At 28.2% G+C, this 65,710-nt stretch overlaps 1 protein-coding gene across 1 annotated transcript; it reads right to left on the bottom strand.

Moving 5' to 3' along the window:
• Positions 1 to 12,788: 12,788 nt before the first annotated feature.
• LOC119683980 (probable serine/threonine-protein kinase DDB_G0282963) lies at positions 12,789 to 54,124 on the bottom strand. The gene is made up of 4 exons (XM_038097892.1): positions 53,987 to 54,124; positions 42,231 to 42,306; positions 15,533 to 16,379; positions 12,789 to 12,987 (listed from the first exon to the last, which is right to left on the bottom strand). Exons 3-4 carry the CDS (start codon positions 16,339 to 16,341, stop codon positions 12,789 to 12,791), a joined length of 1,008 nt encoding a protein of 335 aa, XP_037953820.1. The 5' UTR covers positions 16,342 to 16,379; positions 42,231 to 42,306; positions 53,987 to 54,124.
• Between the last annotated feature and the right edge of the window lie 11,586 nt (positions 54,125 to 65,710).

Raw genomic sequence — 65,710 nt, 5'->3', positions numbered from 1 at the left:
AGAAGACAAACTGTGGGAATACCGTATCAGATGAAATCATTCAAATCAGATGAGATTAAATTATTTAAAACAAAATATTTTATTTTTAAACACTTTTCCAATTTCATTATTGTTTCAAAACTGCATTTAAAGAAATACAGTTTAGTAAATTCTCTTAAATTTTTTTTTAAAAATTACATAAATATTGTGCACTAAATAAGCTCTCTCTCTGAATCGGTGTAATTGTTTATATTGTAATATATATTGTGTAAAGTAAAAATTTTTCCAAAATTGTTTTGTTATCTGTGGTTTCCGTTATTTTCAAATTTTTACTTCTTTAAATATTTCCCAGCATTCCATGTAACATTGTTTCATTAACAACCAAAGTTCATGTACATCCGAGAGCGCCCTTTTTGCTTTGGATTTATCTCCCTTGTATTTGCTCGAAGTGCTGTGTTAATTTCAATTCAGTTTTTCTTTTTCTTTATTAAGATTTCATTCAATTACAGAAATTCGCACGCGTTTAAGTGTTAAAAATTTTCTTATCACGATTAAGATTTTTTGTTCACTTTAAAGTTCAACCTTTTCATTGTTCAGACTAAGTATTGTGCCTTCCGTGCCTAGGTTGCTACAAATAGAGTTTCACTTTTACTTTTATCCAACTTCAGTTAATTAGTAACTAAATTTAAATATAATTAACCACAAACTGAACATTGAGAAGTCTGAGCTATGCTCTACATGGAGGACGTACAAAATTATACACGAAACGAATTCTCACAGCATTTGAATGGATTTAAATTATCTTTGCGGTTGATTTTGGTGACATACTGTGAATATTTTTTTTTATTTTTTAAAAAAATATTTCAAATCTTTCTGAAAAATTTATTTTACATTTTTGTTAAATGCATTTTATAACTTAAAAGAAAATTTATAGAAATTACTCTGTTATAAACTTAGCATATTATTAAGCTAACTTTTCAATGATATTTTGTATTATCTTTACAGTATATTATAGTGTAATTAATATTTTGATGAACTTAAAGTTTATTAATCTTATCAAAGTATTAAATCAGGAATATCGAACATTTTGATATATATACTATATATTATAAAGAGCTTTCTAGAACAGGAGTGAACTAAAACGACAAAAATTCATTTTATATTATTTCAATTAGTTGAATTTTTGGCTGACCATACAGCTGTTTCGAGTATTGCCAAATATCCATCATCAGTGGTTTTGGAAATAATTCTGGTATTTAATTATTCGTAAATAATTTTTTGAGACTGCGAGTACCAGAAATTATATATATTACATATATCATCATCAGCATGACGAAACGAATTGATATGTGATATCCTTTTATTTCTTTGTCCTTTTATATTAAGTTATAGAGCTAATCACTAATATAACTTTATATTTTAAGTGTTTTAATTTAAATTACTGATTTAATGTTTTAGAATTTTAAATGTTCACGCTATTATTTTTTAAGAAATTTTAAACTTAATGAAACTTGTATTCGCCAATTTTTAGATTTCTTCTTTTTTTTTCTATATTTGATTCTGTTTTCTCATTTCTCATAATTTTGAATTGAGAGCTAATTAAAATAAATATACAAGAACATTCTTTCAAGCATATGTAAAAACTATGTACACCATCAACAACAAATTTGCAATAAAACAATGTTATCTTGTGTACTATATAAGTTTGGGCATGCATAATTTATTTATTTCGATGGTGCGAAATAAAATACCAGCTGTTGTAGATAAATTATTTTATACATTAATTGCTTATTTGCGACATAAATATTCTTCTAAACTGGCACATAAACAAGGTAATGAACCCAGTTAGTGATATATACTTTTCAATTTGGATATTCTCTTGTTTTTTTTTGTTTTTAAATATTGGCTACACCCAATATAATTAATTAAAATGTTTGAAACCAGGTATTCATTCATACATTAATTTCAATAACAATGGAGTAAATTTTATGTAATAAAACATCTTGTCGGGAACTAATTATTTGGTTGCTAGCCAGTTAAATGCGTCTGTGTAATCAGGTCTTATGTACAGATTATATAGACTGAGTTTCAAATTTTAAACAAATCCTTTTTTAAGAAACTGAATCCTCAAATCTCATCTAGGCATTATATGCATGATATAATAACGCAAAAACTGAAATATATTATAAAGAGTATTTAAGCTCTAATTAACTGTTTTTTTCATTCTGTGCATAAAAGTTTTTTTGAACGATAAAGAATTGAACTAACATAATTGTTCTAATATTCAAATGATCCACGACTTCATCATTGCGTAATAAATTTGTTACAATATGAAATAGTGTATATTAAAAATACATACAATGTGATGAATTCGTTTTTCTTTTATAACATATAAAAAATAATAATGTTGTAACATAGCACAAAAGAGTTGCATTGCATTATGAAGTAAAGAATGCTCAACGAATGATTAATCTACAGTTCTCACTATAATAACTGCCGATATTAAATGAAGTTCAGTTATATAGAGTATATTAGAAAGTAATTGAACTTCATTTTTAAAATTTCTAGCTACTGTTACCAGAAGGATCTTGCTTTTACATCAATTTTTGGCACATTGTTGATATATTTAGCAACAATGGGTATGACTTGATATATTAATAATTTTGATAACAAATTTAAATAGTCTTATTTTTTTACTAATTTATTATTAATTTGCATGAAAATTATTATTATTTTGCATTTAACAAGTTTTTGAAACTAATGGCTATTAAAATGTAAAATGTTATTTAGTTATATTAACTTTATACATAATATGCAGGAATATAAGAAAAAAAAGTATAGAGAAATTCATGTAAATTTTTTAATATTGATTCTTATGTATTTTTGGAATTTATACTATGTTTAATATAGAAACAGGTTTGCATGATCTAAATGTTTTGTTATGGCCGGACTAAGTAGATATTCCACAAGAAGAAAATCGCATTCTGCTCATGAGTGGAAGATCTGAGAATGCAATATTAATTGAAAATAATAGTCAAAGCGCAGACAACTTGTATATTAATGTCCAATTTTAAACACAAATATTGAATTATTAATTTTTTGAAAAGTTCAGACTTTTTTATTTGCTCACCACTTAAAGGAATCGTGTAATATGGATTATTTTCTATGTGGAAGGGCTTCATGCTTACCTTCTCCTAATACTTATATGTATTAATTATTTGATTTATGGTATACAGTGTTCTAGATTCAACTCTGATCGAATGATTAAATTATGGGGGATACTTATTTGTATGATGTTGACAATCTATCTTTAAGTACCTTGTCTGTAACTACTGGTATTAAGTAGTTAATAAGTTGTGAAAGCTAATTTTGTTACACTATATAATGATAATGATGTGATTATAATGATGAGAAGATTCATAATATTGATAAAAATGAATGAATGAATAAATATTGGTAAAAATGAACTTAAATTTTTTTTCTATTTTATGTCTTATACATAATATTCAATATCTCTTGGCTGTCTTTTCAGTACTCTTGATATCAGTTATCTTGATTGATGGTTTTTAAGGATAATAATAACGCAAAACATTTACCTAAGCGGAAATGGGTTATTTATTTTTTTATAATATTTTCTAGTTAGTCGTAATTCTATTAAAAAATAGTATATTGTGTTATTAAGTAATGTCACTTTTATATCAAAATTTCACATAATTTTTTTAAATATTTTTCCCGAGATTCTTCAAAAATTGGTTTTCCCTATTTTGAATCAGATTTCGTTATCTAATTTATTGTAACACCTTTTGTTTCCGCATGTGTAATAAATCGTAATTACACCTAAGAAAAACCATTAAAAAATGAGAAAAATAAATAAAACCAAATCTTCATAAAAATCAAAATTATAACATAATTTCTTTCTTTTTTCTACTCTGCTGCTCTCACTCTCTTACCCACCGTAATTAATGTCTACACTGCAAACAGAAACTGATTAACTTTTTTCCGCTTTGTGTACTTAAAGTACACAAAATTAAATACAAAAAAAAAGAAATCGAGAAAGAAATTAAAGAAAAAGAAAAGCTTTATAAAAACATATTAGACAAAAATTACAAAGCAAAAACAAAACTATAGAGCGACCATTTTAACTGTGCCCACAGAGTTAAGAAACAACACACACACAACAATAAATACGGGTACATATGAAAACGATCAATGCAAAGGCAGGTGCAAACGTCGTAAACAGCGTAATAATAATTGCACTCACTTGCAAGTGTAATTGAATAATTACCAACAAACGCGGCAACATTGATAACGACGGCAATGAAACAGCAACAAATATAAGTTATGTTAACAACAGCAACAAACAACAGCAAACAACAACAAAGTTGTGCTGTTAATAACTCCCACACTTTCGCGCCTCATTACAATGTAACCACTACCCGAGCCCAGAAAATATGTTTTTTAATACGAATTGTGTTATAAATAAACTGCATGAATGAATGAGTGTCCATGTATGTGTGTGTAGTGTTACATTTACTTTATAGAGTTTGTAATGCATTATTTACAACATTTTGTTACTTAACGGGTGATTACTGCACCCACCAACGATTTCAAGTAGAGTTTTTTGATTAAATATTAATAAATAATAAATTGCCAGATAATAGAAAAAATGAAAATTTTAATTAAATTAATTGATTTAGCAAATTAGTTTAATTAATTTAATAACACTACTCAAATTTAAAACACGCTATTTTTTTAATTATAAGTTTAGTTTAAAATCGGTGGGTAACTAGCTTTTGGTGTACATTAAAATGCAGATAAATAAATAAATTATAAGAGCAAAAAGCTCAAAATATTAAATTAATATTCTGAAGAAAATTGAGTGTTAAAAAAAAACACTCAACAATCGACCAAATACACATTGAATCGGCAACGCAAGAGAAGAAAGTGTGTTGTTCTGTCTTCCTAGATGTATCACGAGCCTTCGATAAGGTTTGGCATGCAGGGTTGCTTTAAAAACTTAAGTCATTATTACCTATACAACACTGTAAGTTGCTATCATCAGATACTTTAGTGTTAAATACGAAGATGCCCATTCATCACTAAAAAAGATAAACGCAGGCGTCCCACAGCAGATCATTCTTGGGCCCATACTATATCTCTTGTATACACATTACACCCTCGGCAAACCAACAGCTTCCAACAACAATTGCAGTTGATACCGCAATTCTAGCAACCGACAATAATATAGAAGATGCGACGACTAAACTAAAACACGAAGTCAACCAAATAGCTTCATGAGCAAAAAAAATGGCGAACCATTAAGAAATTATAACTATATACCAATTGATATCGATGTCACAAAAACTCCACACGCCAACGAAGCCAAATACCTGGTTTTCACCTTAAATATTCCATTTTTAAATATACCAATCAAATTGCTTATTAGTACCTCTTATATGTTTTTTTGTACTAGGTGCAATATTAAAACGATTTTTGTCTATATTTTAAGAATCGTTAATAAAATATAAAAAAAAAGCTATCTTGATTATATTTAAAAGAAATATCAAGAAATATAACTAAACCAGAATTAAAAATAAATAATAATTTATTTTGGGAAGTACAACAATATATTCAGATACAGATATCTAGCGCACCTAGCAAGACAGGTCAATGCTATCCATATTTTTGATATACCTATAATATAAAGAAGTACTTGACATAATTTAAGTTCTGGTATGTTTTATACCTCTTAAAAAGTTGAACCAAACATAACATATTGTACTACTTTTGTTATATATTGTGTTGGTGAAACAAAGATGAGTGGTGAAAAGTATTCTGTAACTGAAAAATCTTTATAAAACTATTAGCAATGTTTCGATGTTTTTTTTTGACTTCTACATCAGTGCGGAGTAAAACTAATTTTATAAAAAAAAAAACTAAAAAAAAATTTTTGCTAAATTGTTTTCTTTTCCGACGTTTTACGGATTCTCCAAAACATTAACATCTTTTACAGAGAGTTATTGGAAATTATCTAATTTTTTAGATAAAAATTAAAACAGTAGTTTGTCGATATTCTAACAGATAAAATAATTTATTAAGTCGGCGGAATAATTAGTTATCGATTTACAATAAATTTAAAAAAATTATAAAGACAGATTGTTCAAAATATCAGATAAATATACTATGAATGTAAAATGTAATTTAAGATAAATGTGAAGAAAATTTGAATTATTATCATGGATGTATTGAAAAGTAGTCCTGCTAAAGAAGAATAAGCAGTATATTATTTCCTTTACTGGTTTCAAATATCTTTACAAATGTTAATAGACTTTTTCTTAACTATAATATGCAGTGCATAAATTTCTTTCTAGAAATCTAATTATACTATAAGCAACACGAATAAATAATTATTGAAAATAATAACAAAACAAAATATAACAATATATATACACAATATACTAAAATGTCTCTGCGAGTTGCTCTTAAATATCCAATATCCAAAAGATTTTGTCAATTGTTCTCTTCCACACTTTTCTGGATCATCACCGTTTTGGTCTAGGTGTTGAATACCAGATCAGGGCTGTGTACGCTTTATCGGGAGTGGGTTTGAAGAGAGTGTGACATAGCCAGACTGATATTTTATATTTGTTTTAGATTGTTTAATTATTTAAGAGTTCTAGCTAAGAATCTTTCACATAAAAGTGAAAATTTGAAGATTTGATACCGTCTTGATACCGTTTTCTAGCTTTATAAATGCGTTGATAACAATAATTGAAAATAGACCAAATATAAAGTACTCTTTTGTATTTTAGTTGAAACACATCTACGTGAACAGTACAATAAATAAAATCCGAAACATATCAAATATGCTAGTGTTTATTTTTATGAACGTCACTTAATTCAGTATCAATAAAACAATCTTTCGATTTTAATAAGAAAACCCCAATGAGAACACTCAAAATTTTAGTGTTACTAAGGTATACTAAAATTTTAAGTGCCCCACTCTCGTTTAAAATAGTGCAGCTCAGATAACAGAATTTTTTAATATTCTTCACTGGATTTGGAAAAAAAATAATGTTAAATGTATTATACTAAACTGGTGTTTCTTTAGTAAATCCAATTCTATCTGGTTATATTAAACTATTTGTATATATTTGAAATATATATGAGATCAGCCAAATTGGTTCATTACTATTTTAAAAATGAACTGCATGAATGAATGAAAACATTCATTTTAAGGTCTCAGGTGAAACTAGTGAAGTGTAGATGAATATAGTTTTTTTGTATTCTAAAGTTATATCAAAATAATTACTATGTAATATATGTAATAGATCAGCACTGTTATTTATCGTTTAAATGAATTGTTATTTGCTTTTTTATTTCATAATTTTTTATTGCTTAAGTCTTGTTCCTATGGTAACCGTTAACATCCCCTTTCGGGGTAAGGGAATATTACAGACGCAAGGCATGCCTGTCATAAGAGGCGATGCAAATCCTGTAGGCACTATTAGATACTATTCGGAGTATAATAGGTAGTGAGTAAGTTTCACTATCCACACCCAATCAGAGATGTAAATCTGGTACCACTTGATTCAGGTCCCACAGCTTCGGCTGTCCTGACTAATAAAGGATTGCTGTCCAAGAGTTAAATTTTTCAAATAGAGTTGCTGTTCTTAGCTGTGACCTAAAGAACTGCAGTGGTGTTATATAGGCTTAACTTCCACTTAAGATTGAAACTGTATTCAAGTGTATAGCTTTAGTTGGTACCGATGGATGCTTATGAATAGATTACACCGATACTTGTGTTAAGAGTATCGTTGTTTTAAGCCCTCTCGACTGGAAATCACGTCAAAAAACTCTGATGTCTGTTACCACTAACAAAATGGCAGACAGAAACAATTTCTGTCTAAGGATAAATTGAATTTTTTATTTTCGATATTTTAATTGAATCTTTTTTATTACTAGAGATTCATGAATTGTAAGTGCTGCCGGCCATTGACTTAAGCATTTCTGTCTTCAGATCATTATAGATTATTATTGTAGCTTAAATTAACTTTAGTAAATAGTTGTATGGTTGTTCCATACAACTCTTGTAAGTATAACGCAGACTTTTATATGGGCTCGATATGCATCCTATATGAGTAGGAGATCTAACTGTACTATACTTTTGACTTGAATGATTGCTACTGTATTATTCTATAAATATATATATATATATATATATATATGTATATATATTCTGTATATTTTTTTTTATTTTCACTATATATTCTACATATATGTGAATAAGTAGTCATATATTCCACATTTATTTTTGTCAATATTTTTTAGCATTTAGCGCAAGATGTATCTGTTTTGCAGTTATGTGCATAGCTTCTTACTATATTTACTGCACTATATATTCTATGTATAATATAGTACATATATATAGAAAAAAAAATGTGCTTTTTCAATATATTTTATATCAATATATCAATATCAATATATTTCAGCTTGTAGTGCAAGATGCATCTCTTATGTGAGTTATGTGTATAGATTCTTGTAACTTTTCGCCTATAAAACTATAATGTAATTAAATGAAAAACTATAATAAAATATTTGAATATGGTTCTTTATGAATATTTCTTCAAGTTTTGTTTAAAAACGTTCTACAGATGCACCTTGTAAAATAAATAAAACTCATAAACGCAATCGTAACTTGTTTAAGATTTTGCTCCCATAAAACTCGGCATATACTTAAAAGCTTTGTCTTTCGCAGTTCCAAGCACACAATGAAGAAGCTCTCATATTCCAATGTTGCCAATTAAAAGGTCGTCTTCGGACTCATATTCAGTTTCAGTTGTTGCGGCTTTTTTAAAGTTGCTTTAAATTTATTGTGTCTTTCTTAGTTTTTAGTGTTCAGTTTTATTACCTGAATGAGTTTAATGGCCTCTAAAGATTATATAGCTGCTATTATTGTATTATTGTATTAACATCATCTCTGTACGAGTACCTGTTATTGTTGAGGCTATTACTCGTACTGCAGCTATTGTTGCTGTCTTCGCTGCCAGTGACAACGTAAAGGGCTATACCCCGCATGAAGTGGGCAAGCTGAGATACATTTTTGCCTTACTTTACGAATAATTGTTGTTATGATTTTTTAATGTTCAATTCAAAATTATATTCATGCAATTTCACTTTCATTTCGTTTATGCGAAATACGAACGATTTATTTTTAATTCGATATATTAAACATTTTTTTCATTATTTTTTGCTTCACATTGATTAAGTTTTGCTTTTTTTGTGCAAATATTTTGCAATAAATTTGTGGGAATAGTTGCAATGCAACGATTTAAAATTTTTATTGCAACAAAAATATTATTAAATTTAACTCAAGTGTTATTAAGTTGGCAATAAACTAAAGCAAAAAATTACAAAATATTTAAACCGCAGAAATGAATAATTATTTTTTTCTATTTTTCGATTGAGATATTTGTGTTTTTATGTTGTATCTTTTGGGAATTGAATATTTTGTGCGTTATTCTGACAAAAACTCATATCAAAATCAATACCAAAAATTAATTGAATTACATTCCAAATTTAAATCTAATGTTTACACTATTTGTGTTTAACAGCTCAAAGCCTTAAAAGTGCCAGTGCCAATCGCAATCTCATTTTGATATACAAAATTATGTCTAATAATTTGATATACATATTATGCTGATTATTGCTATCTACGTGTACGCATATGTATCTGATATCTGAATTAGTTCACATATTTGCTTAAAATATTTTTAATTTACTATTTGCTTTGTTATGTATCCGCATTGTTGTTGTCGTTATATAAGTACTGCAGTTATTTTTATTTTTGTCCCAGTTTGAAGTTGAAATTTAATCAGTCAATGCGTAACTTATTGAAATGTAAAAATAACTACATTAGTCCAAAAAATAAATCCATTTAATCGGAGAAGCATGAAATAATTTTCACAGAGTGAAATACGAAGTAATTAAACTGCGAGTATTGCCAGAAATAAGAGCATAAAATTAATCTTCTCTGCTTGTTAAGCTAACAGTTTTTTGTCAGATTAATCAACTTTATAGGCCTTAAAATTCATGGGTTTCTTCAACTTTTAAATAATAAATCTATTTTTTTTATTTATTTTATTATACGTGTATGTCTTTTCTTAGCTTTGCTATGAGAACTCTGCAATGGAAATGTTGTTTCAGATTTTTACAAATTTTACATACAAATTCGCAGTTGAATCTTAAAATATAAAACAAATTTTACACAACCACAAGGTAAGTAGATTGATTTGCATTTCAAATCTGGATTTCATGGGTAAAAGAACTCATATATTTTATAAGTTAAAATATTACAAGATTTCGGTATATATAAAAGAGAAGTATTCACACGAAGGTGATAATGAAGTGTGTTAAATTTGTAAATGGTTATTAGTAGCTTTGGAGATATGCGATAGATAATGTTTGACAAGCTCATGATACTTTTTAAAGTTATAATAAAATTAATTTAATTAGTTCATAAAATTAAGACTACTTTTTTCATGTCATTAAAGCAGAAAATGCTTATACTGTATTGAGACGTAGGTATATTTAAAAAAAATATTTATTAGTATGATTAAGCCTTTATACAAGAAAGAAAAACAGATGACAAAGTTACATAAATAATAGTTTATTGGATAGCCCATGAGAATAACTCTTAACAACAGCATACTGTAGTAGAAACAAAAGTCTTGGGGGTCAAGTGTGACAGTAGCTCGATATCATTACCATTTTTCATAGAAAGTAAAGAAAATAATATACAAAATTAACCAAAGTTCGGCACTTTCTGATTATAACTTTACATAATAATATATACTTTTATAATTAGAATATTGTACTATTGTTTAAGTGTTAATAAGAAGTTTACCTAAAACATCATACCGTTTGCAATAGGACTTTCCTACATATATTTAAAAGATTACTTTATTCAGTTGTGTTTACTGACAGATTAACCTCACCTTTTAAACCCTTTTAATTATTACATATTCTTGAATCTCCCGTCATCTACTAAGTTGAGGAATATATTATTGTGTATATATTTATATAATAAAAGATTATTTATTAAAATTCTGCAATTCGGTTCCAATACAAAACTGAGTTACAAATTTTACACAAATTTTTTGAAGAAACTGAGTCCTCAAATCCCATCTAGGCATTAAATGTACAATAAAATAATACAAAAACTAAGTTCCAAATTTTCAACAAATTATTTTAAGAAATAGAGTTCTCAAATCCTAACAATGTACTACATGCATGATATAATAATACATAAAATCAAATATATAATAAAGAGTACTTAAACTCTAATGAACTGTTTTTTCTACTCTGAGCATATAAGTTCTATTGAACGATAAATAATTGAATTTGAAATTTCAATAATCTTCGACATCACCATCAGACACCCAACCCGTTACAATGCTAAATAATCTATATTAAAAATACATACGATGTCATGTATTTTTTTCTTTTATATCATATAAAAAAAATAATACTGTAACACAGCGCAAAAGAGTTGCATTGCATTATGAAGTGTAGAATTATTTATTGCGCAAATGGTTAGGCTTATACCCAACACATGATGAAGCTACATTGACTGGTTACAATAGTTGACTATATGAAATGGTTATATGGACTATATTAGCCAGCAATTGTAGCTTAATCTAGACCAGTACTATAGAAATATATTGATTAAACTTTATTTTTAAAATTAATAGCTACTGTTGCCAGAAGGATCTTGCCTTTACATCAATTTTCAGCAAATTATTGATTATTTACTAGCAACAATGGATGTACATATGTATAATATATATCTTGTGACTTGATATATTAATGCTTTTGATAATTAATTTATATATTCTTAATCCTCCTATCCTCCTTAATTATTCGTACATATATATTAGCAAGAATGGGTATACACATATATATAAATCCTTTGCCTTGATATATTATTACTTTTGATTAAAATTTAAATATTCTCTTTCCTTCTCTATTATTCATCTACATATGTTAGCTATACAGCCCTGCCTAAGAGAAGCAACTTCAGCTGTTGCAACATTATATTAACCCAAATTTCGCTGCAGGGTATGCCCATGTCAGCAACTGTAAAATATTTTGGTAATTTTAATTCATAAATTTTAACAATGCAATTATAATTATATATTTACCATTTACATTTTTTATTCATTAAAATTATTTATTTAGATATAAGCTTTGTAATTTTTACCCATACCAATTAGCATCGCAAACTGTTATTGGCGTAGTCAGTAATAGGTTTAAAATAAAAACTGTTGGCACATAGTTAATTTATCTTGAAAAATTATAAAATTGCAGATAGATATATTAATTCATTTAATTAATTAAAAAACATTTTTGATGAAACTTTAAATTTTTAAAATATTTTTGTGTTTTGCACATGAAATTAATTTTTGAATTATTCGTAAGACCAACTTTTTTAACTATTTTATCTTTCGCTAATTTTATTTCATCTTGTCACGCATTAAACTCAGTGCGTGTGGCATAAATTAAATTTCCTTAATATCAAATCCAAAGTAAAGAAAAAACAGAAGCCTCGTATTAATTTTCACAATTAACCTTGACCAAATTTTTGCCCTTCTAAACTGTGTTGAATTCATCTGAACATGGTTAAGACATCACAGACTTGCAGTTAAAAGTTAAAATTCTGCTGGCAGTAATTCTTTTTGTTTTTTCTATTGTTTCTGTTGGCTACATTGTGGCTGGTTGTAACTCAACTGTTATTTCCAACTTGTTTTCTATTGGGCATTGTTGTCTTTATTAAACAATAAACAATGTTTGTTCTTTACAGTTTTCATGTTTTCTATACAAAACACTTCTGTTCTCTCAATGTTCAAGCACCCAAGCACCCAAACGTCCAAGCACCAAAGCGCCCAAACGTCCAAGCACCCAACTGTCCAAATCCAAAACGGAGCAATGAACTTCTGCAGAAGTTCACTTCAGTGGAGTAAAGTGAAGGAATACCAAAAAGACGTAAACAAAGCTTAGTTAGTATGGAAAATATTTAAAAAAAAAAATTTTATAAATTATGTTTAAACTATTGTTTTATAAATAATTGCCTTTGATTTTTTTAAATCATTATTTATAATGAAAATTTAACCTTCCTCCACTTATGGAATTTTCAAGTTTATTAACAAGCGTTGTTTAGCTTTGTGTTTGTTTACTAATTTGTTTAATTTTTAAAAATAAATTTTTTTTCTAAAAATATTATTTATTTATTTTTAAACTCTTTATAAAAAATATCTTTCCATCATTCGTCACTGAAGTTTTTAATGTGAGTTGTGTAAATAATTGTGATTGACACATTGTTCCAATTCAGTCTCACCCACGCATGGGTAATTAATTAATGTATTTATTTATTTTTATTATGATTTTTATTGAGTTTAAAGTTTCAAAAAAATTTTAAAAATGTGATTTACTTTGAAAAAACACAACGTCATCAATGTATATAATTTTATTTAAAACATTAAATGTCCCACAAATTTAAGTAATAACAAAAATTATGAAAAATAAAATGTTATGTTTATTTATAAAAATTATTTTTAAAATATAATAAAACGTTGGGTATTTTATAAAGAATTAATAAAGCACAATAATCCATATCCAGTGAAGTGTGAAAAATATGGTTTTTAGGTAAATGGTTCTAAAAAGTACTGATTTGATATAGTTAGACCTTAGGTAAAATGTAAAACTATATACAATAAATAGATGGTTTATTTATAATTTACTAGAAAGCTGAAATATATAGAATTATAAACGCTATGGACCCCATAAGATACATCAAATCCTAATGCATAAAGTGGTTGGACTACATAGTGAGAATGCTTGCTCATAGATTAGTGAGAGAGACTCATGAAAGAGTAAATACCGAGAAAAGAAGTAAGAAAGCTCCCAAAAAAAAAAGAATTTTGATTTAAAATTTACTAATTAAAAGATTCAGAAAACACGAAATTATCATATATCAATCCATGAAAAAAAATGGTTGAGGAATTATTGGTGACACCGAGAACTGTATGAAAAAATAAGAAAAAACTATCCACAATAAAGGTCAACGAGTATCAAAAAAAAAGCTTTCAACTTGTGTCTATATTCATTTTTTTTTTTTGCTAGAATGAAAACATTAGACCTTAAAGGAGTTTAAAGAATCTTAAAAATTGAAAAGCATTTGAGCGTAATAGCTTATGAGATATATTAGTTTTAAAAAATAATCATATGTCAGTTTATAGTTTTTATTAGTGACAAAACAAAATAGTTTTTCTTCAGTTATCGATTTAAGAAAAATAATACCCATCTGTAGTATTGAAATGTTTCTGAGGAATTAGATATGTTGTCGTCGACAGTATTATTTTAATGTAGAAATATAAACCATTGATGCTCTTATAAATATCATTCTAATGGAAAAAAAAACGAACTGAATACTAAAAAAGAAGAACCCCTATATTTTTTAATTAAAATTTTTTTATACTTTTTTATAAAACTAAAACTTTAATTAGTATCTGAGTTAGTATCTGAATCAGTTTTACTAAATGGTAACTGTGACCACCTAGGTCCACCATAACAAGTACTCCATTAAATTATAATAATAGTTATTCAGGTAATTTTATAGAATTATAGTTCGAGGTCTAGCATATCTTCTTGACGCAATAAATATTGCATTGGTTTTAACAAAGTGCAGTTCTGAAACAGAGTGTGAGCATCCGCTGAATAAATCAATCTCAGCATCCTGTCTTTATAGTACTTTTGCGCACTCTACACTCTAAATATATTTTCTCTATTTAAGAAAATTTTGTGAACTTAATTAAAATTAATTCTTAATATAAATTTCAATTAATTATTTTTATTTTAATAATAAGTTTTAGTTGAAAGATTCGTAGCTTCATACAAAATGAAGATACTTTTCTTCTCCAGAAAAGTATGTTGCTGTAAAAATAAAATATTTCGAAAAATAACTAAGCATACTTTTAGGCCAAACTGACTAAGTTTTGAATTTTTGCTTCATATTTCGAATTATTTTTATAATGATTTATTATTTATTGACCTATAGAATATATTTTATATTCTGAAATTGTTTTTTATTTTATCTATATTTTGAACTTTGTTTATGATACGTAACATATATGTTATGTTTCACATTTTAATCTGTTACTAATTTTATTTTATTAGCATTTAACGTATATTTTTGATGAAAAACCAAATAGTTTTTTATATAAAGTAATTTTATGTTGAAGAAGACATATTTAATTTATTTATTATTGTTTCTAAAATTGTAAATAATATTATATCTTCAAATCACAACACAACTTATATCTCAATTATTATTTTTAACTGTATAATTTAAGCTCTAATTGTAAAACATTTTTATAGCACAAATAAATTGTAATTTATTTTAGAATTGCTCAACTTTCATAAATTTACAATTAACGTTAAAAACAAAGCAAAAAAGGAGTTTAAATTAAAGTTACATTTGTAAGTGGTAACTTACCTTCTTGGCTTTGGTCGCACAATTTCATGATTAGCGTCAGTTATGCATAATGGACTCAAGGCGCCTGCTAAATGCTCAACTCCAAGACGGCCTGGATCCCAACTATGCCGACCGGGCATATTTGCAACGTTGCCACTTGAGTTATGCGAAATGTTTATATTTGTGCTGTTGTTGCAATGATTGCTGTTGCTATTGCTGATATTTTTGCTGCTGGTGTTGTGATTGTTACTGCTGTTGCTGTTGCTGGTGCTGTTGATGCCAGTGCTGCTGTTGTTATGACTGCTAATTAATTGTGCATTAAAATTTATGCTATTTACTACAACATTTGCTGTAACTGCTGCTGCTGCTGATGATGATGATGTTGCTGCTGTTGTTGTCTTTAAGGCGGTTGTTGGCAAATTGTTAATGTTGCATTTGATATTGTGGTTAATGTTGTTGTTCGTATTTTTGTTACTGTGGCTATTAATTGTAGTACGTGCTGCTGGCAATGGCACTTGTAAAATTGTTGTGGTTGTTGTTGTGGCTGCTGCTGGTGTTGGTGTTGATGTGACTGCTGCTGCTGCTGTTGCTGTTGGTAAATTTTTATTGCTGTTGTTTGTAACATTTGCTGTTACTGTTACTGTAGCTGTAGTATTTGCAGTTCCACTTATTGCTGTTAGTGTACTTAGTCCTTTTGGTGGACTATGAATTGCCACTGTCGTTGCTATGTTTGTTGTTGTTGCAGTTGCCGCCTTAACGGTTGCGGTTGTTATTGTCGTTTTTGTACGCAAATCTTGCGCTTGTGTGGTTGTTGAGCTGCTAGCAACCATCTAAACCGTTTCATTTGTACACGTTACTATGAAATGAGCTGTAAATAAATATAAATTTATTAACATTGTTCAAAAAAATGTTGATTTAATTTATGATATTTGGTATTTTATTTTGTATAAATTTATGCTCATACCAAATGAGTTCATCTAACAGTTGTTTTTGATATATATGCAACTGCATTAGTGATCCCTAAAAATTTTTTAACTCTTTTGCATAATTTTTAAGCATTTAACTTCTTTGCCGTAAAGCCATTAACTTCCAATTTAGAGAATCAGAATCAAGTTTGTCGCTTAAGTCTTTTATTTGACGACGATATCATTTGGTTTTCATTAGTGCTGCTTTGTTCAGTTTATAGGTTCTCAGGTGTTTGATTTTATTGCTTTTAAATAATTATAGAAATAGTTTGAAATTCCTTAGATGCTTTGTTGTTGGCACATTTTTCTATAGCAGACAAGTTAAAAAATTTTTTTTTCATATTTTTATCGCTGCTTCATAGAAGCTAAAAATATTTTAATTGTGTGTCAAATCGGTTTTATGTCACACCCTTTTGTTTGATTTTGATTTATGTATTTCGACATTAAGTTTTTCGTTTTTTTTTAATACCTGTTATAACTTGATTTTTCATAAACAAAAAATATATATGATATCTTAAATTTGATACCCTCTTGAAAATTCTAGATCTGAACATATGTTTTTTTTCCGTTTTCTTTTACAAAAAAATTATAACAGTTTACATGTCGCCAGTGGCTTACATATGCGAAACTGCTTTAGGTAACTTAAGCTCTTGACGTGTCACCTTCTAGTTCATTTTCTACGTAGTACTTTCCTTTGTCATTTGAAGTATAATATAAAAAATTCAAAAAAATAAATAAATAAATAATAATATTATTTCCTCAATATTTTATGTTATATGAAAATATTTGGGTTATTATTTTTACAATATTATTATTTTGATTGTACTTTATGGTTGGTTTTTTTAATGGTTGGTTTTTTTTAATTGTATGGTTGTTTTTTTTAATCTAAAATAGTTTCAACAAAATTAACAAAATAAGATATGAAGATAAAAAATCTATTAACTTTTTAATTGTTTTTTTATTTTTGACCGGAGTTAACTAAGACATAGTTAAGTCGGGTGCACACTTGCGAGGAAAACAGTCCACGTTGCATGCACGCAATGTAGTTGTAAAATACATTAGATGGCATTGCTTAAATTAACAATTTCGCCTCAAAATACTAAATTATTTTATCCTGTTCTTAGGTAGCTTAGTTAAATTATGACAAATTAAATTATTTAGAAAAATATTTTGTTTAACCTGATGTGTGCTACAGTTAAAGGTAGGTAAATAGGTATTTCTGTAACTACTTAAAATAAACTGACATATTTATCAATTTTGGAATTTAAAAGTGGAGCTGAAAGTAGTTAGTTCTAAACATACCCTAGCATTCATTGAAATAGTGACGCCAATCGACATCATAGGTGATCAGCAACAAGAATTAACAGAAAAAAAATTTAAATATCAAAGTTCACATGGTGACTAATTAAAAGATATAATTAAAATAAAATTAAAAAACAACAAACATAAGAAATGATAATTCAATGACCACATGTTTCGTGAGGCGGGTACCGCCTAGTATCTACCACATTTATCGAGTCTAGGAAATAATAATATTACGAAAGCAGCAAGATATCTAACTTAATCTACAGGCTAACTAGAAACACAAGAGAAAAATCTGCTTGACAAAATAAAAATGTTTAATGACCTAGCATTAGACTTTAATATCCCAAAATATTGTGTTAAAATCATAAAATCGCATGACAAATAAGGTCTCAAAAAATTTGAAAGAAAATAGCTAAAATTTGCCAATTGCTCAAAGATGCCACAAGACTGTACATTATTAAAAGAGTTCTGAAAAATTATCTGGGTAGTTGTCTTGGAGACAATGATATAATAATTAGTGCCTAAAATATAACCTAATTTTGTAGAATAGGGAATCTATTCACCTTCAAAAACAAATTAAGCACTATCGTAGAGAAACTAGAAAGCGTTACGGACACACATTATTAAAAACGGTTTTTTCCGACTCTTTGATGCGATTCAATTATCCAAATACTTATATGATCCCTTTGTTATTTAACACAAGCAAGAATTTTTTACTTTTTTATGATTTGCTTATATATTACTAAAGTAACGCATTTTATTTTTCTCAACATCGTTAGTTTTTGGGCATCTATGTAGCTTTTTTTGGGCTATGTTTGGAGTGTTTGTTGCATAAACACAACTTGGATTACATTCAAGTCCAAATTTGATTTTCTGAATTTTTTTCTAATCCTGCCGCAAACATGGGTTTATTTTGGTTATCATCATAGCGCTTTACAACACTGTTAATTTCATTATATTGTGCTATGGTTTGACACACTAAAGATTTGTTTACATTCGGATGCTTGGAGACTACAAAAGTCTTGTTTCCTTCCTTTCTTCTTCCTTTTAAATGTAGTCCTATCACATTATTACGTTTAAATAGAGATACATATACTATTGTATGCTTCTAAACAATCAAATTAGTTGTTGTAAGACAACATTTTTTTTGTTTTTGAAGAATTGTAAAGCAAGCGAAAGTCTAGTCAGTGTGAGACTTGAACCAATTAAAATCATCTCAATATCCGACAGTAAACCCTTTCGGGATCACCGATTTGGCATGTGTCAAGATGCCATTCAGAGCACGAAGCTTAAATGTCTTTTTTTGTCGTCATTTCGTCAATTAACAACATTTTTTCATTTCGAAAGTTATGGCAACTTTAGTGGGTTGCAGTTTAATAGGGTCACAGAGTAGTTTTGCCTGACAGTAAAATTGTTAATTATTTATAATAAAGTATTTTAATTTTTTTAACTATATAGAAATAACTTTTTGAGCCATTATCATTTAAAATGCAGTTCCAAAAAAAAAAAATGTATTTGAAAATATTTCACATTCTTCTACTTATAAAAAGAAATGTTTTTTTCAGTACAACTTTGTCTGTTATTAGTTTTATTGCCTCATAAAAAATTGTAAAAAAACTTTTTTGAACAAAACGTTGAACAGGCACATTTCCTCAATAAAATATATTAATTTATATGAATTATAAATTTTGTTGAAAAAGTGCAAGGAAAAAGATTGAAACTATCTTAACGCGCAGAACAGCAAATACTGTCAACAACAAATTTACTAACACCAAACGCAACACAAATTCAAGTGATTCGCACCGCAATTAACGCACGGCAAGTGCAGCTCACCGTACCGGCCGTACTCGTTGCAGTCATGAATTCGCATATAAACGTCATTATCACGTTCATCGGTGCGATAATCCTCAAAGTCATGTGCTGTTACTGCACTTGAAACAACTTCAACGCAAGTGCTGCTGGCTTATAAAAAACGAAATTAATGGAATTGGCTTCTGACAACGAGTCCGAGTATTCACCATTCACTATTCAATATCGGTTTGTAGGATTGAGAGCTTTGGCAGAAAGAAGTGTGCTTAATTGAGTGTTTGTGTGTTTATATTTGCAAGAAGCGGCGTGCAAGTGTCTTAAGAACTTTGGAGCCGCATTGGAATGCAACCAATGCAGTTCGGTTTCAATTGAAACTTTTATAGCGCAGGCAATTGCCTGCTTACTAGAATGTGCACATAAAGTCTATTATGACTGCCGCCGCCACAGCAGCCAATGTCGCTTAACTTGTCCATTTGTTTGACTTTGAAAGTAGGCATGAGGCATTCCATTGCATGAGTTTCATGGCATGTCTTTGGCAGATGCGACTTGAGAAGATGAACAGCACACTGGAAATTACGCACCCTCTAGCAAAAACAATAACAAAGCAAAATGTTGTTATCTTCCTGCAAACTACACAGCATTTTTCTAACGCATATGGAGCTTTACAGTTTCTTACATTTTTTTCCTAATAAGATCCATTTTCATCTAATGCGATTTGCTTTTCTCCGATGCGTCTTAATTGCACCTCCGATGCTTAATATTGTGGCTGAAATATTTATATGGTATTTTATTATTAGCCATAAATTAAAATACCTTTAGGATTCTTTGAGAATACTTCCATTTGTTAACCGTGCATTCTTCTAACAATAAAATTTTTATTAAATTATTTTTATGGTTTACAATTCTTTTGCATTACGTTATACACTTTGTTAGAACCGATAGTGTAATCCATATTTATGATACCATAATGCGTGGTGATGTATAAATCCGTTGCTGATATTTATGGTTTTGTTAACGCAGTTGACTTTATGATAAGACGCTCTTCAGCATTTTATGATTATTATTATGTTTGATCATAGGTGCAATTTTAAAGACGAGCTCAAAATACTTTTCTCGCAACAATAAAGATTATTTTTTCTAGTATTGGCAATCATCAGTATATATTGATATATATTTATAAAGAAAATGCAATGCTTAATGAATTGTTTTTTTGTTAATATAAAAATTGACGATATGCATCAGATAGGTAGGCAGTTAAATTGGAAGAAGGATCGAACTTTCCTCCATTAGTTCAGAAAATCGTTTTGATACCACTTTTCTCGTAATTTCGGTAAAAGATTGGGCGTTTTTTATACAATCAGAGAAGTAGAGAAATGGAATGGAAACAATGCAATCCTCGTAACTTTGGACAGATTGTCATGCTTTTGAATATATTAAGCCTTTTAGAATCAGAAGCATTGATAAAAGCAATAATTTGCTTAATTTTAATGTCGATTATATCGTTAAATGATTTTAAGAATGGAGTATTTATAAAATTAAGCATATTCTGGTTCTAAATAAATCTGGAAAAGTAACTGAATACATGAGCGTAGAGCACTAAGTTATTCAAAAAGTACTAGGAAACAAGTTTAATAAATTTTTCCACTAAAAAATTATTGAAGATTATTTAAATTCAGACTTAAATTTAACAAGTAGTTAAAAATGTTTATTAGAAATGATGAGGTGACAAGATTGTTTCATAAGTTCCCGAAATGAAAATGAGAAAACTGATTTTTAGTTGGAAAAATATTTTGATTTCCATAAAAAAACAATTTCATTGAAATCATAAAATAATATTCCTTAAAAAAACCTAAATGCGTCCGTAAAAACGATAAAAATATCGATAATTTCTGGAATAATGATTAATTTATGTAATTGAAAATATTAACAATATCCAGTACATTATTTTTAAATGTAAAGATTCTTTCACAACAATAAAATCTTGAAAACTTGTAAGCAAAGAAAACTTAAGTAAAGAAAGAAATTCTGATTGTGGGAGATATATCCATAATTTACATATTAATTATATATAGATGCAATTTTCAAAACGGTATAAAGTTTCCGTTCAAAACTTAATCACAAATGAAATGTTTTTTTCGTATTAGATACAAAGCAAACGAAATCTGGAAATACCTTTAATTTCCAGGTTGTTGTTTTCCGCCAAATCTTTTACTTTCCATCAAAGCAAGCAATTCAAGGCGAATACTACACAATCTTATTTACCCATATGAACAATAAAGAAAGAAGAAAGAAGAATCATCTTACATTTTCCGAAAAAAATAGGTCTTCCATTAAAACACTATTGCCTACTAGTGCCCATATATACTTAGTCTTTAGTTCAAAATTTAATGAATTCTAGTGCAAAACGAATATCAAATTCGTCATTACTAATACGAATTGCTTTAGAAACAGTCACACTTATATTCATGCAGTTTCAAAAGAGGTCAAAATAGTTGTTCAGTATAATGAAGAACAATATATCTTTATTCACCTCATATATCTTTATTCATTACTGAAATATTACCCTTTCTATATTAGATTTATTCACATTCTGTAAATACGCTTTATTGTATCTTTTATTAGTGTTATTATTCTGATTTTTTGTGGGTCACCTCCATTAACATATCCGTTTTAGTTTTAAATTCAATTATGAGAATTTTATGATACTGTCAATTTATCTTATACATATTCCTTGTTATTTAACTCAACAATTTTTATTATTCTTGTGAAATAACAAAAATTCAATAGGTTCGCAGAATGTTGCTTAGCAAATGTTGTAGGCAAACTAAGAGCGTTCATAAATTCTTAAGCTTAAAAATATTGTTGAGCAAGAAAACCTCACATTACCGCAAATTAAAGTAACAAATTATGTCTGAAATTTTATTATAAAGTCAAACAATTGTGGGTCTCGTAACAAAGCCGTAATCATTAAATTTTAAAGGAGTTTTACTTGAAAATTAAATTTGAGTAATAAATAATTCGCGTTAAATATACTAGATATATTATTTAGATATTATAGATTTTATTAGATATTATATTTAAGTAATAAAGTATTCTGTGTATAAAGTTGAGTACACAGTGTATAAACATAATATAATTTCTTCAATTGTGTAAAATCTTTTGTCACTGTAAACGTTCTGCAAAGTTACTCTTAACAACAAAAAAAATGGCAACAGATACCTTGAGAATTTTTAAAATTTTCCCGACTATCTTTCAGAAGCCATCTAGTTTTAATAACTTTAAAAATTTCATTGGTCCATCGAACCTGACTCCACCAACTCTACGAAAGTGAAATCTTACAATAATGTTGTTCACGAGTTCGAGTAACGCGCTTGGTAACCGAGTAAAAGTGTAACCAGTTACGCTAACTCGTGAGCACTTGATGCTTGATGATGTCGAGCAACGCATTACACGACATGTATTTTGTTGTTGCGAAACGTTTAATACTTTACTCGATTACTGAGCGAAGTCATGAAGAACCTTAATAACTGCATCTTTTAAGAAGAATCTGAAACATACTGATTGTTTTCTTCAGATTATATTCTGATTATCCTCATGCTTACACTATATATATTGCTTCAACTATTGGATCAACAATTTCATTGTTAAGTATTATTTTCTTTTTATATATTATTTGAGAAAGTATGATTATAAATCTTCAAATATTCTATTCAATTAAATTATTCTACTTAATGATTTCAAAATTCAACAGTTTTTGTTTAGAATTAAAATAAAATACTCTAATTAATACTATTATATAATACTTAATTTAATAATTAATATTAAAAATAAATTATCATTATATATATTCTAATAGTTTAAGAACAACATTGGTCGTGTAAATCAAAAATAAGAATAATCTTTTAAGATCCTCAAAAAAAAAAAGAAATAATTCCTAAAATGTATATTTTAGTTCTCAAAAATCCTCTGCTAATGGAACCCAATTACATATATACCTTTATACATACATTCTTGTTCAAATGTAATTATTAAAAAAATGTAAACGCGTTAGTTAATTGTTATAAGCTTTATCCGTATTTTCTTAACTTAATTCATTATAACGTACGCCTTTGAATAATTATATCAAACGTCAAAATAATATATGGTAACATGGTAGATGACCACTTGTTCCAGCTGTCTTGCTTTGTAACACATCATTCTACTCTTTTTTAGTGACTTTTTGTTTAGAATAACTTTTTAAATAGCATAAATAAATACTTATCTCTGATAAAATTGTGTCTATACAAATAGTAGTGGCGTACCTTGTGTTACAAAAACATTACCATATATTTGATAGGATACGACAAAAAGAAACATTTTAAACAATTATTTTAGTTGAGAGTATAACATACTTCAATAAAAGGACATCAAACTCACTCATTGAAATATCAATGAGATATCAGTCTTGTAGTAGTTTTACTAAGGTTGTATTTTAGGTAACCATGCTTGAAGCCTAAATCTCCCTTTCAAGGGAGATAAAGTGAAAGTGTCTCCTTACCTGTTTCGTTTTTGTCCAGCACAATCGGGGTGTTGCCTTATCACTTTAGGGGCTTTCTTTTTTAAGAATCTTGGAAAACTGTAAGACCTCCTCCAAGAGTAGCATTATAAGCTTTGCCAAAGGTTCTAAGGGGTTCTAACCCTTGAATTTCTAATTATATAGTAACACAGGCCTATAGGCTTAAGTGGATCCCTTGTGGTGGCCGGTATAACCTAACCTAACCTAGCATACTCCCTACTCTCTTACTATATTGTTCTTTAGCTTTTTAGTTTTTTTTTTAATATTTAAGTACCAACAAATATAATGTGGATGCACAATTTAGTGGTGGACTACAGTTTTGTCACACATTATTCACATAATCATTTTGTTTAGTTTTTATTTCCTAAGCATTTAACTAACTTTTTGTATGCACTGAATAAAATGTAGAAATAACTTCTTCGGTTATATCACAAACATATTTATTGCCATTGCATTGTAAGATGGGTTTTTAAAAATTGGTTCTATTATTAATAGTTCTATAGTAATCTTACCAATAGTGCTTCCTCTTCTTCTTGCTATTTCTGAAACCTTTACTACTCTATTCTTGACTGAAGACCACATTGATGACTCTTGATTTTATCTTGAATGTTAACTTACCATAATTCATTACTTAAACGATCAGTCGGTCACGCTTTGTTTTTTACTTAACTGCACACACTGATCGATTAGAGACTCTTTCAACGATAGTTGCGGGTCAGAATAGGAAGAGAAAAATGTTGACCATCTGCTGCGTTACTAGCATATTTACTCTAGGATCTCTATGGTATCTCTAAACTGGATATCCAACATCACTTTTACAGCATTGAAAACATTGGTTGCGTTATTAAAGCGACAAAGCGGTTTCCTGGTCTAGGGTTCTCGTGGAAAAATCCATATATGTATATAAACATATATATATATATTTAGGTGTATGTATTTATATACATATAATTGTGTACATATATAAACTGTGGTATCACAATGAGCCCTAATGAGCCGGTCGTCTCTTCAAAATGGCACTGCCACGTGTACATTACCTTGCCCTACCTTCCTTATGCATGTCATTTATTAAGCTGTTTATTGTTTGGTTCGAAATAATTCGTTGAGTGTGTTGTGTATTTGGAACTGAACTTTAGTACTGACTTCATTTTAAATAAAAAGACTTGGCCAAATTTTGACTTTGTTAAAAAATTATTTTATATGGCGTTTCATATCAATTTTTGGTGTATAATGGTTGTCAATACCAAACTTTTCTGGTTTAACTGCTTCATGCAACTCAGTTAAGTACGATGTGTAGTGATGCCCAGATAATTGTATATTTCAAATTTTTCTAGAAGCGGTTTACTTTGTCGAAGATGTTACATATAGGTGTAGATGTAATAAGTGTGATTAATTTTTCAATGTTTGTCACATGTATCATTTTTGTTTTTCGGCATTATTCGTCAAGACATAAATACAGTACGAATTAACTGTTTTACATACGAATGGAAACTCTTTGGCTAAATATAATACATATTTACGGAAATTTCACATTTAATGCAAGTGTTTTTATTTATAAAATTTAATCAGATATTTAATTTTAGGTAATTACATATTTGCATATATAAACAAAAAAAAAAAGAATTTTTCGTTTGCGATTATTTCACTCACATAAAAGAGTGAATAAGTTATAATTATAATAAACCTTCTCTTTGATATTTCTTGATTTAATTTAAGTTGATCCGCTGAGTGACAGCATTAGAGTTTGAAAAAAAGTAAAAGATATTTGTTGACTACATTTTGATTGACGCAATCTGTAGTCCGTCCTAGTTCATTTTCAAATTAAAAATTAAAAAGAATTTTTCCTTTTAAGTGAATTTCTGCCACACCTCCACTTAAACCAAAAGAATTTGCAACAATTCAAATTTAATTGCATTTTGTGCAGGCAGAGGTAGTAATTATGGTCAGTTGAGGTCAACACAAATTCAACCCACAAAATAATAATGTTAGTAACAACATAGTGAAACTGTGGGTAAAATGCTTATACTTTCACACCTTTTGCAAATAAAAAGCAATATTTTAAAAGTATCTCATATTTTTTACAAATCAAAGGAAACAATAAAAAAAAAATAATTGTTATGAAAATATGAAATTAAACACGCAACTGCCATCAATCAATCATTTTGAGCTCAAAACGAAATAGTGCTGCACAGTGGCACTATGGCCATTAAAATCGAATGGTGCCAGTAGTGTGAACCCAGTACAACTCATGCATATTTTTCCTTTTTTGCTATGCTAACACTAACATTTTTCATTTTGACAACGTACGTGATTGTGATTCTAGAAGTTATTCCTCTGTTCCGCACAGGTAAGGTACCTCTACGTTATTTAACATGGACGCCTTCAAGTCTGCAATCATAAACGTGCAAAAGCATTCCACACAGTTTGAAATATATTATGCTCATATGCATCTGTATCTGCGCATATATTTATGTATATAATATGTATCTATAAACATACATACACACTGGCTAATATTTTCTTTATTTTTATTCACCTTTAAATTTATTGTATTTTAACAAATTGGCAAAAATTCAAGATATTGACTACGGTTGGAACTGCGTTCCGACGTGTACGCCGGAATTATTTCTACGACGTTTAAGTGTCCGTAAAGAACATAAAATCTTGCCATAAACAATTTTACAACTCCGTGCGCTGGCTTTCTTGGTAGACTTAATTTGCCATAAAGAATTAAGGTCATATACACACAGTTTGCGGTAAAATTATGCTCTTGTGAATAATAATTGATTTTGTAATAAAATTAATAAGTTAATAAGCTTGAGCACTTATTGCACAAGGAAAAGCTGCTTAAGAGTTAATTTATTATATGCTAAATGCTAATCAGTTTTTAATACATAAACTGTGAGGAAACAATTTTACTGTATAGAACATGCTCCATGTGATTATACATAAATTATGGCGTTTAAAATATATAGATATCAGATAATGTATATAATGAAATTTTTTATATATCAATAAATTGTTTCTTGAATATAAATTGTACAAATATAAACATAACATCCACACTATATCTTGAAACTTTTGATTTATAATACACAGGATTTTCGGTTTTAGCAATTCTTTTCTTTTCTTTTTTTTTTTTGATTGGTGGAACTGTCATTGACATCTGTGTCAAATTTTATATCAATATTGCAGATATTTAATAGTTTCGCACGTCTTTTGTGAGCAATAAAATTTTGATTCAATGATTTTTTCAATGTTTGATTTTTTTGAGCAAAGAAGTTGCATTAAATTTTGTATGTGTAATGAAATTTCTATTAGAAAAACATTCGCAGAAGGTCTTCGGTGACCAGATAATGTCCTATAAATTATTTACAAGAGATGCAAGCAATTTAAAGATGGTCAAGGAAGCGTTAAAGGCAAAAATTTCCTAAACGATCACCAACTGATTAACAATATGTCAGGAAAATTAAATATCGAGTGTTTGAAAATCATCTATTGACAATTAGAGACCTAGCTTATACTACTAACATTGCAAATAAAGTCATTCCTGACCATTCTGAAAGAAATTTTGCAACTAAAAATAATGAAATCTTTTTGGTGTTAAAACCAATTTATTTTTTTGAAAACTAGTGTTGCGTTAAACTCTGTCCAACAATGCTTCTGGCTATCAGGATAATATAAAGTAAATGATAACTGAAAATAACATTTTCATCTGTACATATGACAAAGCTGCTGAAGGTGAAATTAGAAAGATCGCGTCATTCTTAAATGAAGATCGTGTCAGTAGTTTTATTAGGTAATCGTGGGCTTCTGCATTGTGGATTTCTTCCGTCAGACTAAGCTGTTGACAAGAAATATTATATCAACGTTCATGTAATTTTTATGGACAGAAAATACTTAATTTATGTACTACAATAATACCCAATTTTACACTGCATTAGTTTTTCAAGATCATTATTACATTACATTATTACAGTTTTTTTATAAGCTGTGAAGCAGCAGAATGAAATATATAAACCTAGTTGGGCAAATATCAACTCAAATGAAACTGACAAATAAATCGTTGGTTCAACTTTACAAATATTTAATATATTAATTTAGAAAAATATGCTCTATTTACATACTAGTTAAATTAATCTAATTATTTTGTTAGAAAAACTTTTGCTGTGGAAAAGTAGATATAAAAACCAATATGTTGTATGAATGAACCATGATTCGTAGGGTAAGAATATTTTGATCTGAGATTTAGTTAAAATTATTTTTCTTAGTGTAGAATGATCAAAGAATAGAATTTACTTTACATACAACTATAGATATATTTCAAAAATAATAACAGATAATAGTGCTCAATTCGTTACAATAACCTAATAAATATAATGAAATGTCATAAAAAAATGATAAAATCGACTATTTATCTTTCAACTTCTTTATATTACATTACCTTTGACCAATATTTCCTGAACAAATGGTAGACTAAACTGAAATTTACTATTATAGCAATCAAGACTAATCAGAAGCAGTATGACTAAAATCATGGTGCATCAATTTAATTAATTTACTTTAATTTAAGAGTTTAAAGGAATAAAAACCACATATTGAACTAAGAGATATAGGTTAACTAAAATATGACTAGACTAAATATAAGGTTTAAAATATGAAACAGAGGAATGACAAATGGAAAAATAAAAATTAAGAAATTAAGATAAAATTAACCGTAAAATATAACTAAAAAGTTTAAACTTCAGAGCAGATGGGTTTAGGAAACTGCATGGACTAATTGCAAGAATAATAATAGTACACTGGACGTAAATTATAGTAAAATGAGTTAAATAAGATACGCTTAAATATGTTCTCGATAAACGAAATAAGATTCAGAAAATTTAAATACACTTACAAATAAAATAAAAAGTAAAAATTAAATAACAGTGGAAAAAATCATTTTATCTATAATATACTAGTGAACAAAAAAGTTTATTTTTAATAAAATTAATTTAATGTATACAGATTTATTGGTTCCTAACAATACCGCATAGAGCTTTATTTCCCTGTAGGCGCATGGAAGATGGCAAGACTTATTTTTGCGAATCTAAGAAGTGCTTAACACTTTACTCTAAAGATAAAATCGCCAAATGTTTTTTAAAAAAATTTTAAAGCGAGACTATAGCACGCTGGAACTTGAACGCAGTTCTTTCTAAGATCTGCTTAACACTTCACACTAGAACTAAAGTTACTAAACACTTTTTAAAAAAAATTTAAAGCAAATCTGTACGTCGGTGGAATTTAAAGTCAGCCTTAAATAGAATGTACTTAACACTTTGCTCTAGAGATAAAGTCATCAAATATTTTTGAAAAATATTTTAAAGCGAGATTATATCTCGGTGGAACTTGAACTCAGCCTTATCAAAGCAGTACTTTTTTTAGTTTATACCTATATATATAATAATTTAACAATATTTCTATACCCACGATAATCACAACTAATTTAATCTTGTTTTATTTTAGTAAATTAATATTTTATAGCTTATTATTTTTGTATTGATTTAATACAGTATAGGTAAATTTATTTACTGTTTAATTAGAATGTAAATTATTAAATGCAGATTTTCTGACTCATATAAAATTTAAGTAAAACTTAAGTTTTCCCAAATTAAATAAAATTTCAGCAACCATTACTGTATTTAATTATATGTCGGTAAATCGTAATATAATAATATTTAGTATAAAATATTAATTAAGAGGAAAATATACATGCAAAAAATCCTTCACATGCATAAATCGTAAAAAAATCAATTTTCCAAGCTGATTTCTTATTTAAACGTATAATTAAAAATTAAAATAATTAATACGCATAAAACTCGACAAATCATTTTTCTCAAAAACCTTAAAATATTGTGGTTTCAGCACAGCCAGCCACTCTAATGATCATAAATTCGGTTGGTATCCCGTGAAGGAAATATGCGGAATTTTTAATAAATATCAAAACAAAATCAGAAAACCCAGTAGCAGAAACAGCATCCAAAACGAATCCAACGACTTCGCTCCGCAAATGTTTTTAACGCCAATTGACCAATAAATCTGCAACGAATTGAACTGAGCCAAAAACGAAAGAAATTCGCTGCCGGTCTTGAGCATCAGCAATAACCACGATCAATCCGACATATAAACTTAAAGGCTATAATTAAAAAATTCAAGATTGCTAAAAACAATGTAAGTTTATTTTATTCGTTCGATACCGCCCGCTTTTCACGGTAAATACTCGTATATTTTGGCAAATGAAGGAAATATATCTTAACTTAGCTTTTCTCACTATAAGTTATTTCAAATGAAAGAAAGATACATTTTCTATAATAATTTCATACTGTCTTGTGCTAGTCTCATTACTAATATTTCAGAACGAAGTAATGTGACGGAAATAAATTGTATGTAGGGTACAAAACATAAGAAATTTTATTATAAAAATCATGTTAATATATCGTGGAACCAAAACAAAAATGGGCGCGTAAGAAATTTCAAAATAAAAAAACTAAAAATATAAAAAATAAAGAATTAAAAATGAATTGCCTGTCAACAAAAGCAGGAAGATAAATTGAAACCTGAAAAAGCTGGAAATTACTGTAAATATTTATAAAAAAAGGAAAGTAAACAGGCCAAGGATTATGTATCTCCACATCACGGGGAACAACCCATACGAAAGTGACGTAAACTAATTTTTATTGGTATTCATGAAAAATTACCAATCAGTTGTTATGTTTGAATTGTTAAAATCACGAATTGCTTATGGTTTTTTTACAATATGGTTACTATCTTTATAAATTTAACATATATTTCGCTTAGAGCAAGAACTCTGTGAATAACTTAAATAGATAAAATCTCAATCGAAACTTTAGAACATTAATTGATTTCCTAAAAACAATTTGTGGTTAGTTAATTAATTAACAACTTAACCATATAGAATTAGTAGTTAAAGATCAACATTAAACAGAATCTGTTCGATTTACAAATTAAAAAATTTAAATATATTTAATATTGCACTAAATGTTTTTATAAAGAGGTTTTCGAACACAAGTGAAACAACAACAAAAATTTATTTCGTAAATAATTTTAATTAATTGAATTTTTGGCTGACCATACAGCTGTTTCGAGTATTGCCAAATACCCTACATCAGTGGTCTTGGAAATAATTCTTATATTTAATTATTCGTAAATAATTATTTTTGAGACTGCAAGTACCAGGAATCGAAATCGGGTCCTGCCAAATATGAAGCTCAGAATCAGCGCACCTTAACCAACTGATCCAAAGCCGTACTTGACTTTTTATGTTCGCATATTTTGCTGGAGTATTGTTACTTTTGCTATGAAAGTTTTTTATTAACAATTTTACTTGCTGTATTCATATATTAGAACGAAATCATAAACCAGCTGTAGAATAATTGAATTAATTAATTAATTATATTTTTTATTTTTAATTGTTAAATTTCAAAACTATTCTATTCATAAAGGCATTATTTGTTGCATGATTTGTTCTTTCTTATGTATAGAACCTAAATGCTTTTCTAATTTGGTTTTCAGGTCATAGACATAATAATAATTTTTGGTAATTACAGAACAGGCGAGCTAGCCAGAAAGGGTGCTTCAGGACCTCACTCGAAACACCTAACATTATGCAAATTGTTATTTAGTTATTTCTGTGCTAAAATTTTTAATAAAAGATGACATCTGTATGCAATCTGGCAAATTTCCAATATATCCAATATATTCATTAAGATGCCCCGTAGAGATATCAGTCTTATTGTAGGTTTTTTTACAGGTCAGTTCCGACTAGGGAACCTTCCTAAAAGATTGAATCTCCCTTTATATCATATCTGTCGCAGCTGTGGGAAAGATGATGAAAGTGCCTCTCATCTACTCTGTCTTTGCCCAGCTCATGCATGGTGGCGACTCAATACTTTAGTAGCCCCCTTTCTTAAGGATCTTGATCAATTACAAGACTTTCCAATAAATAACATTCTAAGCTTCTAGGCGGTTCCCGAGTTTCCTCTATATACGGTAACACAATGGGTCAATAGACCGCAGTGGATTCGAGTACAACGTGCATTTCAAAACAACTGAAGTTTTTAAAAAGGGATACAATACTCTTGGAAACACTACAAAAACTGGAACGGAAAATATGACTTCTTGGAAAGATGTCTATTTTCAGAGTATCCCAATTTGACAACGAATTCAAAAAACCATCTATTCTAAGAAATTTTTTCTGCTAAACTATATGTTGATATAGCTAACTTTTGGAGACATCAAAGTTGTTCACCTTTAACATTCATTACAATAAATAAAAAAATAAGTACACCATATAACGTCTACGTCTACTACTACGTCTACTAGTATAAGTATCTTTATATTAATAATTCAAGTAGTTGTTAATAACAAATTCTTATTATTATTCTTATTATTTTCATATTATGATTTCCAACTGTGAACTTCGATATTTGAAGAACGCTCATATGTTGACATATAAGTGGAATAAGCTGGAAATCTGTTTACAAGTCGGGCACCTCAGAAAAAGGAACTGTTCCGACTTTTATAATGCCCAGAAAACTTGTTACTTAGTAAGTGTCTTTTGGTGCCTCGGAACTATTGGATAAAAAATGTTGGAATATAAGTGCAATCTATTTGTATATTCGTTAACAACAGTTACACTATTTTTCAATCAACTTTTTTTTTGTAGCATACTAATGTTTACTTTACTAAAACAATTTATTTTCTCTAAATAATCTCATTGTACATATGGTATTGCTCGTAGTATTTAAAAAGTTCTTATACAATTAAACAATTAATATTTACTTTGGATCCCACCTTCTATTTTTGATTTGTTAAAAATTTTTTGTGGGGATATTCTTGAGACGGGATCTCTTCAGTAACAAAGAAAAACAAAGAATACGACAATTACTTATAGTCGTCTGTCGGAGGTGTTGGTTTTATATAAATTTACCTTCTTATACTTTAAATTATTTACAATTCAAAAATAAAATTATGAAGGATTCAAATTACTTGCTTGTGTTTTAAATATCATTATTTGTATAAATAATAAGTAACTATAACCAATGTTTTTAGACTTAAGGCATAATATTTATTTATGTTAAAAATTTGTTTTGAAATTGAATAATAAAGTAAAATCTAAAAAAAAAAAATCTCTTCAGTAGTATTGATAATAGAATGCCTTTCCAATCTAACTTTCTTCCGTTTCTAGGACCATGGAATACGATTCCTGTACTTTTCACTAAAAAACAAATATACGAGTTATTAAATAGTTGTAATATAACTTGTGTATATATGTAATATAACTACATTTTGAAATTAAAGACATATACAATGTAATCATATTATAACAAAAAATAATTTTATTAGCTAATGAATTTTTGAGAGACTTATTCAATAAAAATTTATTTTTTTATTTTTTTGTGAATTGAATTAATATTTCAACATTTATTAATGAGACTCGTTTCTGTAAAACAGGTAGCATTTTTCATTCTTTATTAACTTCTAACGAACTCATACTTTACTTTGAATAAGCTTAAGAGTTGAAAAAAGCCTTTTGGCGTTACAAGTTCTTGTCTTCCTTTCCTACTCTTCACTACTCTTCACTACTCTATTAAACGCAAAAGAACTTACAATTCAACACAAAATCTCATAAATGTAAATTATTGCCCAAACCCGCTATTATCAATTTTAATAAACAAAAACCCGAAAATGTTGTGGTAAGACAATGTCGATGCTTGCATATGCCAGCTGCTGTTATTGTAAAATTCCACACGCATAAGTCGCATAAAACGCACACTTACGGAACACCAGCACAACGGCGGCAATTATTTCTGGCTCGAGCGTTTTGTGTTCTTAACGAGTCTTGATATTTTGTGTGAGTTTTTGCTCGTAAGCTTGAGGTATTTTGACCCTTTCGGCTAATCAGTAGCGTAATTATTAATTTTATGTTGGATAAGCGTCCGCACAACAGGACGCATACTCATCTTCATAGATGTATTCATTACACCGCTTACACCGAACCGCACAGTCGATTTATTTATGAGGCGTAAAATGGCTCATAATTTCTATTGAAATCACGTATACGCAACCAAATGACCAAACACAATGAAGCATAAAAGACAACATACGTAAAGCCAAAATGAATTACACGATTTGTTAATAAATTTAACATAATATGTGGGAATAAAAATATTCATATTAATATGCTTGCTTGGCATTCATGTTTGTCACGCATGCGTAGGCGGTGTACACAAAAGCGAACAAGCATTTACGGTCATTTAATAATGAAAAGGAAATAAATTTTCAATAAACGGTGTGACTAACCGAAATTCTAGTGGGTTGTCTTAGCATTTAGTAAAGCAGTTTTATGATTTTTTAATATATTTGTTTATTATTCATTATTAATTAAAAAAGGTATCACTTACACAATATTAATGTGAACAATTTTTTCAGAAAAAAACAACAAAACATAAAATAAATATTTGTTTTTATAGCGAATTAAAGAGATATTAAATATAATAAAATTTTATACATAATCGTAACTCGCTTATGATATAATCGAATATAATTATTCCTTATTAAATGACTTGTGTTTTGTCGTCTATAAAAATTTTAGTTATTTAATTTTTAACAACTTAGCAAATTGTTAAACAATTTAAGAGTTTAGTCAACTCTAAAGCTAAAATAAAGTAAGTAAGACAAAAATTATCTTTAATGTTGTCGAAACACCCGTTTACATTCAAATAGTTAAATTAAATTAAACATATGTGATAGTAATATGTGATTTTTAAAACAATACTTTAATAATTTTGACATTAAAACATAAATAGTTTTTATGTGTTGTATTGCTTAGCATTGTTCAAAATATCTAAAATATATTTTCATTTTAAAACAGCTGTTTTATATTCGAATAAAAAACTATTTTATTACGTTAAGTTACTTAGTAACTTTGTTGATCTTTACATATATGCTTCGTTTTTCTCGACCTACATTAACTACCACCAGCCAGCATCTTAATGTCAACATTAATAGTACCGAGAGACGTCAAATCTTTTGGTCTATGATCCTCTCATCGAAGATGTGGGTATTTTCTAGCACAAGCAAACATGCTTGTAATTGGAGCACAGCTAAAAATCTGTTGGATTCAAATTTGTTTAATTAGATCTCTGTGTAACTAAGCATTCTACCCAATTCCATATTTAATGTCTTCATAATTATTTTCAAAAATGCTTATAACGTCTATTTTTGCTGTTAAACATTGTAAATTTTATAGATCTTTATTTTTATTTCTCGAGAGTGGGATATATTTTTCACTTGCCTACTAATCCTTAAGTGACTTTTGAAATGATTAAAAATGAAATTAGTATTTTAACTTATTCTTTGATATCTACGTTAAAGAGATGAGTAGAGACTTTTTAAACTTGAAACTCACGGATGTTAAGTCATGGATGTTGGTCTTCATGTTGGTAGCAATTTATTTATTTTTTTTCGATTGTTATTGTAAGCTCAAAAAAGTTATTTTGTCGACACGGTTGCTCAGACCAATAATATTAATTTTGTCATTAATCGTTGTTTTGCTTATTGTCTCTCTCTTGATATTCAGATGTCTGAGTTGGTGAATCAGCACCTTTACTCTATTTTATCTGTGGACAGTTTTAAGTCACACTAAATACGGGGCTTTACGGGGCTTTATAATATGATGGATCTGATGTCTTTGTATCTGCCTGTGTTTATAAAATTTCGCTGTATTTTTAGGATACTGAGTGTTGGATTATTGTGACTGTCAATTGTATTGAACAGTTTCAGAGCACGATCTTTAATGTATTTTTCAACTGAATCCACTCTCAGATCTCTGTGCATATCGGCTCCTCTTACATACCATGGGGCGTTAACCAATTTTCTTAAGGCAATATTTTGCCCTCTTTGAAGAATTTTTAAAGTTGAACTTGGCTCTTGGCAAAACGCTATACTGCCATAGAGTAGTCCTGGATTAATAATTTGCTTAAATATGCTAACTCTATTCTTTATGTTAAGCTTTCTGCTGCTGATGAGCGGGTGAAGGGAGTGTAATATTCGGGCAGCTTGAGCTCGTTTGGACTTGAAATGTGCTTTCCAGGAGTGCTTGTTATCAAAGGTTATGCCTAGGTATTTGAGAGTATCGTCCCATTCTATTTCTTGTTTTTCTACCTTTAATTTTCTGGGAACTTAGCGGCGCTTCCTGGTAATAAAAATTGCCCGAGTCTTTTCTGCGTTCAGTTTTATTTTCCACTTTTTAAAATACTGAACAAGCACGTCAATGTGACCCTATATGGTATTGGAGACATTGCTGGCTATTTTGTCTGAGTACACAATACAAGTGTCGTCAGCATAGAGCGATAGCATAGAAGGCTCGAGTTTCGGTATGTCTGCAGTGAACAGGCTATAGAGCAGTGGAGATAACGGCGACCCCTGATAACGGTACTCCAACCTGTATTTTCTCATTAGTGAAAAAGTGTGTCTATCTCGACTTCTTTAGTCTTGTTTTGAATGCGAGCTACATTTCAACAGTAGTACGAATAATATTAACAATTCCCCCATTAAGGGTTCCCTCAATTTTACAGTACTAGTATGTCGCTTGACAATCTTGGATCGTTATTGCACAGCATCAATGATTTCTGGCACAAAAACTGATTTTGGACGAGCTTCACGAATTTTGTTTGTGTGCAAACTGAACCAAACTTTCACAGTGGCAAAGGATGAAGCTTCATCACCAAATGCAGAAGTAAGTTGATCGATGTACTCTTATCTTGATAATCCTAATCCACGTCGAAAGTCGTAATAATTCATAGCACTAAAATTTTCTCGCGTTAATTCCAATTTAACACTTAATTTACAAATCGTTGTACAAAAACTCTAAGGTAGGTCACTACAGTATCAGTGTAGTGAACCTCGTATTCCTATGTCGTCAAGAATTTTAGGCTAAAATTTTAGCAATAGAACATCATTGCTTTATTTCATTTTTTTACGAATTAGTGAACGTCGATATCTCTGTTATTCATTTATTCATCTAAATCATTATCTGTATATATATTTGGCCTGCGTATATCAGGAATTCAACCTTGTTATTCACAATACAAATTGTAGTCCTGTGTTAACTCACAGCAGTTTAAAACATAGCAGTACCTTTCTGAATTATATATAACGCTTCCCAAACTGAACATATACAAAAACGGATTTGAAATATAGCCCACTTTCTTGTTTCAAAAATAAACTCAACTGGGTTATGATTATTTATAAATGAAAATTAATACTTTTTGAATTCACTTATATTATATAGTGACATATAGTTTTGGTAACTTAAAACTCCACTGTTTTAAAAATAAACCTTGTATTCTACCTTTATGTATTCGACTTTGAGTTTTTTTACATATGGATTATCAACTTAAAGGGTTTATAAATCCTCCTATTGATTCAAGCCTTAATAAAGTTTATAAGGAATTTAGTCTCAGATTTTTGGTCATATAAAGAAGTCACTAATATTCAAATTTACGGTAAATATTAATCATTAATTATTGATTTTAATTATTACTGAAAAATGTGGTTTTATATCAATTGACATCGACAAACTTAACAGGTTTATCAGTCGTTACAAAAAATTATAAAAACATGGATTTTGATGTTTCAATAAGTGCTGAATGACAAACAAAAACGAAAGGAAGATTCATTAGATACTTTATTTGAGTTCTTGGACTGTTCATACGAATACTTTAAATACTACCAAAAACTTATCATCAGGGAAGTTTGAAAACATCTTTTAGATGTCTTTACATAAATTGTCTGTACATAATTTTTGGTATGTAAGTGTCAGCTGTTTAACTGTGTCGTATAAAAATCGTAAACTTATGTGTGGATTCCCAAAGTTAACGTACTCTTTATTTAAATTTTACACAGTTAGAGGTATGCAGTTTCTGTTATTTAATAGTAAGTAATGAATGCACTTGTTGTGCTGTTCTTATAATTAACGCCTAAACTCCAGATATATAAATTAACTTAACTAACATATTTCGAATTTTTGTTCCTTCATATTTAAACACTATTGTAGTATTAAGTAGTATTAACTATTTCTTTTAAATGTTATCGAATTTTAGAGAGTTATAGCTTTGCAACGAATATTTAATTAATATTTTATGATATTATTTATTCTTCCATTTCCTTTATTGTTTTTTCACAGTAATTGTTAGTATGAATAGTAACAATTTCCCCCAAGGCAATGGAACTGTTAAGACCAGCACTGCTTATAGAGCTTAAATATTGAACTGTAAATATTTTAAAAACTTTCAAATCACAAATTTTCTTAATTATAGCACATTTTATTACACTATACACTGGTATTTAGATAACAATTTTGGAATGGTTTACATTTTGAAATTATACATTACAAAATGAAATAAAAAACTGCCACGCCCCTTATTTTCACACGCAACATATTGCGTGCTTAAGCATATACAGCGCGATAATTTATGATTAATTTCGAACCAAATCAACAAATCTCTTAGCTACTGTAGACCGCGGCTTTGATTTGTGCAGACATGTTTTTCATGAGAATCTATAAAACAATTTTAACATGTTCACGGAGATACGTGAATACAAATATTTAAGAAAAAATACATTAAAATTTTATAGATAAATGCATGGAATACAGATTTGGGTTAATGGAGCATAAAAGTCAGCTTAAACACAAATTGCCGATAACTCATGCATTAATATTTTTTAATACACTTGGCGCTCAAAAATTCATAAGAATGGGTTTAATACTTGGTTTCCACTGCGCTGGCAGCCTTGCCTGCCCGTCGAAGTAAGCGAAATACGAAATCCATAAAGCGAACTTAAAATGAAATTAAAATGGCAATGATGGTAATATTAAGCCATAATGACTTGAAAGTAGCTCCAGTCACTTAGCTTAGTTTAAATTGTTAGTTTTTGACTTTTGTGGAATTTCATACACATTGTGCCAGTAACTGAAATATTTAATATCAAAAGGCATTTCTTTCGATTTGAAGTTTTCTTTCTTAACGTAATTACTATTATTATTGTTTCTTCATCAATGAAGAATGAAGAATGATGAATGCTAAATGCTGAATTGTAAGTTCTTAAGATGCACTTGCCAAGACCCAAAATAACTTTCTTTTCTCTTAGCCGCTTTTAAAATACTTGCCTCTCCATTTGTGTTGTATGCCCTTTAAAGGCTTTGTAAACAAAGTTGATAGTATATAATTTGTAAAATAAAATTGCTTTCTTAATGCGAATTAAAGTATATAACCGCTAGTAATGAAAAGCAATAGATTGTTTTGTACGTATCCATTTAACTGATGTGATGCCATCTGGCGATTCTATGAGGTGGAAGAGTCTCCTCTCAAATATATTGTAGACGTAGTGGCCTAATGCATGTAATTTTCGAATTACTTATATTTTGGTTAAAATGTATATGCTTAAGTTTATTTATATTTAATAACTGCTCTTTGTTATTCGTAATAAGAATTAATATTCTTGAATGGAAGTAAATATATATGCTAAGAAAAAATACTAAAAATATTATAAAAGAACAAAAATTAAAATAGTAAATTAAGCATTGAAATATTAAATACGAAAAACATAACACGAAACAATACTATGAGTATATATAAATTAAAATTAATGCTCAGCAATGACATCTTATATGTAAAAACTGTATTACTATCAGTATTACAATAATACAATAAAGTAATACAATGCAAGCACTTCAATATATACTCAAATACTTCAGAAAATCAACAAAGTAAATATTCTAATTTCATTTAACCTGATATGTGTCAGCAAATTTTATGCCCTTATTTTCTCCAAACTTATACACAGCATCCACGTAACACCCTCTGTATAGCTATAATCCAGAGGACAAGCAATCTTGACCTGTCTAATCGCAGTTACTGGGGAATGGTAATATCAACCTTTTTTGGGACCACTCCAAAGTTGTGGTCATTTGAGGCTATAGTTAGCCTTGAAACCAACCATATACAATTGTAAAACACCATTCTAATGAAAATAAGAAGGGAGACTGGGTATACCGTCAGTGAACCTCTTAATAGTTGTAAGGACCTAAATATATAATTAAAAATATGCACCTGAGATATCCGAACTCTTTACAAACAAGGTGTATCTGTACAGCTAGTTAATATCCGCACTCCACAAACTGCAATGAGCAAAACGAGGTTCCTCTATATGAGCATATTACGATATATTAATACGTTTCTTGTTTCTTAGCATTTTATTTAAAAAATGCAAACCTACAGTAAAATCAAATGCTAAATTCGAAAAAATTAATGAAGGTTATGGAACAAAGCCTCTTAATTGAGTAAAGGCTCCTAAAACGAAAATATATGAAAAGTCTGAAAAGAAACTATGCTGTATATTAAGGAATCACCTTAAGAATTGCATCCAAAAATCAAATAAAAAATATATAAATTTTTCTAAATCATGTGAATATGAATTAATACGTATGTAAATAAAAAAATTAATTTTAAATAATAATAATATCCATTTCTTAGTTCTGATTTGGCAGAACTGTTATATCAAACAGAATTATTAGGTAAGACATTATATATTTAGTTTAATAACTGCTAAGTATATTTAAATTGTGAAAACTTACTACAGAGTGCTCCGTTTTCGCTTAGTGGATATCTCACCAGACAGAATTGTCACATATGGAGTAGTAAAAAACCAAAAGTAATTTTTTAAAGACAATTGTATCTAGAAAAAGTCATTGCATGGAATGACAATTCAAATGCACCAAATTTTAGTAAATAATAAATCGATCTGATCGCCATAGTCACATGATTACCAATATTTTTTACGAAATTAATAGAGAACTGTGTTTAAAAAAACATGTAATATGTTCTATTTTGGTTCTGTTTTGCTTGGTATTTCCCGGAATTATGATTTTCATTTGGACGCAGTTAGTTAGCCGTTGAAATTTTGCTTTTTAAGATTATGCGTATGATTATGTTTATGCAAATAATCCTCAAATTTTCCATGGTTTAAAAATGACCACCTGTGAAAATATGGCCGACCCATTGCCAGCTATGTTTTGACGAATAATCAGAAACTATTTCAAAAGTATTCAGAACTGTAAAAGGTGCCATAAATAATATTTAAATACTATTGTATTTTATATCTAATGGTATAACTCAGACAATGTATTGAAATAAAAAATTTGTTTGAAATCTTAAGCACAAGCAAGTTATCCTTAGGATTTCTAAAATAGATAATCATTTGCAGTTTTAATATTTTTCAAAAATACTTTCAAATATCTACATTTTCAACATTGCCTAAAATATATACATCTTAATATTTAAAAAATTATTAGAAACTTTATAATAAAAAGAATACATTAAAAGTTTATTAAAAAGACGATCCAAAAAAGAATTACTAAAACTCTGGCACCATTGCTTAATACATAAATTATTCAAAAAAGAATTATTATAGAATTATTATAAGAAAGAATTTAGTTAACTCAATTTAGCTGACTAATTGATTAAATATTCAATAACCAAAATCACAGCTTAAGCGAAAAATTTTGATTTTTAATCAAATTTCTTATTAAAATATTTCTGTGAATCTTTTTATAATTAATAAAAAACACTATAATCTTGTAGAATTAAAATAGTTTCTAGTTTACAGTTAATAATGAGATTTACTGATAAGTAGTACGACTCTACTTTACTGCGCCGACACCTAATTAATTTGGTTCATCAATTGAACTATGAATAATTAATCATAAAACTCAATATGCTGAGTAATTAAACCAGAGAAACTCTTGAAAATATTACGGACTTCTTGCATATATTCTACAGCAAATATGAATGATTGCATTAATTAAATTATTAAACATTTTTTCTTGTTGTAATTACTTTGCTGATTTGCACTTGTAAGCAGACATAATTGAGTCTCATTTCAACCTCGTAGTTAAAATAGAATATAAATGAATTACGCATAAATTAAAAAAAATAATTATGAATTACAATGCACTTTTTACCTCTTTGGAATTGTGGGTAACTGCTTATGGCTTGAGATACACGTAACTCGTTGTTAAATTACTTGTGGCGACGTACCTGTAAGAGAAAATAAATAATTTGTTTTAATTATAAAATTTTTAATGTTTTACAGTTGTAGGAGTTAAAATAATTAATTATTTTTTTATGTCAGTTGAAGTAATTATGTCTTTGACAGTCAAGTTGCCAAATGAGGAAGCATTTTAAAATGGATCGCTTTAAACTGTACTAGCATTATTAAAAACGACCAGTTTAGATTGAATTTGATGATAGTTGAAAAGCAAATAATTATTTATATTTTTCAGAAATTTATTTAAAGAAAATAATTTATTATTTGAAATAAATTTGAAATTTTATTATATATTATATACGACTTAAATAATTATATCGAGACTATTTGGTTGTGTTCATATTTTAAATCGTGATCTCGGAATGCCTGTTAATTTTTGACATTTGAATATTAAAGCAATTGAAGTTATTACAAAAAATGAATAATATGCGTCCCTTAATATATGACGCAGACAGCATTATAATAAAGAGCAGAGTTCATAATGCATCGCAAAGCTCCTTTGAATAATCATCCAACAAAAATACTTATTATATGTATGTGCCACAATCTTATCGCAGAAATTACTGAACTCTGATTATATTGTGAGTAGCAAAACAATTGAGGATATGAAATAATATCTTCATTGTAGTGAACTTTTCTTTAAGTTAGTAATATGCATATTCGGATATTGAAAACATTTTTATATCAAACCCATAACCCATTTAAAATTCAATTCCTAAAAATCATATTTCGATTAATTATGTTGAAGTTGTTTTGAGCTAGTGCACTTAAGCACTTATACTCTTTTTTAACTCGAGATTTCTTCAAAACCTCTCTCTACACCTTGACTAAATTATTGTTTATCACTTCATTAGACTAAGCAATAATTGACCTCAGATCTGCATACCTCCCCGAGGAACCTGTAACCATTCTGAGATTTGATAACGCGGTGTTGGTAAGTCTGTCAGATTTCGCAAATAATTTCAGGGCTCTATCCTTTATGTATTTTTTGATGGGATCAATCTTGTTGTCCCTGAGGTTGTCATTCGTCCTAATGTACCATGGAACTTTGAAAAGTCTTCTCAGAGCCTGGCTTTGTGCAATTTCTAGCTTGTGAATAGTAGTGTTTGAAGCTATTTTTTGAAATATTTTGACCTGAACGGTTTTATCCTGTATCCAAATTTAAAATACACACCAGGTGTTCCGTAAATCTTTAAATCTTAAGTTTTTTAAGATTTAAATTAATATGAAATGTTAACATTTCTTTAAATAAAAATAATTGTTATGAAAACGGAATATAACGTTAAAAATTATAAAAGATCCGAGTTAGATGAATATTATTTTGAGTACATCTTGCGGATTATTGGATTTTCTGCACACAGAGACTTGGTGTCTGTCTATCAATGATTTTTCTGCCTTTGCTATTAACAATTAAAATACGATTTATTTAGCTCTTGCTTATGATGCAGTTGACTGCCTTTAGCAAGGATCATGTCTCTAATTCTTTTAAAATGTTGTTTAGAGTATCCCAAAAATCTGTCGGAAACTAATATCTACGCAAATACTTAAAGTAACAATGCGTTAAGTTAAACAATAAACCAGAACTGCCTACGCAACTGAAATCTGCATTACGAAAAATAATTATACCACTACGTTATTTAATGCCTTTGGGAAAAGTCACGTGATATATATGAAATCTGTCACAGATACCCTACCATCTCATACAATAGTACAATAGATTTTATAGGTCACCGTGCACCATTATTGCTTGAAGTAATAACCTCACCCTAATTTAATATATGCAATTAATTTAATATTTATATTTTTAAATAAGCAAACTATAAAATAAATATTTATTTTTTGCCCAAAATTGCGTACAACTTCAAAGTGCAACTTTTTAACCTTGGCACTCCTAAGTTTGCCTTTACAAATCATAAAAATTTTAAATGCGAATTTTAAAGAAATGCATATGTCTTCATATCTAATAAATTATGTCATAAATCTTTGACATTCTCTAAAATTTTCTCTTTTCCTGCACAGACAATCAACTAGTTTTACTAAGCTTGCAACAGCGATTTGTGTGGATATATAAAAACATACCTACATGTACTGTACCGTAGTCTACCCGTACTAGTAGTAGACTTCATATATAGAATATATAAGTATAGTGAATGTTCTTCAAGTGCGGGCATTAAAAAGCAATCAATCTTAACTCGTCTCTTGCTGCTTTGTCGCTACCGAAGAAAAGTTTGGAGTAATCGTAAAGGTGCATTAATAATTTAAATTATAATAATTTAGAGTTAAATGTCAATCAAATAAAAGTTTTTTCTTTTTATCTTATTGAATTTATGGTATATATGTTATATGGTATAAGGTAACAATAAGTTAAAAATCTTATAAAGTTAAATTCATTGAAATAAATGCAAGTCAATTTATTATATTTAGGAAGTAAGTCTTTAGTGACATAAAAAAATCTTCTGAATAAGGATTGTATTGAAATAGTCTGTTCATATTCAGATTTTATAAAAAAAAAAATTTTTATATCAATTTAAAAAATTCATATAGAATATGATTGTTTTATAATTCAAAAAGCACTATAATATGTCTTATAAATTGTAAAATACTGTATTAATATAAAAAATTAAATTAATTGAAGAAGGAATTAATAGTAATACAATATGTTATAACAACTTAAATTTAATTTTTAAATTTAATTTTAGGCTGAAATTAGGTCAGCTTGACAGCTGACAACTGTAAAATAAGAGAAAATTATTTGTGCTAAAAATTGACAAGCAAAGAAAAATGGTACAGATGTTACCTCTAAGTTCACAGAAGCTTAAATAATCTTTAAACACTATTTTCAATCTACGTTGAGATTTCATTTATATGATAATACATATACAATGTAATTAATATATAAAAACATGTGTATAGTATAATATACAAAAAGAGTAAGAGCAGCTATATAAGTATGTTCTCAGCTTTTAAAGTTGAAGGAGCTCGTGGTATGGATGGAAGTGCATATAAACAAGAATAAGATATAGTGTCAGTTTGTAGAACAACTAGTTCCATTAGATCGATACCATTTCTCTCCAAACCATTTCTCCACAAATATTTGCTTTTAAATTAGAAGTGGATGTATTAATGAAATAAAAAAGTTTCTCTGAGAAAATATATACCGCTTTATACAAAAATTGCAACTAAATCTGAACCAACCAACTCCATTGATCGCAGGTTATATACATCAGAAAATAAAAAAAAATTTTTCAGAATAACACTCTAACATCGGTATTTTATATAGGTGCTATATCTTAATCTCAGCCGATATAAATAAAATTTTGTTTCATTCTGCTATATATTTATTAGTATATTTCGTAACAAACGTTATTCTTTATTACAAACAAAGAAAATTTATATTTAATAATTTAGTTAATATGACAGCTCTACAACATATTGTTGTGATATCGACAAATAACCAAATAATAATCGACAAATAATAATATGTGTGCTGAATGACTAGTTAAAACTAAACCAGATAGACGGGAAGAGCTAAATGAAATATAAAACGATTAAATGGAGAAGCTTGCTTCTCCAGATATTGAGACTTACACTTTTAAACTACTTACACTAGCAGTAAATATAACCAGTCATCTAACGACAATAAATATATAAAGTTTTTTTACACTGATTACACAAACAACTGTTAACAAAAACTATATTACATTGAATAGAAATATCGAGTGGAAATATTTTTAGAATAGCGGATTTTACAAAAATCCGTAAGGTCGTAAGACTTAAAATCGTGATCGTGCTCTATTATTATATCAAATACTAAAGAAGGAAAACAAAAGGTAGTTACGATGTCACTTTAGAAACTTTTCTTTAACTACTGTACAACATTGCCTCCACATACACAAGTTCATTCCTTCGCCATCGACTAATTGCTCAAAATTTAGATGGAGTTTTTACCACAGTTTTGTAAGAATATTATTTACTGCAAATTTTTGCGCTTAATTAAATTAGCGAGTTAGGGATTAGGGATTGAGTTAGGGATAAAATTTTTATTGTTGTATTATATTGTTATTTACTACTATTACTATTTACCCATTAAAAAAAAATTTCTTTGTCATATTTAATTTTAAAAAAAATTAATTTAAATTTAATTGAACCTAATAATAAAATAGCCTTTATTTTATTGGTTTCTGCAGATCACACGTATTCCATCATTAAATTTAAAAACAGTTTTCTTTTCTCACAAATTATACCATCATGTTTTTAAGGTTAAATGAAAACAATGTCTAACCACTTCAGAATTTTAGCAACATTTGAAAATATTCGAAAATAAAAGACTTAAGACACAAACTTGCCGAGCAAGCTTTTTATGGTGGATAATTAATGCCATAACAAAAGGTAAAAAATTTATAAAATAAAGTCAAAAAAAAAAAAATAAAAAAGATTCTAAAACGTAACTTAAACTGTTGTTTCCTCAAGAGCAGCTGCAAATTCATATAAAATTTCTTTTGTTAGCCAAAGGAGAAAATTTGTGAATAAAATTTTGTGAAACCTTGTGAAGGTTGAATCTGTCAGTGAAGAACGACGAACGACATTCATGCGTGCGTATAATTACGCGTCTGCCCATTTTAAAGGCCTTTTATTGTTCTTCGTATATCTTCCTGAGTGCTTTTGGAGTGTTTTACAAAAATTTTAATTTCAGCATATTAACATGTTTTATTATAAATGGGCGTGTTGCTGTGTATGAAGTTGGAGTAAAATTTAATGACAGTAACTGAAATGTGCACTAAATGCTGATTACCCGCAATTGCTGTGGGTAAATGTGATTAAAATCATGAGATTATATGCAATTGTGACCCCGGGCTAATAATTATATATCAAAAAAAAAAAATTAAAACAAAAACGTACTTAAATGAAAACGATTTTAATTTCTCTTTAAGCAATTAAATCATTTAAACTTATTTAACTAAAATTCTATTATATATATACTACGAGTATGTAATGAAGAAGCTGAATTAACTTCTGAAATCTATCTGCAAACTATGAGTCAGAAATATGTGCACATTTCATTGCTATGTTTTTAGAATCATTGAAAGGTTTTTTATCTTTAGTTACGCACATTTACAGTGAATTATGCAAAATAAGAAATATCATAAAAGTAATTTGCGTTACGCATCTGTGCACAAATTTTAAAGCCAGTAAACGACAACAAAGTTGTTGATTATTCACTAAGGATGCTTTAAGCAGAAAAAAAAATTAAAAATAAAAAAAATTGTAATATAAAAATTTAAGTAAAAATATTTCACAAAAGGAAATCCAAAGATAAAAAAAAATGCAAAAACTTGTGCCAAAGAATGCGGCAAAATAAATTCGTAGCCAAGTTGTATTTTGCAGTTCAGCAGCATCCAGGCCGTTCTCTATTAGAACCAACAGAACAACAGTTTAGATCGACCACAACTGGTTCTTGAACTTGAAAGTTTTCATGCCAACTTAGTAACGAAAAAAAGTAAATAAATAAAATCAGCAACAAAAATAATAATAATAATAATAATAAATAAATAAAGCGCGTAGATATAGATACAAATATGCCTTAAACAACACTGCCATCCAATCCAAACCAATCCAATCGAAACCATCCAACCGTCCACGTTGTTCTGGCTTTCGTCCTCATGAATGCGAAGTTAATGTTGCTTTGTGTGTTGTTGCGTTTTCTTGGGATGTTGCATTAGCGTTTGTTGCTGGCATCATTTTTTTTTATTTTCTTCTTAATTTTTTTTAAGTGGTAAATGTTGTTTAGGTGTATTTTGTTTGTTGTTATTCCTGTTGTTATTGCCTTATGGATTACTTATTTTTACGAACTCTTACTTAGGTTTTGTTTTCATTTCGAGACATGCGTGGCTCAGATGTTTCATCATAGTTTCATTGATGCATTGCTCTGCTACAATGAAACATCGCAAAGAACTAAAAACAGGGAAATAAAAATTCTGTGGGCATCACGAATGTGGATTTCTAAGAAGCGTAAGATGAAACTTATAAATATTTTTGTTAATAATTTTGTTAATAAAAATATAAGTATTAATGCATGTTTGGTTATGTTTTCATTATAGAGATATCAAATTGATTAAATAAATTTTGTATATCACTAATGTTTTGAACGTACATAAATTTATTATGGCTATTTAAAATATAATTGCCAAACTCATCTTTCAATTTATAAAACTTGAGCTTGTTACCAAATTGTTAATATTGAAGCTTTATTTTAATTACAAGTAAGTTTAAATAATATTAACGACGAAAAAAATCGTTATGCAAATTAGATAATAATTATATATTAGCTTTGAATTGATCTAAATAAATTAATCCATCGAGATTTGAAAATAGTGAACGACTAAATTTCCCACGTTAAAGTTTAATCCAAGATTTATATAATCATTTAAATTAAAATAAAAAGGTGCAAACATTAAATAGTACCTGATCGCGATCTTGACTTTTAATAGATCGTAATATATTTTTTATTAGGTCAATAGTTACAATATCCAAACTATTTAAAAATATCACACCAACAAAATAATTAAAGTTTGATTTTATTTAACCCATCTTTGGTTATCGAGATTTTTATGTGATTTTTATGATTTTAACTTCCTTGACGTTTTTATTTGAAAATAAATGGCAATTAATTAGTTTGAAAGCAAAATTTGCTGTTAATTTGATATTGATATAAATCTCTGATATACAAGCTATGTGGTGTATTAAACTAATAGTGGATTAAGTGTATTATATTTCAATTTAATTCGATATATTCAAATTGTTTAATATTCGTAAATGAATTGTGACTACTGTAATATCTTTTTGTATTTGTTAGTCAAAGAAAAATATTTAATAAAAAATAAATTTATAAAATATTTTCTTAATTAAATATGTAGTTATCAATCATAAACCAAAAAAAGTAAACTAAAATTTGTAAAAGAAAAATGTGTATTAAAATTCTAATATTTGAATAAATTTTTTCAATAATTTAAATATATTCAATCAATTTATACAGCTAATTTATAAACTCTTAACTTGGTTTTGCCTTAATTTACTTCATAATTCAGTATAACGCGCATAATGGCGAAATAGTCTATTATATTGTCTGAGGTAACGCCTTCATCTACTTCTAATACTTTTACATTTTAATATTAAAATATTTTTATATAATTCCTACCAGTTTTATAGTATAATTTTTAAATTTAATGAAGATTAATTGTTGTCGTTCTGCGTTGATTTTACTTTTCAAACTCATTAATCTTTCGCTAAACATTTGTCAATAACCTTTTCGGGCTTGTTGATTATGGCTAGTATTGATAGAACAAAGACACTCGTGCCTAGATATACAGACGGATACATAAGACGAAGGCAAATCTATTTGAATACTGAAAACCCTTTTCGAACTGGTTTTAATAAAGTATTTTATGTGAGATTAATATAAAATTTAACATACCTAAGAAGACAAAAAAATCAACAGAAGCAGTAATGTGGTACATAAGTTAAGAGCTTACAGCGTTTTTGTCAAATTCGTATACAATAAAATACAGTATTAATAAATTTATTGGTTATAATTCTTAAAATATGATATTTTTTTGAAATACAAGAATGTAGTTTTAGTGCTTAAGTATTTTGGAATTAAGTGAGAGGAAATATTATTGTGCTATTAGTTTCAATATATATTGATAATACATAATATCATATGAAGAACTCATGCTGTTAAAGCTGTTCAATTACACAATATAGAAACTTAAGTATAACGAGGAATTCAGAAGCCAATTTAAGTCTTTATTTAACCATTGACGACTAATTTAGAAAATTCAAGTCATTAAAAAAAACAAGGAATATATATTGTCTGTGTTCATTTAGGCATTGACGACTACTTCAGAAAATGCCAATAAGAATTGCTTTTATATTCATTATTGTATGGAGTAAGAAAATAATTACATTCAAATAATTAAATAAAGTTCATTACTTTTTAATAACTTATTATGACTACATGTTTCAAATTAATATTAATCAAATTTTTGATTAAGTTTCAGATAGCTAAATAGATAAAGAACATCGCTGTGATGTTGTTCTTAATAGTGATAACTGTACTGAACGGTACAGACCCCTTGGTTCGCTCGGTACTGCATTCTGAACGCTTCCCGATTCTGTAACACAGCATGTCGTGATTGTATGAATTTTTTGCGATTAAGTTGATGTTAGGACCGTATAAGTATAAATTTTCTTTTTAGAGGCTTGATTCTTAAGTTAATAATATTTTATTAATAAATATTAACAATGTGGACAGTTGACTGATTCATATTTAGTACATGTTATCATTACCAAGAGAATGACTATACAAGAACATTGCATTAATTATAAATCAAACTCTTTGGTTTCACACACGCATACAGTCAATGTTCGATTGAGCTTCAATGTAAAATGTATTCTTTCAGAGAATTGATTTTTGAATTAGTAACCATGTTTCTAGCAGCCTAAATTTTAGTAATTGACAGCTGATTTATATACAGCGTGCTTTTTTCACATGAATAGACAAACACCAGAACACGAACCAATTAAAAAAGATGTTTTTGGAGCTTTGATAAGAGGAATACAAAATCTAGTTACAATGCTTTTGACAACTAGCACCTGATTTTTATTCAGTGCGTTTTATTTTTTTAACATGATATCAACCTACTTAGAAGTTAACATTTACAGAGTTATTGTCAGTATATGACCTAAGCTGCTCGATAAACTACAAGAAAATTTCACTTTTAGAGTGTTTCATCTGAGTTAGCTGTGGTTCATATATGCCGAAAAGTATACCTATTCCATCTATAATAGCAATTTAAAAATTTAAGTAAAATAATGAAATAGTTTTGATAACTATTTAATAGGATGTATTTCCAAATCATGCAATTACATAGAAGTTTCGATTTTTGTGCTTATATATTATATTAGTTTATAGAGATAAAATCACAAAAAATGTTAACTATTTCTTAAAGTTGTGGATGAACATTATATTTTTTATGCATTTAAATATTATATTAATAACGCCACACTTCATAACTCATGTTGAACTCATTTATATATGTAGAAAATTGAGCGAAAGTAAAAGTGCTGGCTAACAGCAATTTTCAAAAGCAGTCTCCAAAACAAGTAAAATTGCTGACAAACATCACTAAATATAGTACAAATTACTAACTAATGCTACTAAATATTGTGAAAATTACTAAATATGGTGAAAAGAAACAAAACATATAATGGAACAATGCTAACTAACATCACTAAATATATTGTAAAGTGCTCATAACAAAGTATTACTAAATATGCTGCAAAGTAGCAAAGAATTAAAGGGTGTACTAATGAATCGCGGTAGATTGAGAGCAGTACTATATTATAAATCTTGCAATTCTGAGAGTTCTCTTACATAGAAGCAATTATTTTATGAGAAATTTTAATAATTTTCTTTCAAAGAAACATGTTATGTTTGTAGAAAAAGAAAATATTTCTTATTACTACATATTTGTGAAATAAATTAAACTACGAATACGGAGATAAACATATACATTTTTTACAATGGTGTGAATGGCACTATAATAACTTATCAAATATAATTGCTTTATTTAATTATTTATGGCAATAGAATCCTAAAAAAGAATCCTGTGTTCAGCACAGGTGTTCTGTGTTCAGCACAGACATAAGTTTTTCTGTATCTATAAGCTGAATAATACTTAAGGTGTTATTAATTTGCCAGTACTATTTGTTATAATATCGAAAAATTAGTTCAGTAACGACTAAGTTATTTCGGTGTATCACCTAATTAAGATGATATCAGCATATATCGAATTCTTAACAAATAACAACTTCCTTCACATAACTAACATTCTTTAAAAAACTTTTTTTAAAGAAAATTACACTTTGTGAAAATCAGTAATATAATTTATTATCACAAAAATGACGCTTATTTAACAATAGATTAATTAAATTAGTAAAAGTTACCAATAAATTTTCATTTTTAGGTTAAAAATGTTTAAATACTTCCCTGTTAATAGAGTGAAAAATTTCGTTATAATATTTTGAAGCCATAAATTATGGTTTTAACAATAGAAATATTAGTCGAAAAAGAAAATTTTGATTTTAAACGTCTTCATTAATAATTAGGTTAAATATTTAGTAACTTTTCATGTCATCACTTTTTACATTTTTATTTAAATTTATTTAAAAAAAATTTTTTTATAAAAAATTTTCAAAAAAGAGCTCAGAATTCTTTGCATATATTATAGAGTTGTTATAATAAAGTATCTGACAGTCCGATTGTCGGCCCAATATATACGGAGCTGTCAACTCTTATCGCAATGTACTTAATCTTCATCTTTAATTGATTGCATAAAGGCAACTTGAACGAAAAATATTCAAAACAGAAAAAGAACACATGCATTTAAGTAAAAACAGCAGAAAACGCGTTAAAATTGATAACATTTCAAAAATAAATAAAAATTTAACAGATTAATGCATCGTTTAACGGTTATCCATAGAACAGCATTTAACACATAAGGCCAACTTTGCCAACTTCACTAACTTGGATAACTTGGCTAACTTGGCTAACTTGGCTAACTTTGCTAACTTGCCCAATTTAACAGAAACTGAAGTAAAAAAGTGCAACTGCAAAACTGAGAAGACGCAGTTCTTTTCAAACGTTTTAACTGCAGTGCAGCAGTTGCTTGAAATACGCACAGCAGGCAGTCACGTAACTGTTAACACTGATGCGTGGTGCTTTTGGCCATTTGGGCCAAAATATTTGGCATTCCAAAGTAATTTACTTCGCCTGCAGAACATACTGACGACTTCTAGATGGCAGCATTGATAAATGCTCCAACCACTACGACTGCAGCGAATAGCACGAAAAGTTGTATCTCGAATTGAGATACTGCATTCAGGAAGATCGAATCAAGCCAATGGAGTGAGTTTAACCAAAGAAAATAAAAATACTCACATTTGCATCTGCAAATTCAAAAAACAAATAAAAACAAAATGTATATGAAAAAGAATTTTGTGAATTAAATGATGAGCAATGGTTGTACGCCGTACGAGTAGTTTTCGAGAGCAGAGATTTTGCTGGAGGGGGGTTGGCAATTATGTGCGAATCAAAAGATTGCTCCAAAATCGTTTAATTATGGTGATGCATTTGGTGCATAAGTGCACATAATGAAAGGATTGCCATTTGAATGTCTAACTAGTAATTGCAATTTGGAATTGCATCAATCTGCTGCTCATAGCGGCGTGAAACTAAGCAGAAAATTAATTAAAATTGTTTCAACTCGCATTTGTACTTAATGTCCGTGCGTAGATACAAGTAACAACTTTTCAAACTTCAATCTTCCATCTTCAGTCTTCGATTTTTTGTTTTTGTTCGATTGTGTTTTTTTTTGTGCTCTTAGTTTCATAACGCTGCACTGATTTCAATGATTGATGTTCTGTTTGCTTGACTGCATGACGGAACGGTACCGGCCAAGTTGACAACGAATTTTACATATCTGCACCCAAAAAAAGACTACAAAAGCGAAAATAATTTTATGTTTTCCGTATTTTTGCTTGTCTTTCTGTCTGTTCTCTGGTGCATCAGGAAAACGCAATATAACTTATATTTAATTGTCAAATATTTACCGTAAGACTTCTGCCATACCAATGCCATGACTCAAGGATTTTCAGTTATAACACGTTGGATTATGTGCACTAATGCGGTCGATTCGGTTGCCTTAAACTCCATTAATCCGTTTGGAGTTAAATAATCCAAGTAAAGCTGCTGAAACTTCAGCAGTTCAAGTTTTAATGATGTTGCGAATTAAGTCTATAATGCGGATACAAAAATAAATTACTTTCCAAGACTAATTATGGTGAAAAGTTTATATTTTTCATGTTAAAATATAAGAATCAAATGTGAGTAAGATACGATTACATCCAAAAACACTGTTTAGTGGTTGATGTATCTTAAAGTAACACAAGATTATCAATTTATTTCATATAGTTTTCTTAAATTTAAAATATTTGCTATTATGTCGAAAAATAAAAATGCAGAAAGCAGGAAAAACATAGAAATGACAAGCAAAATGGAATAAAAAGCATGGGAAAAAAGATGTACACAAAAGGACAGACTATTAAGATTATTTTTATTTAATTATTATTTATTATTATTATTTTTAATTTATTATTATAAATTATTTAATTATTTAAAATTTCTCAGATTAATCATACCAAGGTTTTATTTTTTGCACCATTCTAACTAGCTTCAAGACCATTCTTTAAATAGAAGTTTAGGATTTGTCAAACTATCAAAGTGATTTTTAAACCCTTTACTTATATACGGTAGAATAATGAATAAATGAGACTTGGTTAGATTTATTTTGTATAAAGTTATAAAGAATTGGGGATAAATAAATTTTTAGCATTAAAAAAACTTAAGGCAATAGAACAATCTATCTATATAACTGCTATCTAGTTTGATAGCTATCGAACTATATATTATTTAGCTATCTAGTTAACTAACTGCTATCTAGTTAAATCTAACTGTAGCTATCTAAATAGGTAGCAATTAGCAATTTAAACGCTATCTAGCTATTTAGAACAGTATATCAGTATTTTTATAAAAACGTTGAAAAAATACATAAAATTGAAATAGGTATATATACACATGACTTTATAGTGAAGAAGATGTTATCGTGTGGAATCTTCAACATTTGAAACGGTGTTGGTCTATTTAAGACTTAACAATCAATTATGTCGCTTATGTTAATGCGTAACAGAAATAAAAAATTGAAAATTAAGCCATCAAATTTCAAATCAATCAATTTCAGAAAACTTTAAAACTGAATTTGTAAAGTTTTCTGTGGAAATATTATTTGATAATAATAAAGTTAACCCAAAATATCAAATATCTATCAAAAAAGAGGATAATTTGATCTTCGTCATACATTCAAATACTATTAAAGTCACACACAATCACGCAATTCTCAAGTTAACTCATACATATATATATATATATACAATTAAATGAATAGAATGGAAAAATAGCATCAAAAATGAGTGAAAGTGCTAACTAATATCACTAAATGTGGTGCAAACTTGAAAAGAAAAATAAAGGGAATAATATTAGCACACACTACTAATATAATGAAAAGTACTGACAATTATAATTTCAGCTAATCACTTTAAAATCAGGAGAAAATTTCTATATATACAATCTTAGTAAATTAAGAAGAATAATGTTTTTTAAAACTTACTTTTCTGAACATCCTCTGGCATAGAAGATGTAAATACATATCAAATATCAATAAACTTTTTTATTGATATGTGTAGTATGTGTGTGAAAAGAGAAAACTATTTGTTATACTTTTTGGAATACTACTTCTAGGAATACTTCTTCAGTCATGTTAATTACTTAGACAAATCTGAAAAAACGTTTAATAAATGCAATGGTGAAAGGGTTTGAGTGTGCGCTTAAGTATAATGAATAGTATATCTTTATCGGACCTACGCCCTAGTTCCAATACCGAATGAATTAAAATCTAGAATTAAGTAGAGAACTAAATATTAGAATGTATGTCAAAATTCAACATTATTCTGGTGATAAATTATACTATACCGAAATTGTTCAGAAAAATTTGACATTACTATTGTAAAGCATGAAATATGTTTCTACTAGAAACATTATCTACGTTTAGATAAATAGCTTTGCAAATAATACCAATCTTCAGTTATTTGTAATTCTAAAATATTTCAAGCATTTCACTTCTTTACATAATTTTGTAGATACCTATTGTTACCTATATTTTCTTCATTCATGTATGTTATATCCACTAGCTCCCTTTATTCGGTATACTCTCAATATAAAGAGATACCTATACCCATCTTCACTGCAAATTCTTTTGTTAAATACTTCGCTGCTATATTTTTAATACATTTATCATTGGATAAACATTTGTTCAAATTAAAAAAAAATTTTTTTCGTTTTGTTATTTATTTTTCATATATGTTATTAATTGTTTTATACATGCTCAACCAGAAGCTACGTATCAGCTTGTTTACATTTTGCCAAAAATCCTAAAGACAAACACAAACAAGATAAGATCAAGAATAATTGATAGTGAACATGAAATACATAACTTAAAAATTTCATACTTTAGATACATTCTCCATATGTGCTGTGGGCAGCTATGAGTTGCGCGTATGGATTGTATAGAGAAAGTTGTTGGGATTGCGTTGTCTAAACTCATTTATTATTTAACATGAAATTTTTAAGTTTTTTTTTTTAATATAAATCTTTATTAAATTATTCTTTTAGTTATAATAAGAAATTTCTAAATAAATTCTTCTTATATTGGCATCTTCGCACAATACACAAGATAACAAATTCTTGATATAAATAACAAATAAATTAAAATATAGTTTTTCAAATTAATTACTACTGAAATTACGGTTTACTAATTAAAAAAATAATTATTTTTGAATTTTAATAAATTAATATTTTTTAAACTTTTAACGCGTGGTTAGTTAGCTTTCTTCTGTCTACAAATATTGTTGTAGGCGTGCATTTCATTAAATATGTTAATAAATCTTATAATTTTTATTTTAGTTTTATTTTATTATTAATTTTTTTTTGTTGTAATTTATGAAGGTAATTATTTACGACATGTTTCACTTGTTCTAATTTCTTAATACCTTTTTAGATTGAAATTCTTGCAGTGTGTGTCCATTAAATTATTGGATTTCTGTTATTAATGAGAGAGCAGCTTAAAACTCAGCATGGCGTCTAATTAACTCTGAAGTATCATTGGAGATGTTGCAATAATATTTTAATAATATTATCAATTTAAAGCTATATACTGTATATATACAGTATATTTCCTGCTGTCATTCTAGTGCGTATTATTTAAGTCGACGCTTAAGAACTTTGCTAGCTACCTGCAAGACTTTAAAGACTTTAAAGGCGGTGCGTGTTCATTTTATATTAGAGTTTTCTGGCTTTTTTAATTTATTATTTTTATTTAGATTTTTTGTACTAAATATTAATATTTTTGTTCATAAATCATTTTAAAATAGGTCAGCATGCACAGTACCAAGCTGTATTGTTAGAAATTGTTCGTTTTAAACAGTTTAGTATACGTATAGACATTATTTTTTCAAAGTTTCGTTTGCTGCTATTTTCTTTTATTTTTTCTTCTTATATTTTAATTTAAAACTCGTAATATCAATAACTATGTTTCCACAACAACATTTAAGAGATACAGTGTAATCGATACCTCAAGCATTCACTTTTTTGTCTTATTTCACCTCTGCAGGTTTCGAACTCATTCAGGCATTTTGAGGTTTTGACGCCATAAAAACACTTTAAAGCTAATTAAGTTTAATTATAGCTGCTGAAACGTTCACTTTGTCATCAGTTATCGAATTACAGCCCAACTGTTCAGTAGGGTAATTAAATCAAACAACCTAATTGTTACCGAACACTACAGCAGACCAGAAAGTGAAGTCTATTTAAGCGCAATTTTTAACTGTTCAATTGAGTAATGAAAAAAGAGCAGTAAAACTTCTATTTTATTTGAAACTGAACATTAAAAGTATTATTAGCTTTGAAATTTCTACATTATGTGAACATAATTTTGTTAATAAAATGTTCCAAATTACTTTCTATCACATGAAATGGCCAAATACAAATTTTATTTTATTACAATTTAGCTTAGATACATTGCAGTCGGTGAATAGTACAAAAGACTCAAGTAATAAACTTGCTTTGTTCTGATTATTATTTAATTTCATACTATTGATTTATAATTTATTCGTAAAGTATTTTTTTTTTTTTTTAAATAATTGACTTTATTTACTTTTTCTAAGATAATTTCATTTTCTCTCACTTCTAGCGCGCTTGCATTTCATTAAATGAAAATGTAATCTTGATAATATTTCACTTTACATTTAAAGTATATTAAATTTATAAAAAAAATCATTTAAAAAATGTATGTTTATTTTAGTAACAGCTTAGCATATTTTTAACTATCTATTGTCTGCATTTCACTGAGATTACTTACAATGCCAAAATATCTTATGTCAGTGAAAATAGGACAAAAAAACTTAATTACTGTAAAATTCATACCAAACACTTTTCGTTTAAGACTTAAGAATGCAGTATATAAAAGTAACTTTAACTACTTTTTTGAAACCAATTATATCTAACTAATTGCATTCATTCTAAAAGTGTTATTCAAATCTTAAGTACTCTTTTGTAGAAAGTATTTTGTAGATTGTTAGACCGCCTAAGAATGGGTAATGTTTTTTTCCTAATGCATTTTAAAAGTTTCCAATATTTCCATTTCTTTCTAGAGACTTTTGTAAATTTTTTACAAAATTTCATAAAAGGAAGAGCTTCAGAAATATCTGGAAAAAAAAATATAATAGGAAAATAGTGTACAAATTTATACGGCAACACGCGCAGCATCTTGGCCAACACCAACATTAGGCATTTGGAATTTGAAATTCGAAATGCAGGAAATGGTCACGTTTTCCAAGAGTGCAAATGCTATGACGTTTGCTTTTTGCCTTCAGACAATATTTTCATATTCAGGTTTAGTGGCAATATTTTTATTTATTTTTTTTCCAGACATTTTCTGATTATTTTTATTAAGCTCAATGAAAGCAGTGTATCCCAAACTCCATAAAATTATTACACTCAAAGTAAAAAGAAAGGCTTTGTTTAAAATTGAAAGAAATTTATAAGTTTTTAAGTATTTTTGGAAACTTTTTACGGAGTAGATACATATCATTTAGTGACTACACATGTTTAAAATGTTAAAATAAGTTTAATTTTTAATAAATTCACACATAGGAATAGGAATAAGCGGAGTACCAGCTCCTAATGGAGCGGAACACTGCAACCATGATGTTTGGACTGAATGTCAGAATGTGGGCTGTTGAGGACCTCCTAATGTCAGGTGGGGAGTGTAGTTCTCGACACAGTAACTTCCTCCTGGCACAGATCAAGGCTGAGCAGTCACAGAGAATGTGACTGGAAGTCTCGTCTGCTTTTAAGCAGAGACGACAATCTATCTCTTCGGACAGACCCACTTTTTTAATGTGATAACTCAATACATGGTGACCCTTTAAATATCCCACCAGCAACCTTTCTGCTGAAGAAGGATAGCTTTCCATAACTAAATTTACACATAGTATTTATGAATATTTTTAATGTCAAGTAAATGTTTATTCAAAGTTTGCTTATTTGCATGAAACAGACAAAGTATAAGTTTTAAAAAAAATCTAATTTATTATATATAATTTTAGATTATTGCGAAAAAAAAAGTATTTTATGTTTGTCGAGATGATTTGAACGCAGTAAAAATGCTAGAGACTATATAAACTATATACTGATATATATATTCAGAGTAATAGAGAGAGTAATAAAAAAGAATAAAAGATGTGGAATTAGCGATGACTGTCAGTCAACTCACACAAATGTTGTTTTTCATTGTTTTCTGTTTTTTATGAGGCCTAAAACATCAAAAATCTTGGAGAGTGTTTAACTTAAACACACTATCATTATTTTCGTTCAGACGATTGTACTTTTCTAATGCTATTATATTATAGGTGTTATAACGTCTCTCATCAGAGAGTTGTACACATGCTCTTTAAAGCCTTCTTAAGCATTTTACTTGTATTCTTATAAATACTTTAACGGTATGCTTAACAATAATGTTAATTGCATATTATTTTTTCATTTGATTTGATTCATCATTCTTGATATTTGTGACACCGATTATACTTTCCAAGATTTGAATTGAGTATATACAAATAAATGTTCAGGATTGTTTTATTTATAGTTATCGTTAGAGCCACGACTTCATTGTACTGTAGTGTAACCAGCTACAAATATACCACCAGATACTTCTAAAATTTACACATAATCTAGTAACCACATACAGTATCTTTAGAACTAATTATTCTAAATATCCTTGTTTGAACTACAAATTTAAAACAAAGATTAATATCAGATGTGATATTGTTTATTAGTTTTACATCTGTTATATATACAATGGAAAAATTGAAATAGAAAATATTCTAATAATAAATAGTAGAATAATACCATAACTCATTAGTATGGTATACGATACGATTGTTACAATTTTAAGCAATATTTTTTTAAGCTAGTTCGCTTAGTAAAACTATCTAATAACATCACTGATCTTTGCAGAATAAGCTTTTGATCAGATTTAATTATACGACTTTCACAAGAAAATTAAATTTATTATTTATGTATCCATTCCGACGAAAGTCTTCCATAAAACAACCTCATAGACAACAAAAATTCACAAATATCATTACAATTTGATCTGCTTTATTGGTTCATAGGCCAGTAAGCAATGTAAGTTTTGAGAATAAAGTTTTACTGTATGCTAAGGTTGCATGTTGTTAAATCCGAAGACCAAAAACTGATGGTTATTGGTTGTTTATATTTGGAAAAATACCTCACAAAGCTTGATGAATATTAAAAACCTTATGCCAGGTACTTGCATTGTGTTTCGAGAATTCTCGAAACACAATGCATACAATTCACTATATATTATAGTGAATATATGTTATTTATAAGAAATAAAATTTCCTTGTTTTCATTGCAAACAATGTAAGTGTAAATTTGTCTAAAGATTTGAGAATCGCTTATTTTAAAGTCTTTAGTTACAGTTCGTTATCTTTTTCGCGTGGTAGTTTTATAAATACAAATAAGAAACCAAATGCGGAAATTTCAGCAAAAAAGGCAAAAACTATCATCAAAAAGGTGACGGCAGACGTCACGTTGTGGGTTGCAACTTTGACTACGACAATGAATTTTGTTTTTGCGACTTTGCATTTTAACACGATGTGGAAAATGTCAAATAGTTTAAGTTAGATAAAAAAAATTGATATAATAAAAATGTGAAAAAATGAAAAGAAAAACATGAAATATAGAGGAAAAAAGACTAAATAAAATTTAAAAGTTTTAAATAAAAATTTGCATTTTGTGGCATGTAAAACATGAGCAGCTAAGCTCAGCTTGCCATAGAAATTTTCATTTAACAAAACTTCGAATCAAGTAACAAATTAAAAATTTATATTGTCATTTCCATGCTATTTATCAAGTTTGCTTTTTATTATTATTATTTTTTTTTTTGTGGAATTTTTTCCTTATGCTTTTTTTCTTGAAAATAATTCCTCAGAAACCCCAGTACCTTTTCCTTCACAGCATTTTTGATGCGTAAGAATTCAATTTCTTTAAGATTTCAACTCATTTCATTAAAAAAACATATGCCAGAGAAAGTGTTTACAGCTCTGGACCCGCATAAATTAAATTCAACACATATTTTATGTTACGAATATCTTTATATCTCTTCTCCACATTACAACTCCAAATCGGTACAAAGTCGGAAATTAGGTCAATACTGTCATGTTGAACGTATATTTTGTTTAATAATATTTATGTTTTGATTGGTGGTAACGCATTGACATTTAAATCATTACTCACTCATTTACGTACAATCCAGCGCTTGCAAGTAAGCTGCATCTGCTGCATCTACTGCATCCACTACTGCATTTGGTGCATATAACATTGACACAATTGCTGTTTGTGGTACGGAAATGACATGAGCCATGCAAGCACAGCAAATGCTGCAGCAAAAATATTTCATACGACATTGTGCCCGGCATGGTTGGCTGCTGACACGATAAATTTCTGAATGTCGTTTTTGAAAGGTTTTAACAACAATAAAAAGCACAAAACCTCAAATTTAATACTTTTAAGGAATTTCTTTGTGCCCTTTCTTTTCTTTTCCATTTTGTATTTTGTATTTTTTTATCTTTATTTGAAATTTTTTCGCTGTTGTAATTTTAAATTAAAAATATTGAAAGGCTTAGGCTCGTTGCGAATCTTGAGACACACGTGGGTGTGGTGCATTTAATTATGAATTGAATTTTGTGCTTTCATAAATATTTATTTATTTACTTTTGTGACACGTGACACCTTTAATAACCTTAAATAAAGCCAATATTTCGTAGACTTAAGAGCCTTACAGTTTCAAAAAATTTTTGGGCTTAAGAAAAACTTTTTATTTAAAACAAAACAAAGTATAAAGCAAATCATGTCAAGGTGGCTTAGATTTACTGTTACATATGTACTAACGCACACTCATTGGAATATATATCGTTTAGGGAAATATTCCTTTTATCTTAATTTTTTGAAAATTAATCTTTTTTATTGAATTATGAAAAGTTCCTGATGTACTAAAAACCAAAAAACTACAATATATTTTCAATATCTGCAATATCGGTATATCTCCAATCGCTTAGTCAAAAAAAAAAAATTGAACAGACCAGATGGTTATTTATTATGCCTTCTTTACTTGATACAAGAATTAAAAATAAAAGAAGACTCTTAAGATTAATCACTCTTTACAACCAAACCATTTCCAATCACACACTTTATTTAATACATTACACTGCAAGGAAATGGTGATAATGATTGCAGAACTAAGTCACAACATGTTCCATAAAAACGAAAACTAATTGCATCTAATATCTTATAGAAATATGACTTCTCTCATTTGCTTAGCAAAAACATATTAGGCAACTCTTTACAAATTTAAAGCCTTTTAGCTATAAGACCAATCATTTTCATTCAAACCCACACTGCATGTAATTCCTCAAATTAGATAGAGAGTAAAGACACATTCCGTGAAAAACAAAAATGCATTGTATATGATATCTTTTCTTATTGAGGTTATGAGGAATATAATAGACAACTCTTCTAATAGACTACAAATAAATGAAAAACACGATAACATATTGTGTAGAGACTATATCCCAAAATACAAAACCAAAATATATACAATATTTATTGCAGCTACTCACAAAAGAAAAATATTTTATCTTGTTCAACGAATTTTTCAAAGCCGGTTTTATTCCTATTGGCCTTTTGAATAACCGAAATAGTAACAGAACGACTTTATTTTAATTTAAACTTTAGCTTGAAAATAGCCAGAAGTGGATATCGAAAAACAATAAATTCCAGTGATAGTGCATTATCGTGCAACAGAAATGAACTGCCTGGTTCTCTTTATTCCGGTCAAATGCATCAAATTCTTGGTCATATTCATCGTAGAGCTCCTACATTATATTATATACTCATTGTCTGACTTTTTATGTTGCAAATTAACTGTGACTAACTGTGCAAATTAACTGTGACATTTGAATTTGAGGAAATTGTCAGATTCTGTTGTGTTTTGTCCTAATTTTATACTTCTTTCCTTTTCTCCCTTTGGATTACTTTCATGCCGTACTATAAGCTTTTATTTTCGGCTTATATTGGAAATATGATGTTTTATCACCAGTTACAATGACTTCTTTACCTTTTCAATAGTTTATGGTTGTTCTTAGGAGTGTGTAGCACGAAGAATACACAGACCTTCCGTTTTCCGAAATCTTCAGTTAAGTTTTAATAGTCTGTATATTTCGGTGTCACACAAGGGTCGTATCTTGACTTCCTTGATGTTGTGTTCTTAGCTTGTGTTCGTTGACGGAGGTGTTCAATCATCTTATTAAAGGTCTTCACGACCATCATAGAATTATATAATTTGTACACAAATTCGTACAAACAACAACAAATTCTATCATCCCTAAAATTTTTTTTTGGTGCTCTGCCTTTAACTCTTGCTCGAAGTATCCCAATAACTTCACTGCGAATAATAATCGCAAATCCGGATATTTGAAGACTCCGGATTTACAAAAAGTCCGATCTTTTTTTCAACTCCGGACACTTCGTTTACTATCCGATTAATAGCAATCATTTTTCATCAACAACAAATTTAAAAGCAATCACAGTGAGAAACTGAGTTGAGCACCAGTCAAGCATTAAAAGAGATGGACACAACATGTTGATGACAAATTATGGAACTATGGACATTACCAATCACTTTAAATTGTTTGCAACTTAAGATGATTAACGAGAAGAAAGAAAGGTTTATATTGTGGTGGTAATTCTTTTTAGGGTTACAGTTAAATTAAACATTTCCATTTCATCTCATAACATATGAACAAAATAATATATTTTAGATTTTAGTTCTTCCTTTATTTTATAAATTGTTAGTTGACGACAATTGTCGAAGTTTCAGAAAATTATTATTATTATTATTATTACTGTGATATATTAAACTAAACAATATACCCCAGTTAGTATATGTACATACTCGTACAAATAAGTTATAATAGTAATAATGAATATCAGCACTTGTATTAATAGTACGTAGGCACTATAATAAAATAGCATATGAACTCTAAAGAACGTTGATAAACATTACTTAGTTATCGTAACATATAATCTATTAAACTAAATGAAGTGATGTTTTATTTTACTACGATTAACAGATCCGATGAAAACCTATTTTTAAGCCTTAAAAAACTTTGCGAGTTAGTTACTGTTAAGTATTGAATACTATTTTATTTATATAATAATATAGTTTTAATAGTAATATTTTTCATTAATCCGAAAAATAAATTCAACAAGAGTCATTACTAATTACTAAACTTAACCAACATGCATTCATTTTTTAGTAAAAATTCTACTCTTAAGCAGATCCGATTGAAATTATATTTAGCACATCTACCCATCATAAATGCATTTATTTATCCGATTATATTTTCTACGAGTACGATATTTTATAGGTTTTTATAGTTTTCAATTTTATTTGATTCTTGTTTTCTAACTGCTAATTCGAATTGACTATTTAGCTTAACTGATCATAAATATTATTTACTGTTCAGTTCGAAATCTGGTCTGCCTACATGAACTGATATCCATGAGATTAATGAATGATTATTTTAAGTGGATAATGTTTATTTTATTGTGTAATGTAATGCGGTAACTAGTCTTTCAGCTTCTCATTATGGTAATATCGCAGCTATCAACATTAATTAACAATAATTGATTAACTTCTTTTTCAATTGCGGATATATAAATTCTTGAAAATGATACTAATTCTTAGAGCGTAATTAAATGTGTAGTTTACACATTACGATTATTTGCTTTTTAAGCGGATCATTAAGCAGTTATGGAAAAACAAACTGTTCTTTTAAATTATATGCATATAATTATTTTTTAAACACTTTATTTTTAGTTTAAGTTATCTTTAATACAATACAATATATATATATCTATGTATACTATATTCAAATTTATTTTCTCATAGCTTTATTTGTTTTAGTTTGAGCTATTAAATGAAGCAATGAACCTGACAATTCAAGTATACACTTCTTCACTATATTTCAGAAACTCTTTATTTAAATATTTGTATTTTTAGTATTTATTTGAATGAGTAA

The sequence above is a fragment of the Teleopsis dalmanni genome, chromosome 1 (genome assembly GCF_002237135.1).
Source record: "Teleopsis dalmanni isolate 2A chromosome 1, ASM223713v2, whole genome shotgun sequence".
NCBI classification, from domain to species: Eukaryota; Metazoa; Arthropoda; class Insecta; order Diptera; family Diopsidae; genus Teleopsis; species Teleopsis dalmanni.
The sequence above is the reverse complement of the archived record's forward strand: the minus strand, read 5'-3'. Positions and strand labels throughout refer to the sequence as shown.

Coding starts and splice junctions, on each gene's coding strand:
- LOC119683980 (XM_038097892.1), bottom strand. CDS start 16,341: ATGGTTGCTAGCAGCTCAACAACCACACAAGCGCAAGATTTGCGTACA. Junction 12,988..15,532: donor GTGCGACCAAAGCCAAGAAG/GTAAGTTACCAC, acceptor ACTCCACTGAAG/TGAACTTCTGCAGAAGTTCA.